The following is a 53,996-nucleotide window of genomic DNA, read 5'->3' as shown; positions in this document are numbered from 1 at the left end:
TGGTTTATATAAGTTGCCTATCAGCAATAAAGAGCAAAATAGGAGAACAATGGGGCAGTTCTTTATATAAGAATATGAAATGATCTTCCAAAAAAAGTAAAGAGGGGTGGCTGGCCCAGTGGCGCGGTGGTTAAGTTTGCGCACTCCGCTTCGGTGGCCTGGGGTTTGCAGGCCTGGATCCCAGGCGAAGACCCAGCACCTCTCGTCAAGCCACACTCTGGTGGCATCCCACAGAAAATAGAGGAAGATTAGCACAGATGTTAGCTCAGTGACAATCTTCCTCAAGTAAAAAGAGGAAGATGGGCAACAGATGTTAGTTCAGGGCCAATCTTCCTCACATACACAAAAAAAGTAAAGAGGGGCCAGCCCCATGGCCTAGTGGTTGAGTTCGGTACACTCCACGTCAGAGGCCCGGGTTCGGTTCCCAGGTGCGTACCTACACCGCTGTTAGCAGTCACGCTATGGCAGCAACCCACAGACAAAGCTCAAGGCCAATCTTCCAGTGGAGAGCAGAAACATCTGTGTGGAATGTGAAAACAGTGTCTGTATTGAAGTATTTGCTGGTGTGTATTTAGGATTCCTCTGGAAGGATGCTCAGGGGCGGGAGACGGGGATGAGCAGGGAGGGAGAGTGTTCGCCACAAATTACTTCATTCACCAAGGTCATGTTACCCACTTAATATCTTTTTTTCGAGGAAGATTAGACCTGAGCTAACGTCTGCTGCCGATCCCCTCTTTTTTGCTGAAGAAGACTGGCCCTGAGCTAACATCCGTGCCCATCTTCCTCTACTTTATATGTGGGACGCCTGCCACAGCATGGCTTGCCAAGCGGTGCCATGTCCGCACCTGGGATCCGAACCGGCGAACCCTTGGCCACTGAAGCAGAACCTGCGCACTTAACCGATGCGCCACCGGGCCGGCCCCAATATGTTTTTAATTGAAAGAAATCTGACTGTTTGAAAAGAGGATATGGGCCAGGGGAACCGCCATCCCCATCTGGATGGGGCTGCCACAGACATGCATGCCCCCGACAGTCACTGCAGTGGGCGGCTGGTCCTGGGAGAGGGAGAAGGGATTCTCCTTAAAAATGCAGCATCGCACAGAGGATGGAGCACCGAAAGGAGCCGGGGTCCTGGGCCGCCACTCTGAGCCCCAAAGTTGGGGTTCTTAATCACCAGGAGCTTTGAGCCCTCAGCCCTTCCCGGGGTCTCTACTTCCACAACACATCCACAACCCACCCACTTCAACTCCTCCACGGCCCCTGCCCTGGTCCCCTCCACCTTCTTGTCCAGCCTGTTCCACTGAGTCAGCCTCCCTACTGTCTTCCTGCTCGCACCCCACCTCCCACAGTGTGTTTCCCACACCCACATCATGCAGCTGCAAGGCCCCTCGTGTGAATATCTGAGCCAGATCAGGGCCCTCCCCTGCTGCAGACACTTCGTGGCTCCACCTCAGAGTAAAAGTGAGAGTCCTACTGTGGGTGGCACATGAGGCCCCTCCCAGACTGCTCCTTCCCGCATCTCTCTGACTGCATCACTTACTATCATTACCAGAGTAGGTCCTTAGAGGAATTAAAACATGCCCACTTCTGGCCCCCGAAGAGCCCAGACTCTAGTGAGGCGACAGAAATTAAACAAATAACTAGATATTTTCACAGGGCAATAAAGCAAAAAGAGAGAGAAATGGGGAGCCATGAGTATAACTGTGTATGGGGCTGACTAGGCTGGGCCGGTCAGAAGATGACACTGGAGCCAAAGTCTGTCAAATGAGGAGCAAAGATCCGGGAGAAGGGTATTCTCGGCAGAGGGAACAGCCAGGGTGAAGCCAGAAACGAGCATTAGGTATTTCATGAAGAGAAGGAAAGCCAATGTTTGCACCATGTCAAGAACAAGCAGGAAGGGGCTGGGCATGGATTTAGATGGGCCCACATGGGTGCATTCTGCCTTGGGGGTGTTAAAGGGGGGAACCACTTGCTTTTTCAGAGGGTGCCCAGCTGTGGTGAATTTCAACTGGTCTTTCCCCTCTCTGTGCCTCAATTTTACCTAATCTGAGAAATGGGGGTAGGTCTGAGGTCCCCTCTGCTTCCAGACATTCTCTGCACTCCTCAAGACCACCCCAGGAGTCAGGCGTTATTACCATCGTCTTCCTGGATGAGGAAACAGACGCCCCAAGAAGCTAGATCGCTTTCCTCAGGCCACAGAGCCAGTTAAGTGTAGCCTCATACTTGACCCCCGGCAGTCTGGCCCTAGAGCCTGTGCCTTCAACCTCCGTGGCATACTGCAGCCCCCATAACCTGACCAGGCACTACGGTGCGGTGGTCACGCCTCTTTGGCGGCAGACAAGTCCCGCTGTGCCACTTACAAGCTGTGGGATCCTGGGTTAGTCGTTTGCATCCCCCAAGCCCATTTCCCCATCTGTACCATGTGCACCCCAACACTGCCTTCAACCACCAGAACATTTGGCTGACCAGGAGAAACGAGGCGTGATTCCCAAACTGCGAGACTTGCTGCGAAGGAAATGGGGGGGCGCATCGAGGGGTTGGGGGTGTTTGGGGAAAAGGGACGCGGAGCCCGAACGCTGCGGCTCTAGAGTCTTCCCATTCCTCTCTTGCGTTGTTTCCTCCGTTCTACCGTGGAGCAACTCTCGGTGCCCCCCCTTCTACCCCCCCACATTTTTTTTTCCAGGCTGAAAAGAGGTCGCGGTCCCTTTAAGGCCCGCCCCTCCCTCCCCCAAAACTTCCCAGTGTCTGCTCTCTTTTCGATCCCGGACGGCCGGCCAGGCTCGCCGCCGAGCTGGTAGGGGCTGGGGGAGAGGGGCGGGGAGCGGGGCGGGGGGATCGGCGGGAGGCGCCCCCAGCCGCCCGCCGCCCAGGGCCGCGCGCCGGGGTGGGGGCGGGGCGGCGGCCGGGAGCGCGGGATTGCAGATAACGCGGCCGCCTGGTCGCCCGCCGTGGGCGCGCGCAGCGGGCGAGTGGCCCGGAAAGCGCCACGCCCGGGCCGGTTCCGCCGAGGGCCGTCCGCGCGCGCCGGCGCGAGGGGCGTCCGGGCCGGGCGCGGGGGCGGGGAGGGGAGGGGCCCCTCTCCCCTCCCCCCACCGCATTCCTCTGACGTCGGGACATCGCGACCCCGCCCCTCGGGGGGACCGGCGCCGCCTGGCTCCCGTCGCACGGATCACGTGTGGCGGGCGCTGCGCCGCCCCCATCTCGGTTCTGCCCGCCTCTTCGGCTCTTCCCAGTGAGACGGGGAGCTCGTTTCGATCTCCATCAGCCCACCCCCAAGTTTCTTCTGTCCGCAGACCCACCGGGCCTGTCCCACTCTCTTAGTGCCACTGACCCCATTTCAAACTTAGTTTCCACAAGGACCACTATTTCGAGAAGACCCGGGCACCCGGGGTGGGGAAGGCTCCGGAGCATCTTTGGGGGCGTGCCCAGCGTTTCCCACGACTCTGTCCTCGCTTTCTAAGCGCAGTGTCTCCCCAGCGGGCAGCCCCACGACTCAGAGCCCTTAGGGCGGGATCCTGGGTCAACCCCCGGCCCCGGCCCCAGATCCCCAGGTTTGGGCGTCGTTGGACCCTAGAGACTCTGAGCGAGGGCATTCTCTGCAGGGTGGCCCTACCCCGCCCCTGGGGAAGGAAGCCCTGCCAGACGGTTAGAACACCCTGACTCCCCTTGGCTGAGCGCTAGCGCCGTGCCGGGTGCTGTCCCCGGTGCTTGGTGGGCGGGCCGAGGCAGGGACCGCCGCTCCCTTGCCCGTGCAGGACTTGGACAGTCCCTAGACTGGCGGCCCAGAGTGGTCAGGGCTGTCGCGTGAAAGCCGTTGGCCTGAGCGATCAGGGGTTACCATGGGGGAAGCCGGGGGTCTGGGCTGGCAGGGACAAGGAAGGCTTTTCGGAGTGAACCGGGACTGCACGACAAGAGGAGCTATTCCTTGCTCTGGCAGGAGGGGTAGTGGAGCAAATGCTCTAGGTGGAAGGGCTGCACGGGCAAAGGTCGAGAGGTGCGCGAAAGAGGCTTCCCCACGTGCAAACTGCAAACAGTCACTGTGGCCGAGTTTAAGGATGGAGTGGTGAAACGACGCCGCCGGACTGGCCACGGTCGCAACACAGGCGGCGGCAACAAATGGTTTTATAATGAGAGAAAGGGTCAAATTAGCGTTAAAAAAAATTCCTCCGGCCCTGTGAAGGCTAGAGGTGGCGAGGAAGAGGCTATAGTGATGGGAACAGAGCTGAGCTGGCACCGCCCCTGTGTCTTGGTCCAGCCTTCCGCCGCTGCACACAGCAGTCACGCAACAAATACTCAGGGTACTGCAGGCCCTAGCTCCCTTAGAGGGTCGCTCCGCCCCGGGAGGCGCCTGAAAGCGTGTTCGCGCATGCGTTCTTTCCTAGACTGCGCCAAAGAGCGCCTACCGGCCTGAGGGCTCCCCTTTTTCACCCAATCAGAGACCGCCAGTCCTACGATCCGGCGAGGGGACGCTTTCTACTCCCCATTAACCAATCGGGTGGAGACGCAGAAGATGGGCACCACCAGTAGCCACTGGAAAGAGGCAGAGGGGCGGGGCTTCCTTGTCCCCTTGCGGAGTGGCGCGGATAGGTAGCCGTTGTGACTGGAACACTAAAGGCCTTCGGTTTGATGGATTAGCGAGAAAACCAATGAAATTGGGAAGGAGGCGGGGCTTTTCAGGAGAGTGGGGAGCGCCGTTCCTATCAGGTGCTCGTAGGGAAGCCAGGCAGTGCCAGAAATTCGACCTATCAAATTGAAGTTTATTTTAAGGCGGCGGGGTCGGCGAAATGACTGGTAGAAAGCGCTCGCCTATAAGGAGTGTCCTAGACAAACGAGGGCGGGCCCTCCTACAGAACGGCGTGGCCTGTATCCAATAGGTGCGCAAGGCATGTGGAGGCTTCCCCTCCCCCCGCGGCGGGACCAGTGGCTCCCCCTATCGGGTGGGGGCGGCGGGTGACGGGCGTGTCCCTCCCCCAATGAGAGGCGGGGGGAGGCGGGTTCTGCGCCGCCATGTCGCGGAGGCTGCTGCCCCGGGCGGAGAAGCGGCGTCGGCGGCTGGAGCAGAGGCAGCAGCCGGACGAGCAGCGGAGGCGGTCGGGAGCGATGGTGAAGATGGCGGCGGCGGGCGGCGGAGGCGGCGGTGGCCGCTACTACGGTGGCGGCAGTGAGGGCGGCCGGGCCCCTAAGCGGCTCAAGACTGACAACGCCGGTGACCAGCACGGAGGCGGCGGCGGCGGCGGTGGAGGAGCCGGGGCGGCGGGCGGCGGTGGCGGGGTGAGGCCAGGGCCCTCATTGCCGGGGACGGCCGGGAAGGGAGGGAGAATTTTCCACTTTTAGGGTATTTATTTTAAGGGGGGGGCCTGTGCGCACGCGCCTAGGCCCTCGCGCCGTTGACGGGGTGGGGGAGGGGCAGGCGTTAGGCAAACGGCGGGGTTTGAGCGAGGACAGGCGCTTGCGCGTGCGCGCTCGCCCCTGCGTGGTGGGGGGGCGGAGGAAGCGGTTCGCGCTGCGGGCGGCGCAGTGCGCAGGCGCCGCGGGCTGGCGTGTGGGGGCCGGGCACGCGGCCGGGCCGGTTTTTCCTCTTTATCTTCTCCTCCTCTGGCCCCGCGCGCAGGCGCACTGCTGCCGCCCGGGCCTCGTGGGCGGTTGGGGGGGGCGCCGCGTGAGCGGTAACGAGTGGGCGGCGAATTCCCCTCTTCTTCGCGCCGAAGTGGGAATTTTTGTGCTATCGCTACTTAATTTTTATAGCGTCGTAGTTTCTGTCGATACAGACGTTGGTTTATTTGAGGCTGTTCCCCTAGCACAGTATGTCCCCCATTTTGGTGGGTCTTGGAAACCGGAAGCCAGGCTCGGGAAAGAACTTTTTAGCCGTTTTGGGAGTGGAGCCCGGCTTTGGAGCCCTCGTTTGCTTAGTTTCCTGCGCAGTGGGTTCGATGCCCCGGAATGTTCCCTGAGCGTGGGCATTTCGGATTTTGGAAGGATTTTTAGTCTCCTTCTGCGAAAACACCCCTAGTAGTTCCTGCTTGCTGGGAGCCTCCCCCTTCCTCCGAGTTCATGAACTGCCGTCCAGCCAACGCAGGGTCTTCCAGGGTTTAGTGGCAGCCGCAGCTGTGATTTGCCAGCATTTTAGTGTCTGCCAGGCCTTGCTCCACGCCGTCTGTAGGTAGCTGGATTGCAGTTGGACACGGAGGTAGGGGGTGGTATTCTTATTCTCTCTGTACCGAGATGAGGTAAATTCCTCTAGGTCAGGTAGCCGGGGAGGGGAGGAGCTGGAGTTGGAGCTCGGGGCTGTGGAACTCTGAACCGCGAGCTGGGAACCGTCAGTTGGGTGTGCCTCCTGTGGTTTGTGTGGTTCATTCCTGAAATAGAATCCAGTTCTGCCCCTGTTCCATGGGTTTCTGCCTGGCCGTTCTCAGGCAGGAGGTTGGACCCCGAGCCCAGGAGACGTGGAGAAAGTGGCTTTCCTCCTCCTTCCAGAGGCTTCTGTGTGAGTGGGTGGAAAGATAACTTCTCCTGGGAAGGGAACTGGTTTTTAGTGGTATGGGTGGGAGTTTGTGTTTCTGAAAGACCGTCCTCACCCCGTTTTTCCTTAGTCTGGCTTAGGCCGTATTTTCCAATGCAGATTTGGGTGGGAGGGTATGGTGGGAACAGAAGGCCCGGCTGGGTAATGATGGTAGCTTGCTTCACCCGGGAGAGGGCAGAGAAGCTAGGGCGGATGCCACGGGATGTCCTGATTCGCACTGCTGCAGAGAATTGTTCGACCCCTTCCTGCCGGTGGTGTCCCCGTTCCAGGTCACTGTCTTTTCATGTTTCCTTGACCAGTGGGAAGAGACAGGTCCTGGGAGGAATGTAAGATAGGGGACTAACCTGATCCTCTGTTCTGCTTCCCTCAGCAGCTACAACAGAGCCCCTGGGCAAGTGGCCACCCACTCAGGGCCTCCGCTTTGCTGGCCTAGAATCCTTTTAGGGTGATTGGCTGCCCGTTGTTGTCTGCCTTTGTTTTTCCTGAGTGACACTCACTTGTCTTATTAGACTGAGTCTCCTGCAGCTCGGGCCAGTGGGCCACCATGTTTACAGCAGGAAATGAAGTCTTGTTTTTGTTTCTTAGGAGAACTACGATGACCCGCACAAAACCCCTGCCTCCCCAGTTGTCCACATCAGGGGCCTGATTGACGGTGTGGTGGAAGCTGACCTTGTGGAGGCCTTGCAGGAGTTTGGACCCATCAGGTACTCGGCTCGAGGCCAGGAGTTGGGTATACAGAGAAGTTGACACCTTGGTGTCCCATGCATTACCTGTTTCTGGTTGGAAGCGATGTGGCCAGTTTGGTCCAGTCTCCTTTGGCTAGGTCCTGGGGCTCATCTCTTCTTTGGCATGGCCGTTGTACTTTGGGTCAGGTTACAGCAAGCTCTTTGTCCTTTTTTCTTTCCTTCCTCTGCCTTGTCATTTGTAGTCGGCACTCTCACATTTAGCAGGCGTTCACTGAGTATTTGGCGCGTGCTGGGGACTGGGAAAGCGTAGTGAACAAAACTGTCCTGGCCTCCTTCAAGTCAGTCACCCACCAGAGTGACCAACATGGTGATGGGGGAAGCCCAGGCCTCTGTACAGGGGAGGCATCTGACTCAGTCGGGGGGGAGGAGTCAGGAAGGAAGGCTTCCTAGAGGAGGTAATGCCAAAGCGACACCTCTTTTGCATGTTGTGCCACTTACTGCCATTGGTGTTCAGGTCGGGAAACTGTGACAGGGTACAGAGGAGTCCAGAGGCCAGGCAGGAGTCAGTTCACAGGACTGAAGGCCATTCTCCTACTCTCGTCGCCCTCCCCCCGTTCTCTCTGCCAGCTATGTGGTGGTAATGCCTAAAAAGAGACAAGCATTGGTGGAGTTTGAAGATGTGTTGGGGGCTTGCAACGCCGTGAACTACGCAGCGGACAACCAGATCTACATTGCTGGTCACCCAGCTTTTGTCAATTACTCTACCAGCCAGAAGATCTCCCGCCCCGGGGACTCGGATGACTCCCGGAGCGTCAACAGCGTGCTGCTCTTTACCATCCTGAACCCCATCTATTCCATCACCACGGTGAGTGCCAGGGGGCGTTCGTCAAGGCTCCTCTGTGAGATCTGCCCCGAGCCACTGACGTGCCAGTGCCCCTTCATCTTGCCTGTCTTTACCTTTCCAGGATGTTCTGTACACTATCTGTAACCCTTGTGGCCCTGTTCAGAGAATTGTCATTTTCCGGAAGAATGGAGTGCAGGCCATGGTGGAATATCCTTTGCCGGGAAACTGGTGTTCTTGGAGCAGGGGCTGTCGCAGCCACACAGGGGTCCAGCCTCTCAGCCGACTTGTGCTGCTACCTGCTGTCCTGTGCCAGCTGCCTTCACAGAGCCCACAGTCGGACAGCAGGGACCACCGATAAACCAGTGATTGGATGTAGTGTGGCAGTGCGGGAGTTAAGGTGCTGTGAGGGGGAAGAGCAGGATGCTCTGAGACACCAGGGGCTCCGGGAACGTGTCTGGGGAGGTGATAGCCTGTTTCCGAGAGGAGCTGGGAGCTGGTATTGAAGGCGGAGAAAGCAGCCTCTGCCCAGGTCGTCAGGTGGGCAGGAGCGTAGTGTTGGAGGAGGTGAGGGATGTGACAGCTGAAGAGGTGCTGACGAGAGGAGAGGGCTCGCCGTGGACATGGTGGCGTTACTAAGGCGGCCAAGACGATGGCGTGAGGCTTGCTCAGGGTGCAGTGGGAAGCCACTGAGGGACTCCCAGGACAGGAATGGTCTGGTTGACGTTTCAGGCTGGTTGAGCTTAGAGCACACGGCAGGGAAGGGAGAGGATTAGGCTAAAGAAGCTGCCTTGTTCTGTGTGGTGGCAGAGGAGGTGGCTGCCACCTCTAGGTGGTGGGGTGGGGGTGCACATCACAGGAGAACTCTGCCCGGCAACCGCTCACCCAGGGCAGCGCTCTGTACGAGCGACTGGTGGCCGTGTGCAGGGCCCTAACCCAAAGCCACATGTAGCATAGTCTTTGGTGCTACCTTTTCCTTCTTCTCTGGGACAACTTGAAACCCTTACCAAGGAGCGGCTGTGCCGAGACTTTCCTTAGCTGTCCTCACATTTGACTCAGTGCAGAGTGCTCAGCGGGCCAAGGCCTCGCTCAATGGGGCTGACATCTACTCAGGCTGCTGCACTCTGAAGATCGAGTACGCCAAGGTAGGTCTGGGGAGAGCCGGCCCCGTCCACTTCCGGGGCCCGGGCCCGGGCTGAGCTCACTCTGTCTCGTCCCTGCAGCCCACACGCTTGAACGTGTTCAGGAACGACCAGGATACTTGGGACTACACCAACCCCAACCTCAGTGGACAAGGTAATCCTGCGGCCACTTTGTTCTCCACACACCACCTGCCTTCACTCGACTAGTGCACCTCATAGACCTGGGCTCAGGGTTATGTAATGCCATTGGGTTCCCTGTGGACATGAGAGGGCCTTGGGCTCAGCTCTTGGAAAAGACGCTGCAGTGGGAGAGGGGGACCGAGGGGCCTCTGGGTCCCAGCTGCTGCTTCCTGTTCTCTGCTGAGGCTGAGGGTGCAGTCGGGGCAGAAGCTTGGACGGGCTGGGAGCAGGGCCTCACTGAGCACAGGGCCTGGTGGGGGTTGGTAAACCGTTGCAGCTCCCAGGTGGACTCTGCTGCTTCCCTTCTGGGGGCTGCTTAGAGTCCCTGATTCTCCATTAACTGGGCCGGGAGCCGTTCCCTTGCTCTCCCCGGCCCACAGGGTCTGCTTGGGGCCGGGGGCAGATTGGGAAGGTGACGAGGGCTCCTGGGCCCTGCCGCACAGCCTTTGAGCAGGCTGACCTGGTGGAGGTGAGACACCCTGGATTGGAGCAGGGCCGACACGCCTCACCTCACTTGTAGAGGGGATTCAACATCTCTGCCGGGGTCCCGCGTGGACGGCCCCCTTCCTAGAATCTGTCAAGAATGGTTTGCCTTGGATAGGAGGGAGAGGTGGAGGATTGCCTTTGAAAAACAGCGGCACCCCCCCAGCGAAACCGTCCACCTCTGTGTCTGTCTTGGTCTGCTACGTCGGACTAGGCCGCGGGCTGAGGGAGGAGGCTGGTGGCTGACATCTCTCGGGCCCCGGGAGGCCAGAGGCCCCGAGTCCCAGGCAGGCCTGTCTTGCTCGCCCTTGCAGCTGGGAAGCAGTGGGCAGGGTGGGCTAGACTCTCCCCAGGACCCTCACAATGGGCGCTGTGGGCCCGGCTGCCCCCTGCAGAGGTCAGAGGCACATTGGTGCCAAGTGAATGTACCAGAGCGGGCAATGGCATTACATGACCGCTAACAGAAACACGGCAACCAGCCACTGCTGCTCCAAGGAACATAACTAGAAGATGTGCAGACCAGCAGGGGCTAGTGGCAGGGGCTGGCCGGGCATTGTTTGATGCCTCTCAGCTTTGGCCGCCCCAGAGCCGGGGGTCAAAAACGAGAGCTGAGGAGGTGACCTGGAGCGAGGGCGGTGCTTCGCCACCCCCTCGGGAACCGTACTTCAGCGGCTCTGCCTCTGCACATTGCTCACCAACACACAGGGTAGAAACCACTAGCTCTTCCTGGAGAGGACAGAACACGCAGCCTGCACCACGTCCCCAGAGCAGCCGCAGACTTGAGCTCACTACATCAAGGACACCACACCGCGCTCCAAGGAACAGCTCCAAGCACAGAGACAGAGGCAGACAGAGGCAAAGAAAGAGGCGCAACACGGCAGCAGACGCTGCTCTTTACTAGACATTAAAGGTCAAAGTCCAAGCAAACTCGAGCCCGAGAATGTACACAGAAGTAGGAAACACAGAGAACAGAGCTCTCCCAGCCAGCCAGCGGCACTCTTTGCGGAGAACGTTCATAGACTGAAGTAGATTCCATGGGCCTCCGAGACAATAGGATCCTCTCCATTCCTCGCCATATGGGTTTTGGTTTTTTTAAGTCCTTTGGTTTGGGGAGGGCCTTCTTTTTTTCTTTTCTGTTTTGATGTTTTTATTTTTTCTGCAGTCATCGGCTGCCAACATAATCTGCACCAACTGGAGATCAGAAACCAAAAAAAAAACTTAAACCACAACAAAAAAAAACCAAAAAACCAAAACAGACCTAAAACCAGACAGCCAAACAGCTCAGAGGTACACAGTTACCTGCTGGCGGGTAACCGGGCGTGCTCCCAAGGCCAAAAGCGCGGGCATAGTGGGGCCACTGGCACACTTCACAACCAGGAGACACGCACACGGAGCGCTACACAGCCAGAAGCACCGCACTGCAGCACACAATGTGAGGAGTGACAACACGGAGGGACACTACCCACTGCATACACCTTTATTTTCCACTTTCTGGTATCTTCTGAGGACAGAACATCTGTGAGCCATTTTTGATTTAATCAGAACATTGACTTTTAAAAAACAATTCTTTAAAAAAAAAATTGTAGCGGATGTGTGCCGTAACTTGTATTTATGACTGTAAAACCATGTGATGCAGGGTCGCAGTGTATGTTTGATGGGACGCCATCTTTCAGAACTGTGCTAACTCACTGTTGAAGCGTCCAATGGTAAGAGAAAAGACAGATTTGTTTTTTGTGACAAATGGACATTGTACTCTGTACTTCTGCTGTAAGTAGCCCTTTTCCATCTTTGTAATGACCGATTGTTGAAAACACAACCCAGGCTGGGTGGCAGGAAATGGCAGTGGTCTCGAGCCCTGGGTTTTGGAGTCAGCCAGACCTGGGTTCAAATCCCGGCTCAGCCACTAACTTGCTTTGTGACCTTGGGCCAAAGTGTCTTTTAACTGCTCAGTTAAAAGTTAACTGCTCACTTTCCTTATCTGTAAAATGGGGCTGAAATAGTACCTACCTCATAGGGTTGTTGTGAGGAACTGAAGAAGCGGTGATGTCTGTAAAATGCTGAGCACAGTGCCTGCCACTCAGGTGCTGAGTTAACGGGAGCGATGGTGACCGGCAGCTGGGGTCGGGGGATCTGCGCCATTGTCTGGTCTGAGAACGTTGACGCCTGTACATAACTGTTCATCTGAACTGATCCTGATGTTGCCCTGTGTTCCTTGCCTCCGGCCCCTCTCCTTGGGTCGGACGTGACTAGTAGGGGGATGGCTGGGACCAGGATTGAGAGGGAAAGGGTCTAGAAAGAGGGCCTTAGAGCCCCTGGAACCTTGGGGCTTTGGGGGCCAAATTTTATCTTCTTTTCTGCCCTCCCCTGGGTATTTTCTGCTCTTCGCTCCTCTCCCTTCATTGGGAGCTATTTTAGAAAGCTCTTCTTGGCCCCCGTAACAAATATATCAGCTTCCACAGCAGCTGCAGGTTCCCCAGAGGGCCCACGCCTTGGGCCTCCCACCAGGGCCAGGGCAGGGGAGAGCAGGCCCAAACCCTGGCTGCTTCCTGTAGGGAGAGAGGAGACCAGCCGCTAGGGCGGGGCAGGGGAGGGGCAGTCACTCCAGCCTTGAGGCTTGGGCTTGATGCCCACCCTGGGTCACACGACAGGAAGGAGGGCCCGGCAGCCCTGGTGAGGAAGGGAGGGTCTGCAGCCAGGTTGCAGAGCTGAGGGCCTTGGAGATTAGCCTCTGCAGTCAGGAGGGAGAGACGCCCCCGTTTTCCAAGTTAGGCTCTGACTCTCTTTCTCTGTCCACAGGTGACCCTGGCAGCAACCCTAACAAACGCCAGAGGCAGCCCCCTCTCCTGGGAGATCACCCCGCAGAATATGGTGAGGGCAGGGGGTTCCCCTCCGTGGACTCCCGTGGCTCATGTGCCCCTGCCCGCTGCCCGCCGCGCAAATTCTCACCCGTCCTCCCTCTCTTTCCTTCCCACCCCCCAGGAGGGCCCCACGGTGGGTACCACAGCCATTACCATGATGAGGGCTACGGCCCCCCCCCACCTCACTACGAAGGGAGAAGGATGGGCCCACCAGTGGGGGGTCACCGCCGGGGCCCAAGTCGTTACGGCCCCCAATATGGGCATCCCCCACCCCCTCCCCCACCACCCGAGTATGGCCCCCACGCCGACAGCCCCGTGCTCATGGTCTATGGCTTGGATCAATCTAAGATGAACTGTGATCGAGTCTTCAATGTCTTCTGCTTGTATGGCAATGTGGAGAAGGTGAGCTGCTGCTGGATGCCCTGCTGTCCTTAGACCTGGCAGGCCCGGGGGCAGGCCTGGCTGGAGCGCGGGCCGGAGGGCTCACGCCGTTAGTCGGGCAACTGGCTGCAGACAGTTAGTCTGGGCCTCCCTGTGTGTGGGTGTTCCAGTATTCACAAGCCAGGACCTTGTCACGTGAAAGTACTACTATCTAACGTTATGTGGATATCGTGATTTAGAAAACTTACCCATGATAGTTAAAGGTGATCATGCAAGGATTTCGTCTGGAAAACATCAGATGATCTGGCAGCACTAGGCCTTCCTGCCTGGCTTGTCGGGATGCTTGACTGGGGCTGGCTGGTCACTGTCCGCCTTAGACCGGGTGGGCTCCTCTGTCGCACCCAGCTGGGTCCTAGAAGCCTTTGAGTTTGTAGCCCTGGCTCGGCTCGTTGATGGTGGGAGCAGCCAGTGCACGTTCAGTGTTTTTCGTGTGTACCAGGCACTGTTAAAAGTGCTTGACATGTAAGAAGTTGACTTTTGATACGGAGCTTTAATGAAACAAGTAGGGGAGATGCACCAAGGGCGCATCGCTTGCCCAGGTTCCCGTCCCTTTACGAGGAAGCAGGACTCAGAGAGAGAGGGCCTGGCTTCCACACCTGCACTACTGTTGGCAGCATGTTGATGCTGTAACCCACACAGAGAACTGCTTCGCGCTGTGACCCAGTATCTGTCGACGCAGCTGTCTGTGTGTGACAGACACTGACGAGCAGGGCTGCTGTAGTTTCTCACTCTGCCCTCTGTTTGCTGTTGCGCATCCTGGAGGGACAAGCTTGGGGGTTAGGTCCTGCAGTTAGAAAAACACTGCCTCCTGGGCCGAGCGCTTGCCGTGGGCTGGGCCTGCTCCTCCTGATTCCCAGTTCACAAGTGAGGAAGTGGAAGCTTAGGCCCAGAGCAGGAGTGACTTGCTTCTGACTAACGGAGGGGCGGGAGAAGGGTCCCTGGCATCTGGGCAGTGGTGCCGACCGCGGCTGCTCTCCTCAAGGTGAAATTCATGAAAAGCAAGCCGGGGGCCGCCATGGTGGAGATGGCTGACGGCTATGCCGTGGACCGGGCCATCACCCACCTCAACAACAACTTCATGTTCGGGCAGAAGCTGAAAGTCTGGTAGGTGCCCGGTCTCCCTGGCCTGGGGAGGGCTGGCGAGGGACTGAGAAGGGAAGGGGCCCGCTCTGGACAGGGCGCTGCAGCGGAGCACAGTGAGGCCGAGGAGCTCATCAGGCTGGAGTGGGGGGGAGCAGATGCGTTCCCAGATGCTCCTCCGCACCAGGGGGAGAAGGCGAGTGGGCCTCGCCCGGCTGTGAAGCAGTGCCCCCTAGGCACACCGCGCTCAGATGGGCACCAGGCCGCAGTGGAGGGCTTGAGGGACCACTGGAGGTCTGACGAAGGGCTCTGCCTCCCCCGCAGTGTCTCCAAGCAGCCGGCCATCATGCCTGGTCAGTCCTACGGCCTGGAGGACGGGTCCTGCAGTTACAAAGACTTCAGCGAGTCCCGGAACAATCGGTTCTCCACTCCGGAGCAGGCCGCCAAGAACCGCATCCAGCACCCTAGCAACGTGCTGCACTTCTTCAACGCCCCTCTGGAGGTGACCGAGGAGAACTTCTTCGAGGTGGGTGCCGCGGGGCTGGGCCCTCACCGCTGCCCTCAGTGGGTCGTGCCTTGTGTTCTGACCCATACCTGTTGAGCCGCTCTGCCAGACGCTGGGTTTGGGTGCTGGGGACACAGCAGTTTCCAGGACACACAGGCTGGAGTGGCAGCGAACTCCAGCAGCACTGGAGTTAGCTGTGCTCTTGCCGCTGTCGTTTGCTGGTTAGAGTCCTCCCGTCCCGGTGGCAGAGTGCTCATCCCAGTCTAGTCTCAGGGCGTCCATCGTTGGCCCTTGGGTGCAGGGGGCTCTCGTTAGGTGTGCTCATGGGAAGGAGGAGGCCAGGCTGGCGGGGTGGACTCTGCCCCTTGCTCCAGCCTGAGAGGTTGAGTTCAGCAAACATTTGCCTGGTGCCAGCACACCCAGACAGCAGGTGAGGATGGGGCGTTTCACAAGCACTGTGCCAACTCTTGGCAGCAGAAAGGTAAGAGCGGTGTTTCCAAACCTTAGGCTCATGGGGACACCTCAGGGGATGTGGTAGAAGCCTAGAAACCCGTTCTCTGGGAGCACTCCCGCACTCAGGCACGGTCTGCTTGATTCTGCCCTGTGGCAGAGGTGCCGTGTGTTTCTCAGTCTCTGCTTGCTCTGTTGCAGATCTGCGATGAGCTGGGAGTGAAGCGGCCATCTTCTGTGAAAGTGTTCTCAGGCAAAAGTGAGTGCCTTGCGCCCCCGGCACCCCCCACCCGCCCTTCCCACTCCTTGGGTGTAGGGGGCACACCCTAGGTCCTGCTGGGCGCAGGCCGCAACCTCTGCTTTCCGAGCAGGTGAGCGCAGCTCCTCTGGGCTGCTGGAGTGGGAATCCAAGAGCGACGCCCTGGAGACTTTGGGCTTCCTGAACCATTACCAGATGAAGAACCCGAGTGAGTGTCTGTGTGTCGTGCAGCCGTCCCCTTGTGGCCTGCTGTGTTGGCTGGCTTCAGGCCAGAGCCATCCTTCCTGCCCTCAAGATAGGGCTCCAGAGATTTTCTCACAGTCGCTGACACAGGCAGGTGGGGCCTGGTTGTCAGGAGAGCAGCCTCATGTTCCCCATGGGAGGGCCAGCCCGGCTGCTGAGTGCCACCCCCTCTGCCAGCCTGGGAGTTGCTCAGGCTTGTCCTCCAGGGAGTCGGCATGCTCTCTGTCAGAAGACGCTGGTACACGCCCGGCAGCGTCAGTCACAGGGGCCGGCTCAGACAGTGCCAGGAGAGGGGCTAGCGTAGCCAGCTGGGCAGGTCTGCGCGCTGCCCCCAGTTCCTGGGGCAGGACTCTTGCCCTGGGGCAGTGAGGGAGCTAGGCGTGGGGTTGAAGAAAGAGAAGTGGCTTGTTTTTAGGACTCACACTGGGCAGTGACGGGTTAGATCTCTGCAGTTGAACTGCAGAAAAAGAGATGTGCACAAAACGAGGGGAACTGGGTGGGGGGAGCCTCTAGAAAGGGGCCCAGGCCAACGTTTGTTTTCCCTTCCTCAGATGGTCCGTACCCTTACACCCTGAAGTTGTGTTTCTCCACCGCTCAGCATGCCTCCTAATGAGGTGCCGAAGAAGAGGCCCTTCTGAGCAGGAAAACGTTTCTCTTTCCTTTATGCTGTTGGTTTGTTTGTTTTGGCAAAAGATCCTGTATTCCTTTTTTTTAATGCTAGGTTAGTAGAGGCTTAACCATAATGAAAATGCTCGAGGTCTGGAGGGGGAGGGGAAGGGAAACATCTCCCAAGATTAACGTTCACTTTTTAAAAATTATTGTACATGTGATTTTTTTTCCCTGTTCATATGTTTGTGCTGCCCATGTACTCTGCACATTTCAATAAAATTGTTTGGAAAATAAACATAGCACTTTCTGGGATTCCAAGGTGTGTCTGCTTCCCTCCCACTGAGTCTTCTGCAGAGGTGGCAGGCTGGGCCCCAGCCGCACCCCTGGGGGAGCTGCAGGCTCCACCCTGGGCAGACACGGAACCATCTAGGAACTCAGGAGGCCTTGGAGGAACATCGGGGCCGCCTGGCTGCATTCTGCACGGGCCCTGCCTGAGCAAGCTCAGTCCACTTGAGAGTCACTTTAAAAAGAAAATGGTGGGCTGGCCCGTGGCCGAGTGGTTAAGTTGCGCACTCCACTCCCGTGGCCCAGGGTTTCACCTGCTCAGATCCTGGGCACAGACATCGCACTTGTCAGCCCACGCTGAGGCGGTCTCCCACATGACAACTAAAATATACAACTATGTACTGGGGGCATTTGGGGAGAAAGCAGAAAAAAGATTGGCAACAGTTGTTAGCTCAGGTGCCTGTCTTAAAAACAACGAAAAAAGTAAATGGTGTTGAAGAAATTCAGACTCGAGAGAAAAAAAGAGCCTTAATCCTGCGAAGTAAACAGCCTGCATTTTTATAAGGTTAGAAAATAAAACCTCAGATAAAAGTGAAAGTGTGCCCTTGAACAGCCTTGTGATCCTTTCTTCCATCTGGAAAGTTCTCTGGATGTGTGTTACTGTAACAAGTGCTGTGTGTGTGCTGTACAGTGTTGTGCACCGTATCACATGCAGAGTGACCTCCACCACCTGCACAGTATCTTGTGTGCGTGTCATGATTTACTTTATCTGGGCCGAAAGGTCATGTCCACGTTTTTGCAATTGAGAACAGTCCTGTCACGTCTATCATTACACAAACAGCCGGCCTCCCTGACCGTGCTCTGGAGGTGGGTTGCTGGGTTAAAGGATGTGTGCGATTGCAGCATGACACACTCCCCAGTGTGGTGGCTGGGGACTTGTGTGTGTGGTTGGGGTGGGGCGAGGTGGGTGGCAGCCTGGCAGGAGCCAGCGTTAAGGACTTTGGCTCCTACCGGAGGAAGCAGGCCCTGCGGAGAGGAGCAAGTCAGTACAGGGCCTTGCTCGTGTGTGTGCGCTTGAGAAAGCACCCACTTGGGGAATTCACTGTGAAGGTCTTAAACTCAGATCACTGGCGTCTACTGAGGTCACGCGGCATCTGTCAGAGGAACAAACTCCGCTTCGCCAGGGGACGTTTCAAACAACCTCTGGCGGTCTAGGAGAAATAGTCGCCTTGCAGCCGGAAATGTCTCAATGTAGGATTTCTTTTTCAGCCAATCGAGGGGGTAAAAAGTAAACACGCCCATTTTGTCTCCCAGCACCCAGTTTTCATCCCTTGTTACACGCAGTTTTGCCTCCTAGATACTCCATGCGTGCGCCGTGTTCTATACACACACAGCCCCCTCGAAGCATCTTTCTACACAAATGGATCAAACAAACTTCTCCGTCTTTCCCGTGTTCCTCCTGTATCTTGGGACCGGCGTAGCGGTTTCAGTTTCCCGTTGCAGGGGCAGCCAGGCAGTTTGCCGACGGCTGGTCACCGGTGGCTCCCGACGGAGCCTGCCCGGCTGTGGCCCGTCTGCCAGGAGGCCAGGCGCTGTCCAGGGCCGTCCCGGCGGACGTCTCCCTCCAGAGCAGCACGAGCAGCGCCCCCACGCTCTGTTCTCGAGTTAGCTGGCTTTCTCCCAAGTGACTTTATTTTTTTTAAAGAAATTGTGAGCACATGGACTTCGGAGGCACGTAAATGCCCCCCTTCAGCACTCCTGACGCCCGGAGACGGCGAGCCAGCCCCCTCCCCAGCCCCTGCCTCTCTGTCCTCCCGGCGGTGCGGGGTTCGGGCCGCACAGTGGGCGCCTCGCGCTGGCCCGTTTCTATGTTCATTCCCTTCCGTGGGTAAACAGCACTGCTCACTTTCTGGTTAGGACGGTACAAGCGCCTGGTTGCAAACTGGCAGGGCTGGGTTTATTCTGCCACTAGGTCCTTGGACGTTTCAGCGGCCCCGTTTGCACACCCTGTGAAACAGCGCTGTGATGGACTCGGTCCAGGCACGCCCGCAGCCGTGTGGACCATCTCAGGCCAGCTTCCCACTGGGCCCAAGGGCCCTTTTAAGCCGCCCTCTGACGCGCAGGCGAGCCCAGAAGGCCGCTTCCGCTTGCCCTTAGTAAAGATGGCGGGAGGGGGTTAGTTACCGCGGGCGGGCTGCAGCATTGATGCCCTCACTCAATATGGCAGCCATTTGTGCCCGCCCCCCTGGTTTTCTCCAGTCGAGTGACGCCAGGGACTGTCCCAATGGCGGCGGTCACGGCGGCTTCTCGCAGACTTGGAGACCTGCTGAAATGGCGTGAGTCACCTCTTCACCTCTGGGGGTCTGTTGCACTGTCGTTCTGTCATAGCGACGGTAGGACGGGGACACCTGTCCCGGGTCAGGCAGGGTCCGAGCGAGCCCCTTTAAGGGGGCTGCGTGCTCTCGTTCAAAGGGCTTCCCAATTCTATAGGACTGGGTCTTAAAATCGGGGTGCTGGCGGCTCAGGATCCCCAACCTGGGGTCAGTCCCACGGTTGAGGATCTGAACTTGTCCTCAGACTGAGGCCACTAAAAGCACCTCTAATCTTGAAGTCTGTATGCCCCTAAACCAAGGTCTCAAAGGGGCCTGCAGTCTCCAGTCTAACGTCACTGCGCCCTCTGCTCTTGAAGGTACTGTGTCCCCAATCTGGGGTCACCGAAGGCTCTTCCTTCCTTTGTCTCCCCAGGACTGACAGCCCCCACCCACCGGGGTCTGAACCTTAGCCTTCACCCCATGGGCTCCTCTGCACCCAGTGAGACCCCCGGAGCTGCCCCCAGCAAAGCCCCAGACCACAGCTATGAGTCCCTTCGGGTGACAGCTGCCGAGAGACACATTCTGCACGTGGAGCTAAACCGGATGGAGAAGAGGAATGCCATGAACAGGGCCTTCTGGAGGTCTGGCCTGCACATCCTGGAGGCCTGCCTGCAGGAGGAGGCAGGACTGGGGGGCGGGAGACAGATGGACAGGAGGGTGGGCATCTCCACCCAGACACAGCCCTCCCCTCCTTGCCCTCCACAGGGAGATGGTGGAATGCTTTAAGAAGATAGCGCAAGACGCCGACTGTCGGGCTGTGGTGATCTCTGGTTCAGGAAAAATGTTCAGTGCAGGTACCAGGGGCTCTCCACACCCACCCCCGCCGACCCCTCTACTCCTGGGAGCAGAGGAATGCTGCTTAATCAGGGTTGTAAGCAGCTTCCAACTTCCACTTTTATTATTATTTTTTCATTTAAAACATTCAAATACAGAAGTTAGATGACAGGATCACCTCTGAAGTCTAGGTTTCCATCCTGGACCTGTGGCCTTGACCAAGGCCCTTAACCTGTCCCGGTCTGTGTTTTTGTGTGTCGGTCAAGTGTGTATTAATAATATCGTACTTTATGCAGTTATTCAGCACATGTGAACTGGTTTCCAGTTACATGTCTGTTTGATCTTTTGATTGTCCCATGGGTCTGTTCGTCCCATGGATAATTTCCATGGACCAGACCCCCTGACTCCTTGTCCATCTCTGTTCTGCTGTTAAACCCAGCCAGTGACTTTTAAAATTTCAGATATTGTAGTTTTCCCTTCTCAAATCTACACTTGGTTCGTTGACGTTTTCCCTTGCTCGGCTGAAGTTTCCTATCCTTCTATTTATCACGAGCATATTTTTCTTTGTGTCGTTGAGCATAGTCGTACAGGCTGCTTTAAAAACCTTGTCCCCTCGTTCCAACATCTGGGTCACCTTGGGGTCCGTCCCTGTTTACTACCTCTTGAAAAACTGGGTCTCGTTTTCCCGTTTCTTTGTATTTGGAGTAAGTTTGGGCTGTGTCCTGGAGGTTAGGATACGGGAAGGAGAGGTTGTGGAAATTCTGGACACTCTTACATAACTCCAAAGAGAGTTGAGTTTCCTGTTTTACCAACTTAGACCCAGTTTTTTAATCTCTCGCTGGCCTGCTTTCATGGGTCACAGATCAGCGAGAGATTTGGGCAGAGTTTTTATACATAGAATTTGGGGCCCCCCTCTGGCTCTCTGCTTTCTGGAATTTCCCCCCTCACTTTCCGGCAGCAAGGGTCAGCCTGGACTCTAGCTTCTGGTTCTTCAAGCATGACTTCAGCTGGCCTCAGGCCAGCAGCGTTAAAAACAGGTGACTTACTGGGTGCCAGTCCCTTCTTCTAAATGATAACCCCTTCCAGAATCTGCCCCGCGCTGTCAGGTAGCTGTGTGTCGTCCAACCAGAGCACGTAGTGGATGTCTGTGGGAGAGAACATACCAGAAGGGAGGCATCACATACACTGATTTCTGCGCAGGGCCCAGCCCAGGGCTGGAGACTCAGTGCAGCCTGAGATAGCCCCGGGCTGCCCTCATGGAGCTCCCGACTTCAGTGGGGACAACAGGCAGTAAACAATCTATTTCTTTCTGTTTCCTCTGTTAACATCTTCACATATTTTCTTCCCACCCTTTCTCTGTTCTCCTTTCATTCTTTCAACAAACATTCAGCAAGGTCACTCCACTGCCAGCCCCCTTCCTGGTTGCCAGGAATTCTATGTTCTCACCACAACCCTTTGTGACAAGGTCCTTTCTCATCCGCATTTTTCTGGGGAGGGAACTGAGGCCCAGAGAGAGGACGAAGCTTGCCCAGTTGTCCCAGCCTGTAAGTGGCAGAGCTGGGCTTTTCGAAGTCGGGCTGCCTGGCTGCAGGGTCTGTGCCCTGAGCTGTGACCCAGAGGGCTGGCGTGCTGGTTCAAAGCAAGGACTCTGACCCCAGCAGCCACCACCTCCCCCCTCTGCCGCCTGCACGCACCCCTTCACCTCTCTGTGCCGCGTGCTTCCATCTGCAGAAAATGGAGAGCATGTCAACAGGCCCTACCTCATCAGGCGGCCGTGAGGATTCAATGAGTGAAGACAGTCAAAACGTTAACACATGCAAAACCTCGGTTGATGTAGCTGTTATTATTTATGAATGAATAACCTACTGATGATTCACAATGACATCTGAGACATTTCGAGGGGCACCGGGGGACAAGGTGGGAGACACCTTGTCCCATGGTCTGGGGCCCTTTATTTCAAGAGGTTCCAACGCCAGTGTCTGCAGCTCTGGGTGGGGCGGGTAGACCAGAAAAGCCAGTGGGAGGAGGCAGGGCACCTGGCTTGGCCTGTCCTGGAGTGAGTGTGGCTCAAGCTGTGTCACATGGCTTCTCAGACGTGGGGGAGTGCCGGGCTCCTGCCCCGGCGGAGTCCAGGTTCCTGAGGGATGGACGGCGTCGGCGCAATGACTGAGGGGGAAATAAAGGGGGACGTGAGACTTTGGTTGGTGTTAGCAAGTCCGCTTTTACTGTGCACAAGTGTCGTTTATATATTTTTCAGGATTAGTACAGAAATAGTTCTACAAATATTCTCAGAGAGATAAGGAAGTAAAAAACGAGCACAAGAATATTTATTAGCATTCCATTCTATAGAGCATAAGGTTAATGGTAGTCTTCTCCGCAATTAACTAGTGTTTGTTGTCTCTAAGCTAAAGGAGATAGGTACCTAGGCATCTGTTGTAATTCATGGCAAAGTTAAATCAAAGAGAGAAGGTCCAGGCCTCCGGACAGGACAGCAGTCCGTCTGGTTACATCCTGGTGGAGCCATCCCTGCCTCCCTCAATCATTTACGTCACTAGTGTAGATGGTTAATGGGAACAAAAGGCGACTCCAGGGTGTCTTATCCCCAGGGCTATCTGCATTCTCAGCGGGCAGTTAAACATCTTTACTTTTTCGCGCCCTTTAGAGGGTGGAAGCATTCTTTTGTCTTTTAGATTGTAGAGCTAACAGTCCCTTAAGCACACTGCCGGAGAAAGTATCATTTTGTTAGTAAAGTAAAGGGCTGAAAAGCTAAGCTAAAGTATATATCTTCAAGAATGAAAAACAGAAACAAGTATAGACAACCTTGCTAGAAAGCATGCATATAATTCAGAAAATATCAGGGGTTTCGGCTGGCCATTCTTCACTGAGGGGCATTCTTGCACCCCTCGGCCCTTCTACTCATCATTATTTATTATTTATTGCTTTTAGGAGAAAACCTCTATAACATTTTAACAGAAAGCAGAAGGTCAAGAATAATATATAGATACTTCTTGATCATCCAATTAACCAACAAACTTAGAAGGACGATGCATATATATTTAGACAAAGAACTGGAGGGAGAAGGAAACATTAACCAGACAGAGGCCATAAACCTAATTCGACATCTTATCTGGGCAGGATTCCTTTCTGCTTTTCTCAAATGGGACTGTGTGCTCCTCCAATAATTAACTGAAAAATATCTTGAAAGTTACCTGCAGGTGGTCACATTCTCTTACTATATCTAATTTTCCCAGGAGGTTGTGCCTCCCAAGCAGCCACCCAAAGGAGTGAAAACTGGAGGTTAAGAAAGGAAAAGGAATGAAGGGCAATTAGAAGCAGCACAGGTTTCAGAACTATGTGAGGGGCCAGCTGGTTATTCTTCACCAAGGGGCGACCCTGCACCCCTCGGCGTTAATCGGCTGGACCCTGTCAAACAGCCGATCAAATGATGTCGCCACGGCTCCCGGCAGGGGAGCCAGCAGATTCCAGACTGCCCCTGCTGGGTCTGGCCTCTGCGGACACGGAGCGTATCATAACAGTAATTGTCGTGACGCCAGCCCATGCCAGGCACTGTGCCAGGTGCCTCTGGAGCCCCGTCTCCTGGAATCCTTGCAGCCCCCTCAGCTCTCATTTTACAGAGGAGAAGCCCAAGGCCCAGGGATGAGATGGCCTGGCCGAGGTCACCCAGGGGAGTCCCGTCTTCCACGTGTTTAACCTGCACAAATTCTGCTCTACCCTGAGCCAGCCCTCCCCTACTCTCGGAGCCATGGTGGCCCCTCCAAGAGTCAGGGGTGTGGCTGAATGTGGGAACGATTTTGCAGGCTTGTTAAATGGCATTGTTGGGAGGACAGGCAAAAGGATGGCAATGATTAACCCCAGGAAGAAGAATGTGAAGGGTGATTCTGCTCAGAACCCTCTTAGAGCAAAAGCCAAAGTCCGCCCCCTGGCCTGTGAGGCCCCGCACGATCTGCCCCCATCACCTCTCCGGCCTTGGCTCTTCACACCTGCTGCCTTGCTCACTCCACTCCGGCTACGCCAGCCTCTTCACTGGTCCTCACACAGACCGAGTGCGTTTCAACCGCAGGACCTTTGCACTGGCTCTTCCTGACATTTGCCACCCTCATCCCAGCTATCCCCATAGCTCCCTCCTTTTCCTCCTGTGGATCTTCATTCAAATGTCACTTTTTCAGTGAGAGAGTCCCTGACCATCCCATTTAATACTGCAACAGCCCTCACCGCACGCGCACACACAGACACACTCACACACACGCGTGCACACACTCCATTCCACTTCCATTTCCCTCTTTTAACTTTCTTTCAGCACTTATCACCACCTGGCAAAATGTATTTTCTTATTCGTTTGTCTCCCCCCACAGAAGGGCAGCTCCATGAGGGCGGGGACTGTTGTCTGTATTGCTCACTTATTAAGCACCTACTGTATACTAGGCCATTTAGGCACTGGGGATACAGTGGCAGACAAAAAGACAAAAACTCCTCCACTCCCAGAGTTCACATCCTAGAAAGGGAGACAGGCACTAAATGAGATAAGCACATAATTATGTGATTATGAGAGAGCAGCCGAGATAAAGCAGAGAAAGGAGACAGTGGGGGGTGGGGCCACTATGTAGCCAGGGCGCCCAGACCGGGCCTCTCCGAGGAGGTGACCTTTGAGCTGCTGCTGAAGTGACGGAGTCAGTCTTGCCCATCACGGGGGAAGGACTGCTCTTGGCAGAGGGAGCAGTGCACACCAAGGCCCCAGGGGTGGGGAATGTGTCGTGTTGTCGCGACAACCATTGGAGGCCTGTGTGCCCACAGGAGTAGGTGGGCAATGATGTTGGTGCAGGACTGGAAAGGTCTTGGCAAAGACCTTGCATTTTATTCTAAGTCAGTGGGATGGGAGGGAAGCAGAGAGGGCCCTGAGGGGTTGACAGCGTCCCTCTGCTGCGTGTGGGAGCTGGGAGACCAGGCGAGACCATGGTCGCCAGAGTCATGGAGAAGGACTGGTGAAAGAAAGGTAGATTTGGGGCTGTCTTGCAGTTGGAGCCACAAAAATTGCTCCCTCCCTTCTTCCCGCGGCAGGAGACATGACCACCGTTGACTCGATTGCTCATGCCCAAAACCTCCCAGGCCGATGGGCATAGGGTGAGGGTCGTGGCCCCTGGAGCCAGCTGCATGGTTCTGGGTTCGAAATCCCAGTTCACTATTCACAAGCCAGTGACCTTGGGCAAGTGACTTATGCTCCCGGTGCCTCAGTTTACCCCCCAGTAAAAATGGAGATAGTAACAGGACCCACCTCATAGGGTCGTTGTGAGGATTACGGGAATAATGACTCAATACGCTTTAGCTTGTATTTATTTTCACACCCTCCATGCAGTCCCTCGCTATGTCTCGGGTGAGTTGCCTTCTCCCCTGCGGTCGTTTGGGGGTTCGAATCGGCTGAGCCTGGTTCTGACCTCTAGTTGGGGCAGCGAGTGTGGCCTGGGAGGCTAGGTGAGCGTCCTCACCCTCCCCACCAGGTATCGACCTCGTGGACATGGCTTCGGACCTCCTCCAGCCCCAGGGAGAAGACGCAGCGCGCATCAGCTGGCACCTCCGCAGGCTCATCGCCAGCTACCAAGAGACCTTCAGCGTCATCGAGAAGGTGACTCGGGGGAGCTGGCATGGCTTTCTCCCTGCCCACCTCTCCTGGGCCAGCCCTGACCCACCCCTCCTGTTCCCCTCCAGTGCCCTAAACCGGTGATCGCAGCCATCCACGGGGGCTGCATCGGCGCAGGTGAGTCTGCAGCCGCCCACCACCCATGCGGACGCTCCCTCTGTCTGGGCACCCATTGGCTGCTGCCCTTCTGGACGCTCCCTCTTTCTGGGCACCCATTGGCTGCTGCCCTTCCAGACGCTTCCTCTTTCTGGGCACCCATTGGCTGCTGCCCTTCCGGACGCTCCCTCTGTCTGGGCACCCATTGGCTGCTGCCCTTCCGGACGCTCCCTCTGTCTGGGCACCCATTGGCTGCTGCCCTTCCGGACGCTCCCTCTGTCTGGGCACCCATTGGCTGCTGCCCTGCGTTCTTAGCCAATGGCCTCCAGCCTCAGATCTGTTGCTAGTTAGACCTTGTCGCGAGGTGCGTCCCCACCACCTGGGCGGAGGGCTTGGTCCTCGGGGTGATTTAATGTCCCTGGCCTCTGACTCCCAGGCGTGGACCTCATCACTGCCTGTGACATCCGCTACTGTGCCCAGGATGCTTTCTTCCAGGTGAAGGTGAGCCATCCTCCTGAGCTTCTGCTTCTCCGGGTTCTGCTCAGAGCTGGGCCGTGAGCAGCAGAGCCCGGGTGGAGCAGGGGCGGCACAGGCTACGGGGCGGGAGTGGGGAGGGAGGTCCCGGAGGAAGGCCTCAGGGTTTCACGGAAGAGTTAGTCCAAATTGAACCTTAAAAAGTCAGGTTTGGCCATGGAGGAAGTCAAGGGTAGACCATTCAGTGCAGGTGAGGGCGGGAGTGAGTAAAGGCGTGGGAGCAGGGATGAGGCTGGGGTCCCGCTGGGGTCCGTGCTGGAGAGGGCAGGAGACAGGATGGAGCCCAGGGATGCAGGAAGGGGGTCGCATGGGCAGGACTGGAGGGCTGCCCAATGGAGACAGACATGGCTGACCCCGAAGAACTGGGAAGGCACAGGAATCGAGGGGTGGGCTCTATTCTAGACTGAGAGAAGCTACAAGGATGAAGGGATATGGGTGGGAATGCAGTGGGGTGTTGGAGGGGAAATCTGAGGTGGTGGAGTAGGGGCTCTGCAGGAAATGCAGAATTTGATTGGCATTGAGGTTGTGTGGAGGACAATATTGGGCAGAAACCAAGCACTGACACCATTGCTCCCCCCAGGAGGTGGACATAGGTTTGGCGGCCGATGTGGGAACCCTGCAGCGACTGCCCAGAGTCATCGGGAACCAGAGGTGGGTGGGCGAGAGCCTGGGGGAGGGGACTGCAGGGCATCTCCGGGACCCGGGCTGTCTGCCGGCCCCTGACACGCACCACCCTCTTGCAGCCTGGTCAACGAACTGGCCTTCACCGCCCGCAAGATGATGGCTGACGAGGCCCTGGGCAGTGGGCTGGTCAGGTAGGGGCCGAGGCCCATGCTGGTCAAGAGCTCTGGGGCAGCCAGGCCTGGGTGGGGCTCTCTGCACCCTCACTCACGGATTCCAAGCAGCTTCCTCTCCCTCGGTGGTCAGCTCTTTATTCTAGAGTCCAGTGCCCTGCACGGATTGGTCCATTTCGGGGGGGGGGGAGGGGAAAGCTTCCCGCTGTCTCCTATGATTGGCCACTTCGTCATCCCTGGGAGGGAGGCGAGAGAGCCCTTCCCGGACCACTCAACCCACTTCATCCACAGCCGGGTGTTCCCAGAAAAAGAGGTCATGCTTGATGCCGCCTTCGCCCTCGCCGCCGAGATTTCCAGCAAGAGCCCCGTGGCGGTGCAGGGTACCAAAATCAACCTGCTCTACTCCCGCGACCATTCGGTGGCCGACAGCCTCAACTACGCGGTGAGGCTCTCCGCCCGGCCAATCACAGCCCTTCTCTGATCCCAGAGCGACCAATCAGAGCTCAGCGTCCCTCTGCAGGCCTTGCCCTCGGATTGGTGCGCTGCTGTCTCCCTCCCGTTTCTCGTTGGTCCCACTCCAACCTTCCCCTCACCCTCTTTACCCAGGCGTCCTGGAACATGAGCATGCTGCAAACCGAGGACATCGTTAAGTCCGCCCAGGCCGCAATGGAGAAGAAGGAACTGAAGAATATCACTTTCTCCAATCTCTGAGAGCCCCCGCGTCCCCACCCTGGCCCGGGGTCTGGCCTTGTTCCGCCTCGTGCCCGTGTTTCCTCACCTGCAGAGCGGGAGGATGGGTGAAGATGGTCACCTGGCCGCCTTCTCACCCAGCCTCCCCGTTTATAACTTTATGACACTGACTTCCTCATCTTATCTTTGCCTTACTAACAATAAAGCGAAGTAAAGAACCTGGTGTCTTTCCTGGAGAGAGAGGAGAGGCGGAAAGGGGCCAAGATGCGCCCCATGACCTCAGTGGTAGTGAAGGTCGAGAACAGAGGTTTGACCAATGGGAATGGGAGCTGTGCTGGTGCGGACCACTCAGGGCTGGCGGTGCGGGGGCGAGGACCAATAGAAAGTCGGGCAGAGATGGAGCAAAAGCCACACGGCTCCTAGGCTGAAAGGCTACAGGTGGTCTCTGCCTGCTCCGGCTCCTGGGCTGCGTTCACCCTGCGTGGCACCCACTCACTGCACAGCAGAGCGGATCTGCTACTGGGGGCGGCTAGGGTTCCAGGGTTAGCCAATCTTAGGCCAACTGCCTCATTTCTTTCTCTCTGTTTTGTTTTGTTTTTTTTTTTTTTTGAGGAAGATTAGCCCTGAGCTAGCATCTGCTGCCAATCTTCCTCTTTTTGCTGAGGAAGACTGGCCCTGAGCTAACTAACATCCGTGCCCATCTTCCTCTATGTTATATGTGGGGCGCCTGCCACAGCATGGCTTGCCGAGCAGTGCCATGTCCACACCCAGGATCCGAACTAGCAAACCCCGGGCCGCCAAAGCAGAACGTAGGCACTTAACCACTGCACCAGCGGGCGAGCCCCTTGCCTCATTTCTTTAAGCTTTGGGTGTTCTTATCCATATACAATCCCAACCTCCTGGATTTCTGTTTGATACGAGTGCAAGAGACCAAACATTAATCTAGTGCCTTCTAGGTGCCAAGTCGTGTTCTGAGCCTTTATTAACACAGTGATTCGTTTCAAGGACCCTATGAGGTTGAGACTATTAATATCCCCATTTTATAGAAGGGCAAATGGGCAAATTGAGGTTAAGGCACTGACCCAAGATCACACAGCCAGGAGGTGGCAGAGGCAGGATTCGAACCCAGAGCATCTGGCTGCAGAAGTCAGGGATCTCAACCACCATACCTATCATTTATTTATTTATCTAGCTATCTATTTTTTTTTTTTTCCTGAGGAAGATTAACCCTGAGCTAGCATCCCCCACCAAACCTCCTCTTTTTGCTGAGGAAGATTGGCCCTGAGCTAACATGTGTGCCCATCTTCCTCTATTTTGTATGTGGGATGCTGCCACAGCATGGCTTGATGAGCCGTGTGTAGGTCGGTGCCCAGGACCCAAGCCAGCGAACCCCGAGCTGCCAAAGCAGAGCATGAGAACTTAACCACTACACCACTGCGCCGGCCCCTCAACCACCATACATATCATTTAAAGTGCATGGGAAAAGCACGTAGTGGGCACGCAATAAATGTAAGTCCTTTCACAGTCCCTGGGTGTGTCAGCTCCGCCCGGCTTTCTCTCACTTCCATTGCCCATCTGTCCCCGGCCACTCCTGCAACCCTGCCCTGCCCAACACGCCTGGCCTCACCCTCCCTCTGCTAACAGAGATCTGGGCAGGGTTTTATGGGCTCTGATAAGGCCCTGACGGGGGCGAAGTTCACTGGCACCTCCTCTTTGCAGAAGGGCCTGGAGGAGGGGGCCCTGAGCCGAGTCCCCCAGGCCTGGCCCAGGTGACCCAGGGTCTGGCTGGTCACCCATGAGGCTGGTAAGAGAAGCGGGTCCAGGGATGCTGTAGGTGAAGACGTGAGCGTGGGATGCCCAGAAAAGGGACCCCGTGGACCCTGCCCTGCCAGCCACGCCCTTCCCCTCAGGTATAAGAGGCGCTCGTCAGCTGCCTTCTGCCACCATTGCTCACTCCTGCAGCTCTCCTCAAGGCACAAGCCCTGAGCCCAGCCCGGCAAGATGGCCTTTGTCCCGGCACCCGGCTACCAGCCCACCTACAACCCGGTGAGATGCCGGCCCAGGCCCTACCCCAGGCCCTGTCTAGGGTCCACCCTGAGCCCCACGCGGTTTGCCCTCGGCCTGATCCTCCGAGGGGCTGACGGACCCCGTCCCGGCCCTGCGGCTTGACTGACTCCCACCCCGAGACGCAGGCCACTCATTTCAGACCTGACTCTTGGCCTTCTTCATCTCCACGCTGATCCCTCACTCCTTGGGTCCCGCTCCCTTGCTTAAGGGAGTAGGGGGGGCTTCCCAATGAGGGGTAAAGGCTGCAGCAGGCAGATGCCTTCGAGGCCCCTCACCCGGCCCCTTCTACAGACTCTGCCCTACAACCAGCCAATCCCGGGTGGCCTCAGCGTCGGAATGTCCGTTTACATCCAAGGAGTGCCTAGCGAGCACATGAGGAGGTAAGACCCGCCCCATGCCAGGCCAGGCTAGGAGGGGGCTCCAGCCGGGGGCTCCAGCTGGGGGCTCCTGGCCTGGGCGCAGGAGGCCGTCTTCCCTTCCTCCACCCTGGGTGGGGAGGGACTCTCTGTCACCCCACCCGATGGTCTGGGGAATCCTGGGCTTGGCGATCAGATCAGGAGGGGGGACACTGGGGGCTGGAAGGGGTCAGGGAAGGTCCCCATGAGAGGTGGCCCCAGGTCGGGACTTTGGGCTGGAATTGACGAGTGTGATAGCATGAATTAAGGTCACAGGCTCGGAGCCGGTCCCCCAGCCTTCACGTCCCGGCTCGTCACTTACCAGCTGGGTGCCTGCAAAAGTGGCTGGACCTCTGTTTGCGAATCCTGTTTGAGGATTCAATATACAAACATGTAGGACTGTAAAATAAACATTGTCACGAGTCTTAGCCTTTGTTATGACCTTAAAATGGTGATCAATATTGAATTTACCTCATAGGGCTTTTGTTTCTTTATTCCTTGTTTCTTTGCTCACTGAGTGCCTGCTCTGGGCCTAGGCGCCGGGGACAGAGCAGTCACCAGGACAGACAAAGATCCCCGTCCTCGTGTAGCTGACATTCTGGTAGAGGAGACAGATCAACAATAAATAAGTCAAATCTATAATACGTCAGATGATGAGAAGCGCTATGGAGATGAATAAGGAGGGGAGATAGGGAGTAGACGTGGGGCAGAGGGCATGGCATCGTCCGGGGAAGGCCTCCCTGCGAAGGGAACATTTCAGCAAAGATGTGAAGGAAGTGAGAGAGGGAGCCTGGGATGTATCTGAGGGAAGAGCGTTCCAGGCAGAAAGAACAGCCAGTGCAAAGGCTCTGAGGCAGGTGTGTGCCTGCCCCATTCCAATAACTTTGGGGATGCTGGTGTGAGGAGAGATGTGGAATGTGCATGCTCTGACTTGGGTGTCACAAGGTCTCTCTGGCTGTATGTGGGGAATGGCCTGCAGGGAGCAGACAGATCTGAACTGAGAGATGTCAGGTACCTAGGACAGTGTCTGGCCCACGGTGGACGCAGAAACGCAGGAGTACCAATTGCAGTCCCATCGGAAGTTGGGGAGAGGCTGGGGGAGCTGGCCTGGTGAGGAAATGGACTGAGGGAAAGGGTGGCGGTGGGAACCCGCCTCCTGGAGCTCAGGGCCACGACCTCCTCCTCCCCTCTTGGGCCAGGCTGCCCTCCCTCTGGAACCTGGAACATGGTGGGGCGGAAAGGGCTTCCGGGAGGACGGCCCCATGTGCCGGCGGGTGGGGCACGTGGACCAGTTCTTCTGTGTCCCACCAGGTTCTTCGTGAACTTTGCGGTGGGGCAGTCCCCGGGGTCGGACATCGCCTTCCACTTCAATCCCCGCTTTGATGGCCTGGACAAGGTGGTCTTCAACTCGCAGCAGGGCGGCCACTGGGGCAAAGAGGAGAGGAAAAAGGAGATGCCCTTCCGCAAGGGTTGCCCCTTCGAGCTGGTCTTCATGATCCTGCCGGAGCACTACAAGGTGGGAGCCTCCCCTCCTTGCTCCCCCCTCCTCCCTTCCTCCCTTGTCCCCTCCCTTCCTTCCTCCCTCCCCCTCCTTCTCTCAGCCTCTCCTGTCTCCCCTCCCCTCCTACCTCATTTTTGTCTTTTCTTATCCCTCTTTCCTGCCTCTTACAAAACTCCCTCACCTCTTTTTCTCATTTCCAATTCCTCCACCACGGAGAACCTTGTCACACGTTGACCTTCCATCACCTCGTTCCTCTGTGCTCTCCGAGTGTGTATTTTTGCTGTTTCTTGTCGAGAACTCTGAACTCACACAAAGGGAGCACCGGGACGGTGACCCCATCTCCTGGGCCGGCTCCAACAGCTGTCCACTTGAGACCCTCTGCTTTCACCTCTACCTCACACCTCCCCTCCCGTAGTCTTTAAAAGCAAATCCCAGAGAGCACATCATTTCATTCAGAAATAGTTCCGTTTTTAAAAACACGGTCACGATGCCATGGTCACACCTTACACATCGACAGTTCTTCCTTGATGTCGCCGCATATCCAGCCAGGGGCCAGTTATCCCATAAATGCCATCAGCTTTGTTGATTTCTACAGTTAGTTTGCTTAAATCAGGGTCCAAAGGAGGCCCACACATTGTGACGGTTACTATTCTTCAAGTATTTTTTGATGTGTTCTTACGGTGTGACCCAGGTACAGAGAACCATCTGCACGAAGCACCCAGGTTTTTTGCAAAGAGAATGCCCCCCGTGTACGCAGCACCTGGGTCCACAAACAGAACGCTCCAGCCCCAGAAGCCCCCTCATGTCCCTCAGTCCCCTCGTCCCCAGGGCAGCCTTTATCCTCACTTCTCTCGGCCTGGATATTGTCTCTGCGTGTTTTTTCAGGTTCTCTCCTTACGTATTCACCGCTATGTTACACTCCCCCCACCCCCCGCTGCTTTTCTCCGTCATCATTTATGTGTTAGAGCCCCGCGTGCTGTCACCCCTGCTCTGTGCCTTCTGCTGGCTGTGCAGGCCTCCCGGGCCATGCTCTGAGCTCCTGCTGTCCCCGCGTCTGGCTCCCCACAAACAGCCCTGCAGGGGATGTCCCGGTGCCCATTCACAGCCACATGCCCCACCTGAGGAGTGTCCTGGGGGGAATGGCCGGTTGGAGGATCTCCCTGGACTTGACTTGCCCTCCTGTGGGCACAGCTTTCTAAGCTCATCACCGAGGTTAATGTCATGGTTTGAAGTTAGACAGACGAGGATCCGAGGTTTGCAAGACTGGAACCTGGGCTTTGCCATGCCCCCAGGTGTGACCTTGAGCTGGTCGCTCTACTGCCTGGAGCCTCCGCTTTCTTGAGGGACAGGACCAATCTCTTGTCCTGCCTCACGGAGCTCTTGAGACAGTGACCACATTGATATCACCATGGAAAGTACTAGCACCTGGTGAGCTCTCAGTCCTGCGGAGGTGGCTCTCAGCCTTGTGTCCACGGCTTAGCACTCAAACTAGAACCGTGATGACTTCCGTCCTCTTAGCGATGATCGCAAGGCTCTAGCCAACATTTCCACAACGCCTCTGACAAGCCTTGCTGGCTTTCCATCTTCCCGACAATCCCAGAGTGAGCCCCCATTTTACAGATGTGGAAACAAAGGCTCAGAGAGGTGAAGTGACTTGCCTGAGGTCACACAGCCAAGACATGTCAGAGCTAGACCTCAGACTCAACTCATTTAGTGCCAAAACCAGGACTCAGACTCTGTTCTCTCCCTATCTCCACCCCCAGATGAAATTCTCTATTCTCTCCCATCTCCCCCATCTGGGAGGTGACTTTTGACCCCGGCTTGACTTCTGACTTGTGGATGCCAAGCTTCCTGACTTGGAGGCTATCCCAGCTCGCCCCCAAGATTTGTCACCTCAAGTTTAAAAAGGTCCCTGTCTCCTGCTTCCTGCTTCTGCTTTCCCAAGGTTGTGAGTGCCGACCCTGACCTCCCCTGGCCCCGCAGGTGGTGGTCAATGGAAATTCCTTCTATGAGTTCGGGCACCGGCTCCCCCTCCAGATGGTCACCCACCTGCAAGTGGATGGGGACGTTCAACTTCAGTCAATCAACTTCATCGGCGGCCAGCCCTCCCACCCCCAGGTGCGTGGGGCCTCCCTCTCTTCTTTACTCGCTTCCTTCCTTAGTGCACTCCCACAGTCACTTATTTCCTGAGCTCCTGCTCTGTGCCAGGGCCTTTGCTGGGTAATGCCGTGGACCCAGACGCCACCAAGGCAGTCCACTGGGGAGACAGACATGTCACCAGACGGTGCTGGCCACAAGCAGTCAGGGCCGGGATGGGGGACATACAGGAGGTTTGGGGAGGCGGGCTTCCTGGTGGAGGAGGAGGTGTGGAAGCTGAGTCAGGAAGAGAGGATAAGGAGGAGCAATAGCTCCTGAGAAGTAGCCCAACATCCCGAGTCCTGAGTCCCCCGGGAACCCACTTCACATCACAATGAGCTGCCGCCACCGCCCACCGCCCCCCCCCCCCCCCCCCCCCCGAGGAGCTCTAACGACAAGGCGCACGATGGCGATCGCTGGTGGGATCTTGGCCTGGCAGACACCCCCACCCGGTCTGTGAAAGCTGAACAGACACGCGCCCAACCACCTAGAAGCCCCTCTCCAGCTCCACAGTGAATGACAGGACACCCACCTACACACACCAGGAACTCATGGGAGCACTTCCTGGAGGGGCCCCGACTCCAGGCTCCCCACGTGTCCTTCAGCCGAGGGCTCTACGCTCCCAACCTGTAAGCCCCCGGCAGCTCCACAGGGACCGTCTCTGCTCATCAGCAGCCTCCTTTTACAGATGTGGGAAACGAGGCACAGGGACCTTAGGTAACCTGCCCGAGGTCACAGAGCTGATCTAACGCACGCACGGGAAACATCAGGAACGTCTTCATCCGCGAGGCGGCCGTGGACTTGCGGGGGTTCATTTTCCTATCGGTCGTCGTCCATACATTTTAAAAAACCACAAGGCTATTTTTAAAAGGCCTTCAGAAGAACTGACTTGAGATGGAAGTCAAGGTGGAAAGGGGTTCATTAGGAAGAGAAGGAGACAGAGAGAAGCGTGAATCTAAGTTCTCTGGGGAAGGGAAAGGTGTTCGCGGCACAAGGAACCACCTGTGCAAAAGCGTGTGGAAGAGAGAGGGAAACAGCGATGGAGGGAGACAGAGACCGAGAAACAGAAGCAGAGAGACACACACAGAGAGACTGTGAGGGCCTGAGACAGACAAGGGAGAGACGGGAACTGGGCTGGGTCCAAGGACTCCCAGGCACCCCGTGGTGGGCGTCAGGGGCTACTCGCGCTTCCCGAGGAGGCGGGCAGGGGCATGAACTGTGTGCGCCTGGGAGGATGTTCTGGGGGAGAGCACACTTTATTGAGCGGGAAGAGAGGGGTACATGAGGGTCCTGGAACAGCAGGAAGCCAGGACAGGGGAGGGGACGAGAAGAGAATGTACCAGGCTTGTCCTAAAGGGATGGAGCGAAATTCACTGCTAAACACAGCAGTTCCCTCTCCATCACTGAGCCATCTTGGAGCCCAGCGTTCCCCGGGATGGCGGTGGTGGGTTGCCCAGGGCAGACATCCTTGACACCCTGGAGGCTCTCGTTTGATGTCCCCCTCATCACCTCTTTCTCCCTCTGTGCCCACAGCCACCTAGGGGTTTTCCGCCGCACCCAGTAAGTACCTGCTGGTGGGCGGTGGCTTTGGCCTTGGGTGGGGAGTTCGGTGGCTGAGGAGGTCTCTGGGCAGCAGAAGGGCCTCCAGCCCCCTCACCATTCCATCCTGCCGTCTATCCACACAGGGTCACGGACACAGCTACCCGCAGCAGGGTTCCCTGCCTGTAAGTGGGAGGGTTACATGGCCATCTGGTGGGTGGGGGGCGGGGTGGCGAGAATTGGGGAGGTGAGAGAGGTTGGCTCCCCACTTGCCCTAATCCAGCGCCCAGAGACACACCCGCATGTGGCAGATGTGCCGGAGATGTTTGTCGAATATTATAGAATAACATCTGTTCTTCCTCACTTCACAGACCATGGAGGGACCCCCAGCCTTCAACCCGGTAAGGCGTCCTGCAGGAGTCCAGGGCCCTGCAGTGGGCAGTGTGTAGGGAAGCAGGACCCAATGATGGTGGGGGGCCCTGGTCCATGGGCAGCCCTGCGAGGGAAGGAGATAGAGTGGGCAGAGGGGGTTTGGGGCGGGAGGTGGGGAGAGGGTGGGGTGGTGGTCAGGGTGGGGAGGGGATGGGGGTTGGGGCATTGCCTAGGAGGAGTGGGTTCCCCTCACTGAAAATTCATCCCTGTATTTGGCTTCTGGAGATCTGTGAGATGATGGGACCCATGCTCTCTTCCCACAGCCTGTGCCGTTTGTGAAGAGACTGCAAGGGGGGCTTACACCTCGAAGAACCATCATAATCAAGGGCTTTGTACCCCCCTCAAGCAAGAGGTACAGAATCTAGATGGAGGTGGGAATCCGCAGCCCCCTCTCCCCTCAGACCCTGGAGTCTGGGCCCTCAGCTGCCGCCTCCACAAGGGACCCAGGAATCTAGGCCCCAGCCCCTTCCTTCATTGGAGAACCAGGTTCTGGCTCCCAGCTCACTCCGATGTCTCTCCATCTCTGCCCCCAGCTTTGTCATCAATTTCAAGGTGGGCTCCTCAGGGGATGTGGCTCTGCACATTAACCCCCGCCTGTCTGAGGGCATTGTGGTTCGGAACAGCTTTCTGAATGGCTCCTGGGGATCCGAGGAGAGGAGGATCCCCCACAACCCGTTTAGAGCTGGCCAGTATTTTGACGTGAGTCTGGAGTCTCCTTACCCGCTTCGCTCTAAAGCCTCGGTCCTGGCCCTGGCCTCATGCCTGCCCTCTCCTTGCAGCTGTCCATTCGCTGTGGCACAGATCGCTTCAAGGTTTTTGCCAACGGCCAGCATCTCTTTGACTTCTCCCATCGCTTGCCGGCCTTCCAGAGGGTGGACGTGCTGGAGATCCAGGGTGATGTCACCTTGTCCTACGTCCAGATCTGATCTATTCCTGGGGCTATAACCCTTGGGAACACAGAGAGAAAGATCCTATAAGACTCCCTTCTAAGCCCCTAATAAAATGTCTGAGATATCTCATGAGTATACGTGACCCCTCACCTCCCTCACTGCTCCTTCCTTCTTTGGTTCAATCATGCACTGCCCATTCAGCCATCCGGCTGTCAGTCCATCCATCTTCTCATCATGATAAATCTAGGTATGCTCCAGACTCTGATCTTAGGGCCTTATGTGTATCCATTCATTCATTCCTCACAAAAACACCAGGAGGTAGAAACTATTATTATCATCCATCCCTCTGTGAAAGATGAGGAAACAGGCAAAGAAAAATAAAGCAAATTGCCACAAAGCCCATAAACAAAAAAACCAGAATTCAAATCGAGGTGGTCTGGCTCCCAAGGCCACATACTTAACCACCATACAGGCTGTTGTTCCATTCGTTCATGCATTCCCCTCTCCATTCATCCATGTCAACATCCATCAATCTCTCCATGCATCCATCTAACCAAAAGTCCATCCATCTATTCATCAAACATCCAGCCATCTAGCCACTCTTCAATTTATCTATCCATCTGTTTATCCAGCCATCCTTTCATCCAACCCTTTATCCATCCACCCATCCATTTATCTCTCCACCAATCCATCTCACCATGCAACAATTTCTCCAAACATCCATGCAAGTATATGTTCTTCTATCTGTCTAAACATCCAACCATTCATCCACTTATCAATCTATCTAGCTCTCCATTTATCCATCTGTTTGTCCATCCATTCATCATCCAACCCTTCACCCATCCATCTCCCCATCCATCCATTCAAACATTTAACCATTTATTAATTTACTAGTCCATCTGTCTATACATTCAGCCATCCTTACAGCCAACTTCCATTCATCCATTCATCTTTTCATCACTCCATTTGTCCATGCAATTCTCTGCCTTCCATCACATCCATCCATCCATCCATTTGTCCTCCATATGACAATTTATCCCTCTATTCATCCATCCATCCATTTCTCCATTCTCTATCCAGTCATCCGTTCATCCCTTAATGATCCATTCCTCCATCCATTTCCAACTGTTTATCCATTCATTTAGCTCTCCATCTTTCCATCTCTCCACTAATCATCTGCCGTCCATCCAACCATCTTTTTATCAAGTTACTCTTGTGTTGATTTAACCATCTGTTCACTTATTTACACTTTCATTCATCCATTCATTCCCTGCTTTATTTACTCACTCACTTGTTCACATATGCGTTATTCAGTCATTTGTCAATGTCTGTTCATTTTTTCATTCATTCATTCTCTTTATTGTTGCCTTCATTCATCAGGTTTAGTTCTCAAACTTGGCTGTACATTGCAATTACCTGGGAGCTTTTAAAAAAATATTGATACCTGACCCCAACACAGACCATTATTATTAGGTTAAGCCATATAAAAATACCATTTTTGTAGGTTGAAAGTGGTTAAATATCAACAATTTCATATGTTCTAGTCTAGTAAATCAGTATTGGGTCATGGGCATCAATATTTTTATTAAACTCAGACCCTGGGATGGATGCCAAGGAGGTGAGGAAGGGTGGAGGGCTGACCTGGGCAGCCTCCAGTCTGAGGTGCTCTTTTCCTCCTGGGGTACATGGGAGGGGAGACTCCTTCTCCCTTCCACCCCCCTTCCTCACTGGACAGTTGATGCCCAGGGTGGTGCCTCCCAGGAATGGTAGTGGGGAGACATGTCAGCTACAGACCCCAAAAACGTTCAGAGAGAGAGGTGGAGACTGGAGCTCCTCCCAGAGGTTGACGCCCTGAATGAGCTCGAGGGGTCACAGTTAGTTTTCTATTGCTGCTGTAAAATGTTTTAAGAAATAATGGCTGAAAACTTACCAAATTTCATGAAAGACATTAATTTATAGATCCAAGAAGCTCAATGAACTGCAAGTAGGATAAATACAAAGAGATGTATATCTAGATTCATTTTAGTCAAACTTCTGAGAAGAAAAAAGACAAAGAGAAAACCTTGAAAGCAGCAAGTGAAAAACAAGTCATCAGCTACAGACGAACAGAGGCACAATTATTGGCTAACTTTTCATAGAAACAAAGGAGGCCAGAAGGCAGTTGAACAATTTATTCAAAGTGCTAGAAGAAAAAGAAAACCGTCAACCAATATTTCTATATTCAACAAAACTATATTTCAAAACTGAAGGCAAAAGAAAGACAGTCTCAGATAAACAAAAGCTGAATTCATCGCTATCCAACCTGCCCTATAGGGAATACTAAAGGAATTCCCTCACCCTGAAATAAAATGGCATCAAACAGAAACTCAAATCCACAAGAAGAAATGAAGAGCCCAGAAATTATAAATATGTGAATACATATTTTAAAAAATTGTATATTTTTCTTTTTTCTTCTTTTTATTTAAAAATAAAAATAAAAACCTATATTTCAGGGTGTCTAACATACACAGATGTGATATATATGACAACAATAGCACAAAATAGGGTGGGGGATGGAAACATATTGGAGCAAAACTGCTATATTTTACTAGAATTAAATCTGTATCAACCTAAAGTTGGCTATGATGAGTTAAGGTGTATATTGGGATTCTTAGAGTGACCATTTAAAAACCAGCTTTCAAAATGTACAGTTAAAAAAATCAAAGTTTTGGGGCCGGCCCCGTGGACGAGTGGTTAAGTTTGCACACTCTGTTTTGGCGGCCAGGGGTTTTGCTGGTTTGGATCTTGGGCACGGACCTACACACCCACTCATCAGGCCATGCTGAGGCGGCGTCCCACATGGCACAACCAGCAGGACCACAACTACGATATACAACTATGTACTGGGGGCTTTGGGGAGAAAAAGAACAAGGGGGAAAAAAAGATTGGCAACTGACGTTAGCTCAGTTGCCAATCTTTAAAAAAAATAAATAAATAAAAAATCAAAGCTGGAATTTAAGTGATCCACAAAAAATTGTTTGTTTAACACAAAAGAAGGTCGTGAAGGAGTAACAGAGGGTAAAAACAAATAGCAAAATGGCAGCCGTAAAGCCAACTATATCAATAATTGCAACTTCTGTCTTGGCCTTGCTCTCTAGCTCTCACTCCTGGATTGCTCCTCTGGGAGGAGTCAGTAACTTCTTCAGTCCTCTGGAAGGGTCCACGTGACGAGAAACTGGAAACTCCTCCCAACAGCCGTGTGTGTGAGCCTTCCTGGGAGAGGCTCCTCCAGTCTCAGGCAAGCCTTTAGAGCAGAGGTTGCAAACTTTTTCTATAGTGGCCATGTAGTAAATAGGTTAAGCCTTGTGGGTGATCCAGTCTCTGTTGCAACTACTCAACTCCACTGACAAAACACAAAAGCAGCCCTTAGGCAATACATAAATGAAAGAGCGTGGCCGTGTGCCAATACAACTTTATTTATGGACACTGAAATTTGAATTCGTAACACTTCAGTGTTACGAAATACTACTCTTTTTATTTTTTCTGCTATTTAAAAGTGTAAAAACCATTCTTAGCTTGTGAGCCATCCTAACATAGACAATGGGTGGCTTTGGCCCACGGCCGTAGTTTGCCAAACTTTCTTTTAGATGACTACAGCTCCCCTGATAGCATGGCGGCAACTTCATGAAAACTCAGCGCCAAGACCATCTAGGTAAGCCACTCTTGGATTCCTAACTTCAGAAACTGTGTAATATAATAAATATTTGTCATTTTATGCTGCTAAGTTATGGGGTAATTTGTTATGAAGCAATAGGTAACCAATATATTGTCAGACTGGATAAGAAAGCAAGTTCCAAGTATATGCTGTCTACAAAGGGCACACTTTAGATCTAAGACATAAATAAGTTGAAAGTGAAAGGATGAGAAAAGATATACATGCAAACGGTAACCATAAGAACATAAGAAGGACAAAATTAATATCAGACACAATAGATGTTAAAAGAAATTGTATCAGAGACAAAGAGCGACACTTCTACAGGCTCAATACATCAGACACATATGTATATATCAAGTAAACATATCAAATATATAGATCAAGTAAACATGTACACTAACAATGGATCCCAAAATCCATGCCAGATTTGAAAGGACCAACAGATAATTTAACAATTGTAATTATAAATTTCAATACCCCTCTTTCAGTAATTGATGGAACAACCAGACAGAGATGAGTAAGGATACAGAAGACATAGACATCATCACCTCAAGAACTAGAAAAAGAGGAATAAATCAAACTTAAAGTAATAGAAAGAAGGAAATACTAAAGAGCAAAGTGGAAATCAATAAAATAGAAAATCGGGAAAATCAATGAAACCAAAAGATGGTTTTTTTAAAAGATCAACAAAATTAACAAACCTTAGCTACACTGACCAAGAAATAAGGGAGAAAAGACATAAAATCAAGAACAAAGGAAGGGGACACCACTAATGACTCTAAAGAAAATAAAAAGGATTACAAGGGAATATTATAAACAAGTTTGGGCAAACATGTTAGGCAACTTAGATGAAAAGAACAAATTCCTGGGCAGTCAGAAATTATCTAAATTAACTAGAAAAGAATTAGAAAATGTTAATAGACCCTTAGCAAGTACAGAAATTGAGTAATTTAGGGGCTGGCCCGGTGGCGCAGTGGTTAAGTGTGTACATTCTGCTTGGGCAGCCCTGGGTTAGCCAGTTTGGATCCTGGGTGTGGATCTATGCACTGCTTGGCAAGCCATGCTGTGGCAGGCGTCCCGCATAAAGTAGAGGAAGATTGGCACGGATGTTAGCTCAGGGCCAGTGTTCCTCAGCAAAAAGAGGAGGATTGGCAGCAGATGTTAGCTCAGGGCTAATCTTCCTCAAAAAAAAAAAGAAAGAAAGAAAAGAAATTGAGTAATTTAAAAATATTTCTACAGAAAAACCCATGCCCAGGTGGTTTAACCAGTCAATTCTATTAAATATTAAAGTAATATCAATCCTACAAAAACTCTTCCAGAAAAATTGAGGCAGAGGGAACAATTCCATAATTATTTTATGAGATGATTATTACCTTGATACCAAAGTCAGACAAAGATATCACAAGAAAAGAAAACTACAGACCAATATCTTTCATGAACATAAATGCAAAAATCCTGAACAAAATATTTGAAATCCAAATTATTTGATCCAAAATATTTGGAAACTGAATCCATACTATGTACAAAAATGATTATACATCTTAACCAAGTGGGATTTAACCCAGGAATGCAAGGTTGGTTTAACATCAGAAGATAAAATCATGTAGTAAGAAACGGGTCCACACTCATTTCTTAGAGGCTCATTTCATAAAGACTTGTTCACACCATCCTAATTCATAATCCAGCACTGGAAACAACTCAAGTCCATCAACAGGTGAATGGATAAACAAGGTGTGGTATAGCCATACATTGGAATACGACTCAGACAAAAAGGGAGGAATTACCACGACATGAAAACACGTGAAAGAACCTCAACAACATTAGGCTGAACAAAAGTAGCCAGACAGAAAAAAAAAGCCTAGTTCTATGCAAAATTTTAGAGCAGGAAAAGCTACATTATGACGATAGAGAGCAGACAAGGCTGCCAGGTGCCAGGAGGGTGCTTGGGAAGGGGTGACGGAGATGTCCTGGACCTTGACTGTGGTGCTGGTCATACAACCATATGAGTTTGTCACAATTCATGGAAGTGTGCACCTAGAAAGGGAGACTTTTATTGTATGTATATAAATAAAGGTGATATTAAAAACCTCAATAAACTTGATACTAAAAAACAAGACAAAACACGATTTCCCAGTGGTTTAGATCACATTTACCTGGCTCTGGTCCCTGCTCCACCTGGAACAGGTCACTGAACCTTCTTGAGCATCAGATGCCTCATTTGCAAAATAGGAATAATAAGGGTATCTACCCCAGAAGCTCTTCTTGAGGACTGCAAGAGTGGTTAGCACAGGGACCAACACCTAGTGGGGACTCAGGAAATATGTAGATATATATTTCAATTTTCCAATATTTTGGAATATTTATCTTTCAAAAAAATATATATCTAAATACACATATATATTTCGATTTCCCCCAAATGTATAGTGTATACAAATTATTATAGAAAAAAGGCTGGAAAGAAAAACACTAAAATACTAACAGTGATTATTATCTGGATCGTGAAATCATGGGTGATTTTAAATTTGTTATTCCCCATTCTGGAATAAGCATGCTTACATTTTATAATCAGAGCAGAGATTATAAAAAGGGAAAAGGTCCTGCTGACGTAGGTCCGAGGACACTCAGTGTACCATTGTTTGAGTGTAGTGAATGATATGACACAAACACACATTCAGGAGGGCTCAAGTGACATTCGTCACGTTATTGATTCCTTGCAAGGGAGTACTGGGCAGCCAGCAAAGTGAGTGACACTGGACACATATATACTGGTCAGCGACAAAAACAAGGTCAGTGGATGAAGGATGCTACCGTTTATGCAAAGAGGGAAAAAACCCGAATATGCCTGTGTTTAGAAGTGCATAGAGAGTTTTGGAAAGATACGCAAGAAATGAAGACATGAGTAACAGCAGTTTACTCTCATAAAGGACGACTTTCCTTTGCATATATATTTTTTTATTTGGAAATGATGAGTATAAGTAGTCAACATGCTTCCTGATCACCTTCAGATACTTTATTGTGTATTTTCTACAAACGAGAACATTCTGCTGCATGTCCACTGGAAGGCCACGGCGACTATCAGGAAATTAACATGCATGGATCGTGACCATCTCACGCCAGGCCCCCAACCACCGTCACCAGCTGTGCCAATAACTGTACTTTCCCCTGTATACTTTTGAAATTTGTACCGTCTCTATACGTTATCTTGACAAAAGTTTAAAAACATACTTGACACGGGCAAATAAAATCTAAGTCATTCCACAGTAAGCGCTGGGGACCAGGGAAATTCAGACTTCCTTGGGTCCTCCACTGAGAGGGGACCCTTCATTCCACGGCCCACCCAGAGACCCTACTCTCAAGGGTCGGGCATCAAGTGGGGTGACTTCAGTCCAAGGGTCTCAAGGGGCAGAAAAACGGGTCTTGAGAAGACGCAAGCCTCGCCGCAGGGCCTGGTCTGCCCACTGCCCTGGGGTCTGTTAGGCTTAAGCGCAGTCCGAGCTCACTGAGCCTCGGTCCGGGCAGACGCAACCTCTGCAGAGCCCCAGGGGAGGGGGCAGGTCTGTCCAGTCCGGCGCGGGTTGCGGGCCAGAAGCCCAAAGCGAGTCCTGCCGGGGGCGTGGCTTCGAACTTTCCGGAAACCTGCACCTGGCTGGATGGCGGCCACGTGGCAGGGGCTCCATCCAGCAACAGAGAAATGCCGCCCCTTCACGCGCCTCGCTCAGGGGGCGGGACTCGGGGGCGCGCGGGGGGTCCCGAATCCCCCTCCAACGGCTATTCACTGGGGACACAGCACCTCCGCACCCCCAACCCGACCAGAAAAGCACCGCCTGGCGGTCAGGTGTGAGCCTCCTCCCCCATTCCAGCTCCAGAATCTCCCAGGCAGGGCGGAGTCTCGCCGTCCGGGGTGCGGAGGAGGGAGAGGTGTGGGACTGAGGCTCATGACCGCAGTGGGGACCCAGAAGCCCGGCCCCTCGCGTTCCCGTCCCCTCCGCGGGCCAGCTGCTGCTCGGGTGCGCCAACTAGCGGCGACGCCCCATCCGCTTCCCAGGCCCTCCCCGCGCGAGCCGCCTCCCGCCCCGAGAGGCCGGGGATGGGGGAGAGGGGAGAAGGAGGGGCGGTGGCGCCGGGAGCCTGAGCCGATTCCTGCACCGTCGCCGCGACGGGGGGTCTCCAAGGGACCCGGCGGGACGGACTCGACCCCCTATTTGCGGGTGGATGGATGTGGGGTCCGTTAGATCCGCGCAGGGGTCACCGGGGCAGCGCGTGAGCCCCCTGCCAACTCCATCAGATCACCCCAACGGCATGGCCGCCCGGCTGCTTTGCAAAGCGCCGCGAGTCAAAGCCCCGCCCCCACCGTTTCGCGACCCTCCTGAGGCCTCCCAGCCAGAAGCGGCCGACGGAGGTCCAGTTCTGAATCCCGCCTCGGCCACCGAGTCCCTGGGTGACCTTTAGTGAGTGTCTTCCCCTCTCTGAACCTGTATTCCTGGTCTGGGTGAAGGAGACACAGACGCAGAGGAGGGGGCTCCGACTTTATTTGCCATCCAAGGGCCCTGGACCCCATTTCCGCCCTCCACTCCGCCCCTGGAGGGCTCAAAAGACCTTCATCAACTCCACCTGCACGTCCCCCTGCGTCTCCAGCAGGCGCACGTTCGCCGGCGGGATCCGGTGGCGGAAGTGGTAGTATTCCGAGTCCCCGACCACCGCCTGCAGGGGAGGGTCGGGGGTTCAGGACCCGGAGGCCGACTGCGGGGTCGGGCCCGTCCGGCCCCACGCCGTGTGACCTGGGCCCACTGGGAAAAGGGGGCTGCAGTGCGTTCTAACGGCGCGGGGGTTCAGTGAGTTGCCTGGTGCACGCGAGCGCTTTGAAGGGCTGGCGGGGCCGTGATGCCCACGATTCCGGCGTCCACGGCCCACTCCTGACGGCCTGGTGGAGGAGGGTCTGCGGCGACCACTCCCGCGGGGACTAGTGTCTGGGCAAGTGTCTGAGCACGGCTTCGCCCCAGCCGCCGAGCGGCTAGCTCAGCATGAATGACAGGCAGTGGGGTCGGGACGGAAATGGGGGCCACACCTCCCCGCTGGGACACCCCACCCTGGGCGCTTGGCTCTTGCTCACTGGTCGGGCCCCTGCCACACACCTGCCCTCCGACATCAATGGGGTTGCACCAGGGGAGGGCGACGGACTGGGGACAGGCGCCCAGCCTTGGCCAGCTCCACCAGGGGCCTTCCCCCGACTGCTGAGGGACCTGGGTCTCGGCACCCATCCCCGCGGGGGAGACACACCTTGAAGCCATCTTCGGTGGTGATGATGAGCACATCGAAGGGCTGCCCACGCTGGAAGGGCATGCCCTTCACATGCTCCTCTCGTTTCCAGCGGCCCTCCTGCATAGTGTTGAAGACCACTATGGACTCCTCCAGCCGGGGGTTGAAATGCAGGGCAACCTCGCCATCCTGCTCTTCCTTGCACACCAGGTTTATAGAGAAGCTGGTAGTTTGGGGAAGGGAGGGCATTGTATAGATAGCAGGTGCCAGTGGACTGGGCATCACCATGGCCAGAGCTCACCCAGACTTACAGGGAGCTGAGACTGTCACATGCCACAGAAGGAGGGGCTGTGGATGGGTGGCCAGGGAGCCCAGATACCAGGGCATCCAAAATCTGATTGGGGGCCTGGTCACACATCCATCGAGAAAAGGGCCACTGTGCAGTGGCCTGGGCTCCCCTCATTTCCACACAGTCTGGGAGTTGCCAAGGAGTCGTGGTGCTGATGGCCAGGCTGCTCACCATTCCCGGGGCATCCCTAATTCCCAGAGGGCTGGAGGGTCCCAATCCCAGGGACCCAGTATTTTCAGGCACCCTAGAGTCCCAGGAAGCCTGACGTTCCCGGACCCAGGAAGTCATAGGACCGACTGCCAAGGTCTCCCAGATGCCAGGGCACCTCCACGTCTCAGGACACGTTCCCACAGTTCCTGGACTCAGACTGGAAGTCATAAGACTAGGAACCCCGAGTTTGCCATGGAGCCCCAGATTCTTAGGGAGACATGGGGACCCCAGCTCCACAGTCAGGGGGCAAAAAGTGAAGACATCAGATTCCAGAAGGTCAGAAATGGCCTAGGGGTCCCAAAACCCCAGGCGGCGAAGGTGGCTCTGGCGCCCTGACCTCTGGGCTGGAAGAGATTGGGGTCAGCTGAGCCTGGAGCCCACCCACCCCTTCCCGCTGGGGCCTGGGTCTCACTGGTGAGCGTTGCCGGGAACAACACCACGAATTCTCATCACATTGCCCACTCGGATGCCCTCAGGCAGCGGGACCCTCGGCTGCACCTCCTGCAGGAGAAAGGGTTAGGGGGCCATGTGAACAGGGAGACAGAGGAGGAAAAATGACGGCTCAGCCCCAGGGAGGAAACGGACAGGACCCAGACCAGCAGAATCAGAGAAAAGAAAGGGCAGAGAGAGAAGGAAAGAGAGCCCGAGACAGGGAGACAGCTGCAGAGAGAAACACAAAGAATCAACAAAAGTCTCCAGAGAGAGGGGCTGGCCTCGTGGCCGAGTGGTTGAGTTCCCACGCTCTGCTGCAGGCGGCCCAGTGTTTCGTTGGTTCGAATCCGGAGCGTGGACATGGCACTGCTCATCAAACCACGCTGAGGCAGCATCCCACATGCCACAACTAGAAGGACCCACAACGAAGAATATACAACTATGTACTGGGGGGCTTTGGGGAGAAAAAAAAAAAAAAAAAGGAAAAAAAAATCTCCAGAGAGAGAAACCCAGAGGAAGGCCCCAAGAGATGGGAGCATGCGGATGGATGGGGTCAGCCACCACTCAGACTCTTCATAGCACACCCCAGCACCCACTTTCTCCCTCGGGACAGGGGATCCCAGCCAGGCCCCAGGCCCTCCCTAAGTCTGGTGCAGTCTGGCATCCAAGACCCCCCAAAGCCTCAGGCCCCTGAGGCACTCACAGTGCTCCCTTCCATGGCTGGGACAGTGGGACAGGCAGCGGGACAGGCAGCGGTGGTGGCAGGGATGGCCGCTGGGGCCTTAAGTAAAAGCAGGGTGTGGCTGGCCCTGCTGACTCCCTCCGCCCCTTTGCACACCCACCGCCCACACCTGGCTCAGACCCTGGCCCCCAGGCAGGCTGGCCTAGCGCCCTTTTCCTGGAGCCTCTCACCCTTCCCCTCCCTGAGGGCTCCCAGGCAAACTGCCCTGATCCTTTGACCTAATAATGAAGGGGACAGTTAATACTAATAATAATGACAGCAGAGAAGGCTCCCTGAGCCACCCTGCAGCCAGCCCTACCTTCCCCCTGCCCAGCAGAGAGCAAAGACCCTCATGCCCATTTGATCATGGAAAACGTGGGTCCTGAGAGGCCAACCCGGGGCTGCAGCTCCGGACCCCTCTCTCCCAGGTTTGGCCCTGCAGCCTGTGGCTGAGGAAGTGTCTCCCTGGAAATTCCAGTTGACACTCTGTCCTAGTGTAATAACTGTGGCGACAACATCGTCATAGAACATGGGGCTGCGAGGGGCAGGACTCGTGCCTGAAGTGGCAGCCGTGCCCTGGTGCCCAGAGCAGCGCCCACACACGGTAAGCGTTCGGGAAATATGGGTGGGAAAGGAAACAGAGTAACAACAGCTGCCAATCGTGGAGCCTCTGGGTCTGCCAGGGATCACTGATGCTCAGCACAGGCCGGGCTGGAGGGGCATCAAACACCCACAATGCCAGACGGGGAAACTGAGGCTCAGACAGGAGAGGCAATTGGCCCAAAGCACACAGCTGTGCACTAGCATGCTGACTGTGTCTCTGGCTCTCTTCATCTCTGGAAGTTTCTCTGTGTTTCTTCTGTCTCTGTGAATGCCCCAGTCTCCCTCTGGGTCTCTGTCTCCCCGTGTCTCTCACTCAGTCCACCACGAGTTCCTGTTTCTCTCCTCTAAGTTTCCGTCTTGTCCCACCTCCCAGAACTGCTCCTCTCCCACCTGGTTTTCAGGACAAGGGGGTGGAGTGCAGGGTGTCCTAGAACCCACCCCCCACCAGCCCAAGGAAGAGAATATGTGGGACCCCCCACCCAGGCCCATTTTCAGCCCCCATAACCCAACACTCCAGAAGAGGAACCCAGGCCAGGAAGGGCGGGGTCAGAGGGAGAAGGCTGAAAGATGGTTCTAGAAGGCAGGGAGAGGGGAGGGGGAGGAGGCTGAGCAAAATCCCCTCCTAACAGCCTGCAGGCCTGCTCCCCAGTGCCCCATCTCTCCTCCCATAACCCTATTTCTGCCCCACCCCACAGTGGGCAGAGGCCTGGGCCAGAGATGGGTCGGCGATGGAAACTTTGGGTGGAGACACCAGACTCCGAACCGGACCTACCACCCCACCGTCCCCAGGCCTCCCAGACTCTCTCCCTGCCCCTCCCCACACTCGAGGCTCCCCAGGGGGTGGTGCAGTTCAGGGAGCAAGGGCCTCAGAGAGGGAGGCTGGGCGGCTGCATTTAGGGAGGATGCAAACACCCCGATTTTGCAGAGGAGAAAACTGAGGCTCAGAGAGGGGCAGCCTCTCAGCCAAGGCCACACAGCAAGGTTGGGGCCAGGGCCTGGGCTGGAGGTCAGGTCTGAGTGCCGAGGGCTCATCACTGGGACTTTAAATAGAGAAGACAGTGGATCTGATGTTTTAACATCAACAACCAGGGTGCACAGTTTCCCAGCATGATGGCCTCCGTTCCTCTTTTTTTTTCAGGAAGATTAGTCCTGAGTTAACATCTGCTGCCCATCCTCCTCTTTTTGCTGAGGAAGCCTGGCCCTGAGCTAACATCTGCGCCCATCTTCCTCTACTTTATATGTGGGACGCCTACTACAGCATGGTGTGCCAAGCGATACCATATCTGCCCCCTGGATCCGAACTGGCCACCGAGGCAGAATGTGCGAACTTAACCGCTGCGCCCCTTATAGAGAAGGCCGTCTGTGTTTCCTGCCTCGTCCTGTGGATTGCTGTGGATCCCAATGACTCACCTTCCCCGACTTCTTCATCGTGGCTGGATATTTCTTCACAAGCTGCTGACCTGCAGGTCCACACCTGACTTTGGTGTTTGGCCCAATGTTCACATTCAGTCTGTTATCAATGTAATGCTGGTTAATTTCTTGGAACCCAGATATGCTCACCCTTGACGCATCCTTATTCATTTGTGTTGATTATCTTTTTATCAGTCCTGGAATAATTTTGGGGGAGCAATCTTTTTCATTTCCAAATAAATAGTGAATGTATTTATTTCCTATTATTCTTTTTGTTTTCAAGCCACATTCCACATTCATAAATTGCGCAGATTTTAATGGACTACTTGGATGAGTTTTGACATACACACACCTGTGCCACCACCACCCCCATCAGGATTCCTTGAGCCCCCGAAACAGCCAGCCCTTGTCCACCTGCCCCAGGAAACCAGTCATCCCGCAGTATTTAAGAGCCACAAAGTTCATTTGCCGTGAAAATCAAGAAAAGGCCGGCCAGCCGGCTGTGTTTGCTGATTTTGTCTTCCTTCAGGAAATAACTCAAGGGATAGGCAGCTCATTGTGTAACTGCACAAAGGGCACAATCTGGTCATCACAAGACAAAAGCCAGTGGTCCAAAGGCAAGATGGCACGAAAAAAGGGCATTTTATTACAGCTTGCTAGCAAGAGGGAAGATGGCTGACTAATGTCCAAAAGAGCCGTCTTAAGGGGGCACAGAATCTGGAAGCAGTTATGTAGGCCTGTGGGTTGTAGGGGAGGGGGTTGGAATTGTTGTCCCACGAGTCGCCACACCAGATCTTTCCGTTGTCATTGAAGATGGCTGTGAGCATAGACGCTCTGTTCTGGGGCCATCACGTTCCTAAGAAACTCAAAAGAACGAAGTCATCGTCTCATTGCAACTGGGAGGCACATGCACAAGGAGGGGTCATAAAATCTACAGAGCGGGTGGATCTCCTGGAGGGTGCAACCCAGCTGGGTCAGTTAGTCAGAGGCCATTCAAGGTTATGGCATGGTCTCTTTTCTACAATATGGCATCCCTTACGTCAGCCTTGTGTTGGGCTGATATCAATGGCACCCGCAGTGGGTGCAGGAATTGAAATCCCAGGCTCGGTCAGTGTCAGCTTCTTGGTGGTTTGCGGCTGTTTTTTGTGCACAGTGATGACAATTTGGAGGCCCCTTGGTTTTGTAAATGAATACTCAAAGGAGGAAAATGACCAGTTTGAAAATCTGACTTTCTTTTAAGCTGTGAAGTCCATCGGAACCCTACAGTTGTATTCATAAATATAGGCAAGTGTGCCCATCCGATCACTGCCGAGGGGAAGCATTTTCTGTAGCATTTGGTTCCATTGATAAACGGAGCTCATTAAACCCTCTTCAAGATTTTAAGCTGCGTGTGGGATTCTATTTTTGCATGTTATGTATCATGTATTTGCATGTATTAAGTTGTAAGCGTTCCATTGTCCAGTGAACTCTAAGTCATCAGTAATCCTGTGCGTTCCACGCTTGAACCGTAAATGCAGGCCTGGCTCTTTCCCCTCCTCTTCCCTCCTCTCCCTCCTTTGCTGGGCCAGGGGGTCCTCCAGCCAGTAGGTGGGTGAGCAAGCGCGGCTCTTGGAGTGGGGAGGCCTGGGGGGTCTGAGTGGGTTGAGGGGGCGCCCCTCCACCGGGGGTGGGTCCAGCCTGGGGGTCAGAGGGAGCAGGAGAGGAGGGCGCTGGGCAGAGGCTGGTCCTCGGGCCCGGGTATGGAGGGCAGAGGACAGGGGAGCGCCTGGCCCCAGCAGGGGAGGAGGTGTCTGTGCGGGGATGGGGCCCCTGGGAGGTGCTGAGGTGGTGAGGTGGGGAGGGCGTCCCTGGAGGAAATGGGGCGTGGGTGTCAGCGATGGGAGACAGAGCCCCCCTCACTCTCAGAGGAGGGAGGAACAGATGCCGAAAAGGAGAGGAGGCCCTTGGACCCTGTGAGGTTGGCTTGGAGTTGGAGGCATCCACGTGAACTGGTGACGTCCTGAGTTGTTTGTGGTTTTGGATGGGAGTGTCTCTTAAAAAAACTTTTTTTCTGTGAAAAAATGAAAACATACAATTGACCATTTTAACCACTTTTTAAGTGGACAGTTCAGTGGCATTAAGTACATTCACATGTTGTGCAACCCTGGCCGCCATCCCTCTCCGGAACTTTCCACCTTCCCCAAATGAAACTCTGTCCCTATTAACCCCAGCTCCTCGTTCCCCGGCCCAGTCCCTGGCCCCCACGGTTCCCCTGCTGTCCCGATGCACTCGCCACTCAGGTCCTGTAAGAATGGAATCACAGAATTGCCCTCCGTGACGGATGAGCAGTGTATGCACATGAAAGAGAAATAAATGTGGGTGCAAATCCGCGTGCGCATGTCGGAGGGTGGCACACACGCCACCCCAGCATATGCCCCTTTGGCGCAAGGATTAATTCGCGCTAAAGGCACTTGCAAGACAGAGATGCAAGATGACCTTCTAATCCTCCTTTTCTTCCTGAAAAAGGAGATAAACTCTGCCTGGGAAAGATGCCTGCCTGTCCCAGGACAGTGACGCTCTTATCATGAGGTTGAGACCTGGAGAATTCCATGCCAGGGCCTTGTTGAAATGGTTCCCATCTCCTTTAGCCTTCCCGCGATTGGTTTAGCTACTTTCCCACAGTTGCCTCTATTGTTCAACTGGATCAAAAGCATGAGAGTCAGCCCTTTCTTTGAATCTTCACTTCCTTATGAGGGCTCCAGTGCCACATAAAACTGATATAAATGTGTCTGCATTTCTCCCATTAACCTGTCACTTTGATAAGTCAGTTTAACTCTTGGGCCCAGCTGAGCAATCCTGGGCGGCTGGAGGAGGCGTTCTGCGTGCCCTACAAGGTGTAGACACATCTGCATTCACGTGTCCCCCACCTCCGTCCCCTGAGCGTCCCCGGGAGCAGAGACCCCTGGATCGCGATGGGCGCACCTGTGCCCGGCTCTTGGTTCCGAGACCGTAGCTTTCTGGACTCAAGGACTCTTGCAGAAACGGCTGTTTCCGAGGCCTGGACTGGGAGAGTGGAGGACGGGGCAGAAGAGCTCTGCATCGGGGAAGAAGGGAGCTTTCACGAGGGGCTGGGCCATGTGGACTGTGGCTGTGTGAGCTCGCCTGGAGGACCCCACGGGGGATCTGGGTAGTAGGAGTCACACGAGATGGTACTGGGAACGGAATAGGAAGCTGTGAGCCCAACTGCTGTTGTCTTACTCTGTTAGGGCTGCTGTAACCAAGAAATCAGCAACTGGCTGGCTTCTAAACCACAGAAACTTATTTCTCAAGCTTCTGGAGGCTGGGGAGTCCAAGGTCAAGGGGCTGACATGCTGGGTGACTGGTGAGAGCCTGACTCCTGGCTCTTAGACGGCCTTCTTCTCGCCCTGTCCCCACATGTCTGAAGGGGCAAAGGAGCTCTCTGGGGTCCCTTTATGAGAACTCTCACCCCACTGGTGAGGGCTCCACCCTCATGACCTCACCTCCTCCCCAAGGCTCCCCCTCCACAATGCACTGAGGATTCGGTTTCAACACAGACATTTGGGGACACACAGACATTCAGTCTATAGCAGATGTGAATAATGAAACGATAAAGGTTTGATGAAGAATGTGATAATTTTTGTCTAATTTCCAAGCACTGCCCCACAAAATGCTTATTAATGACAAGGGACAAAAGGGTAACTTCACGGTGAAGAAGCCTGGAGGGGACACTGATCCCTTGATCCAAGTCAGCCTCACCAGCATGGGGACACGTGGAGGGCGTGGCAGCTGGGTAGGATGCACACGGGGTCGCTTCCGTGGGTCTCCTGCCCAAAGTGAACCACCTGAGCCTAATGCAAGGAAACATCCACCATGACCTTCTAAAGTGCCAAGGTCATGAAAGACAAAGGAAGAGGGAGGGGCCATTCCAGACTGAAGGGACGGACGCTAAGAGGACATGACAGCCGAACCATCGCCGGGCTCTGAACTGGATCCTTTGCTGCAGGGGACATTACGGGCCGACAGGCAGGACTTGCAAGGGGTCTGCAGGTCAGATGGCAGTGGGGGCTCAGTGTCGAATTCCCGATGTGGACGGTGTAGACGAATGTCCTCGTTTCCAGTAGATACTCATCAGAGCACTCAGGGCGGTGGGGCTTCCTATGGACCACTCACGACATGTTGTATTTGCCACTAATCTGTAACTTTGCAATTGTTTCAAAATGTTTAAGTGACATAAAGATATAGTGTTTTACATACTTTTAAATGTTCCAATATTGTTTTTAATGTAATAGGAATCACATTTTTATTTTTATTTTTTTTCTTGAGGAAGATTAGCCCTGAGCTAACATCTGCTGCCCATCGTCTTCTTTTTACTGAGGAAGACTGGTCCTAAGCTAACATCCTTACCCATCTTCCTCTACTTTATATGTGGGATGCCTGGCACAGCATGGCTTGCAAGCGGTGCCATGTCCACACCTGGGATCCAAACTGGCAAACCCCGGGCCGCCAAAGCGGAACTTGAGAACTTAACCACTGCGCCACCAGGCCAGCCCCAGGAGTCATATTTTTAAATTAAATTCACAAATCTAAATCATTACTGAATTATATACTTTAAGTTGGAATCACGACTATTCATTTAGTCATTTTAATATGCCAAAGTTCTTTAATACATTACACATACTTAATATATCAAAATTAACATATTCTTGTGGTATATATACATATGCAATGGAATACTACTCGGGCCCGAAAAAGGACAAAATCATCCCATTTTCAACAACATGGATGGACCTTGAGGGTATGATGTTAAGTGAAATAAGCCAGACAGAGAAAAACAAACACCACATGATTTCACTCATATGTGGAAGA

At 54.4% G+C, this 53,996-nt stretch overlaps 4 protein-coding genes across 7 annotated transcripts; 3 read left to right on the top strand and 1 right to left on the bottom strand.

Moving 5' to 3' along the window:
* The first annotated feature begins 2,717 nt into the window (after window positions 1–2,717).
* Window positions 2,718–16,596, top strand: HNRNPL (heterogeneous nuclear ribonucleoprotein L). 4 transcript variants are annotated; one of them, XM_070498626.1, is made up of 13 exons: window positions 2,718–2,794; window positions 7,106–7,224; window positions 7,834–8,071; window positions 8,172–8,257; window positions 9,096–9,192; window positions 9,271–9,343; window positions 12,649–12,720; window positions 12,832–13,112; window positions 14,134–14,255; window positions 14,556–14,757; window positions 15,388–15,445; window positions 15,558–15,653; window positions 16,240–16,596. In XM_070498626.1, exons 3-13 carry the CDS (start codon window positions 7,847–7,849, stop codon window positions 16,296–16,298), a joined length of 1,371 nt encoding a protein of 456 aa, XP_070354727.1. In that variant the 5' UTR covers window positions 2,718–2,794; window positions 7,106–7,224; window positions 7,834–7,846; the 3' UTR covers window positions 16,299–16,596. The 4 variants fall into 4 exon arrangements, with proteins under 4 accessions (XP_070354727.1, XP_014704172.1, XP_044614854.1 ...); XM_014848686.3 differs by lacking the exon at window positions 2,718–2,794 and adding an exon at window positions 4,971–5,271; XM_070498627.1 differs by lacking the exon at window positions 2,718–2,794 and adding an exon at window positions 5,646–6,484.
* A 2,111-nt stretch (window positions 16,597–18,707) lies between these two features.
* On the top strand, window positions 18,708–27,713 carry ECH1 (enoyl-CoA hydratase 1). The gene is made up of 10 exons (XM_014848682.3): window positions 18,708–18,918; window positions 19,328–19,535; window positions 19,660–19,748; window positions 25,242–25,366; window positions 25,450–25,498; window positions 25,914–25,978; window positions 26,592–26,662; window positions 26,755–26,826; window positions 27,097–27,247; window positions 27,412–27,713. The coding sequence occupies exons 1-10, from the start codon at window positions 18,867–18,869 to the stop codon at window positions 27,514–27,516; spliced, it is 987 nt and encodes a 328-aa protein (XP_014704168.1). The 5' UTR covers window positions 18,708–18,866; the 3' UTR covers window positions 27,517–27,713.
* Window positions 27,714–29,386: 1,673 nt separating this feature from the next.
* Window positions 29,387–36,590, top strand: LGALS4 (galectin 4). The gene is made up of 10 exons (XM_044758922.2): window positions 29,387–29,541; window positions 29,854–29,942; window positions 31,269–31,473; window positions 33,442–33,576; window positions 35,128–35,154; window positions 35,280–35,318; window positions 35,505–35,534; window positions 35,829–35,917; window positions 36,099–36,264; window positions 36,345–36,590. Exons 1-10 carry the CDS (start codon window positions 29,497–29,499, stop codon window positions 36,489–36,491), a joined length of 972 nt encoding a protein of 323 aa, XP_044614857.1. The 5' UTR covers window positions 29,387–29,496; the 3' UTR covers window positions 36,492–36,590.
* A 7,771-nt stretch (window positions 36,591–44,361) lies between these two features.
* Window positions 44,362–47,207, bottom strand: LOC106836071 (galectin-7). Its single transcript, XM_014848684.3, has 4 exons — window positions 47,100–47,207; window positions 46,377–46,465; window positions 45,427–45,628; window positions 44,362–44,850 (listed from the first exon to the last, which is right to left on the bottom strand). The coding sequence occupies exons 1-4, from the start codon at window positions 47,112–47,114 to the stop codon at window positions 44,737–44,739; spliced, it is 420 nt and encodes a 139-aa protein (XP_014704170.1). The 5' UTR covers window positions 47,115–47,207; the 3' UTR covers window positions 44,362–44,736.
* Between the last annotated feature and the right edge of the window lie 6,789 nt (window positions 47,208–53,996).

Source organism: Equus asinus, chromosome 26 (genome assembly GCF_041296235.1).
Source record: "Equus asinus isolate D_3611 breed Donkey chromosome 26, EquAss-T2T_v2, whole genome shotgun sequence".
Classification (NCBI taxonomy): Eukaryota; Metazoa; Chordata; class Mammalia; order Perissodactyla; family Equidae; genus Equus; species Equus asinus.
Note: the sequence above shows the minus strand (reverse complement) of the source record. Positions and strands in the feature narration are given on the sequence as shown.

Bases quoted from the DNA above. Each gene is read 5' to 3' on its own strand.
- HNRNPL (XM_044758919.2), top strand. From the start codon at position 5,008: ATGTCGCGGAGGCTGCTGCCCCGGGCGGAGAAGCGGCGTCGGCGGCTG. The intron at 8,258-9,095 runs ATATCCTTTGCC...AGCTGTCCTCAC, and splicing joins GGAGTGCAGGCCATGGTGGA to ATTTGACTCAGTGCAGAGTG. The intron at 13,113-14,133 runs GTGAGCTGCTGC...GCTCTCCTCAAG, and splicing joins TGTATGGCAATGTGGAGAAG to GTGAAATTCATGAAAAGCAA.
- ECH1 (XM_014848682.3), top strand. From the start codon at position 18,867: ATGGCGGCGGTCACGGCGGCTTCTCGCAGACTTGGAGACCTGCTGAAA. The intron at 25,367-25,449 runs GTGACTCGGGGG...GTTCCCCTCCAG, and splicing joins CCTTCAGCGTCATCGAGAAG to TGCCCTAAACCGGTGATCGC. The intron at 27,248-27,411 runs GTGAGGCTCTCC...CTCTTTACCCAG, and splicing joins CCGACAGCCTCAACTACGCG to GCGTCCTGGAACATGAGCAT.
- LGALS4 (XM_044758922.2), top strand. From the start codon at position 29,497: ATGGCCTTTGTCCCGGCACCCGGCTACCAGCCCACCTACAACCCG. The intron at 33,577-35,127 runs GTGCGTGGGGCC...CTGTGCCCACAG, and splicing joins GCCAGCCCTCCCACCCCCAG to CCACCTAGGGGTTTTCCGCC. The intron at 35,535-35,828 runs GTAAGGCGTCCT...CTCTTCCCACAG, and splicing joins GACCCCCAGCCTTCAACCCG to CCTGTGCCGTTTGTGAAGAG.
- LOC106836071 (XM_014848684.3), bottom strand. The intron at 45,629-46,376 runs GTGAGACCCAGG...CCAAACTACCAG, and splicing joins GTTCCCGGCAACGCTCACCA to CTTCTCTATAAACCTGGTGT. The intron at 44,851-45,426 runs GTGTGTCTCCCC...CCTCCCCTGCAG, and splicing joins CCACCGAAGATGGCTTCAAG to GCGGTGGTCGGGGACTCGGA.